At 33.7% G+C, this 72,089-nt stretch overlaps 4 protein-coding genes across 4 annotated transcripts; 2 read left to right on the forward strand and 2 right to left on the reverse strand.

Annotated features, from left to right (window-relative positions):
• Positions 1-7,337: 7,337 nt before the first annotated feature.
• Positions 7,338-8,446, forward strand: LOC108321461 (transcription factor MYB1R1). Its single transcript, XM_017553217.2, has 3 exons — positions 7,338-7,603; positions 7,704-7,912; positions 7,989-8,446. The coding sequence occupies exons 1-3, from the start codon at positions 7,384-7,386 to the stop codon at positions 8,154-8,156; spliced, it is 597 nt and encodes a 198-aa protein (XP_017408706.1). The 5' UTR covers positions 7,338-7,383; the 3' UTR covers positions 8,157-8,446.
• An 881-nt stretch (positions 8,447-9,327) lies between these two features.
• On the forward strand, positions 9,328-26,043 carry LOC108321460 (uncharacterized). Its single transcript, XM_017553215.2, has 14 exons — positions 9,328-9,741; positions 9,826-9,888; positions 10,459-10,902; positions 11,447-11,518; positions 13,833-13,958; positions 14,068-14,280; positions 18,346-18,393; positions 21,854-22,015; positions 23,404-23,565; positions 24,361-24,454; positions 24,540-24,658; positions 24,745-24,789; positions 25,340-25,683; positions 25,793-26,043. The coding sequence occupies exons 1-13, from the start codon at positions 9,394-9,396 to the stop codon at positions 25,571-25,573; spliced, it is 2,130 nt and encodes a 709-aa protein (XP_017408704.1). The 5' UTR covers positions 9,328-9,393; the 3' UTR covers positions 25,574-25,683; positions 25,793-26,043.
• A 694-nt stretch (positions 26,044-26,737) lies between these two features.
• On the reverse strand, positions 26,738-27,267 carry LOC128194954 (uncharacterized). Its single transcript, XM_052871554.1, has one exon. The coding sequence runs from the start codon at positions 27,202-27,204 to the stop codon at positions 26,866-26,868; it is 339 nt and encodes a 112-aa protein (XP_052727514.1). The 5' UTR covers positions 27,205-27,267; the 3' UTR covers positions 26,738-26,865.
• Positions 27,268-32,812: 5,545 nt separating this feature from the next.
• On the reverse strand, positions 32,813-39,412 carry LOC108321452 (serine/threonine-protein phosphatase PP2A-2 catalytic subunit). The gene is made up of 6 exons (XM_017553204.2): positions 38,694-39,412; positions 37,577-37,691; positions 35,638-35,746; positions 35,484-35,561; positions 33,467-33,658; positions 32,813-33,368 (listed from the first exon to the last, which is right to left on the reverse strand). Exons 1-6 carry the CDS (start codon positions 38,944-38,946, stop codon positions 33,195-33,197), a joined length of 921 nt encoding a protein of 306 aa, XP_017408693.1. The 5' UTR covers positions 38,947-39,412; the 3' UTR covers positions 32,813-33,194.
• Between the last annotated feature and the right edge of the window lie 32,677 nt (positions 39,413-72,089).

A 72,089-nucleotide genomic window follows, 5' to 3' on the forward strand; every position in this document is an offset into this window, starting at 1 on the left:
TTCCAAACCAAGGTTAATCAGATGGATGCTACTGCTCCAAGAGTTTGACATTGAAATTCGGGACAGAAGTGGAGCCCATAATCTAGTAGCAGACCATCTTAGTAGGATTGAAAAAGAAGAAGATGAAATTCCTATTCAAGATGACTTTCCTGATGAAATCCTGCTAGCATTGACTTCTGTAAAAGGTATGTATCCTGAACCTTGGTTTGCTGACATTGTTAACTATTTGGTTGTTTTAGCTATTCCTCCATCTTTCTCCAAATCTGAGAAAGCCAAACTGAAAAGTGAGGCGAAGTACTATGTTTGGGATGAACCATTCTTATGGCGCATTGGTAGTGACCAAGTTGTAAGGAGGTGTGTTCCTGATATAGAGATACCTTATGTGCTTGAATTTTGTCATTCATCACCTTTTGGAGGACACTATGGCACGCAAAGGACAGGTAGGAAGGTGTTGGATTGTGGATTATATTGGCCTACCATCTTTAAAGATGCACGGAGGATATATGAAAATTGTGAGCAATGTCAAAGGGCAGGAAGATCCATCACTAGGAGGGAAGAGATGCCTCAACAACCCATGCTATATTGTGAGGTATTTGATATTTGGGGTATTGACTTCATGGGTCCTTTTCCTTCTTCTTCTGGGTTTTCTTATATTTTGCTTGTTGTAGACTATGTTTCCAAATGGGTGGAAGCCATAGCTACAAGGACTAATGATGCTCGAGTTGTTATGAGTTTTGTCAGATCTAACATTTTCTGTAGGTTTAGAATACCACGAGCCATCGTTAGTGATCAGGGGACCAACTTTTGCAATAAGCTGTTAGAGAATATGTTGAAAAAGTATGGGGTGACGCATCGCATTGCTACACCATATCACCCCCAAACTAATGGACAAGCTGAGGTCTCTAACAGGGAGATCAAAAAGATATTGCAAAAGCTAGTGAAGCCAAATAGGAAGGATTGGGCCGCAAGATTGGATGATGCACTTTGGGCACATCGGACAGCCTACAAAGCACCAATAGGTATGTCACCTTTCAGAGTTGTATTTGGAAAAGCTTGCCATCTACCTGTGGAGATTCAACATCGAGCCTATTGGGCTGTGAAGGCTTGTAACTTGGACATGGAAGGAGCAGGGAAAGAGAGAAAGCTCCAACTGCAAGAACTAGAGGAGATTAGGCTCACAGCCTATGAAAACTCCAAGTTTTACAAAGAAAAAACCAAGAAATTCCATGATCAAAAGCTTGTGACCAAAAAGGATTTCAACATAGGTCAAAAGGTGTTATTGTACAAGTCCAGGGTAGGGCCTATGAGTGGTAAATTACGCTCCAAATGGGAAGGTCCATTCATTGTAACACAAGTATTTCCCTATGGAGCAGTGGAGATCAAGGAAGAATCTTCTGATAAAATCTTCAAGGTAAATGGCCATCGTTTGCGGATATTTAATGAAAATCAAGACATGTTGAACAAGACGATGGATGGAGTGAATTTGACCACTCCAACATTCCTTCCACCTTAAAGGAGGTAAGTTCCCTCATACTTTTTCATTGCATTTTATATATAAGGCATACATTGAGGACAATGCATAGTTTAAGTGTGGGGGTGTGGGGAAACAATTAATTTTGTTTCCTATTTTGTTTGTCTATTATGTTTGTTTTTAATAAATATTTGCATTGGATTTGAGAGTTTGAATCAGTAACTGGAATGATCATGAATTTAAGAAAACAAAATGTGTCATGAGTGGATTGCTTTTATGATTTGTTGATTGAGTTGACTTGAGAATTTCTTGATTAAATCTTTTGTGAAAGAAATTTGAACATGTGAGTTTTGGACTTAATGTTAAGGATGGACCACCATGTGCCATACCTATTTTTCTTGTATGAATTGCCCATGTTTTGTTGATACTCTAATAGTTAGCTTGATTCTATGTTGTGCAACTGAGGTAAATATGCATGATTTGATATGATTGAGGCATTTCTTGTTTTAGCTACTTGGCCAAATAAACTTGTCCTAACATTAATCCATTGAAACCCTCTTTGAGCCTTAAGCCTATTTTTCTTGTTCCTAGTCATTGTCAAATGAGAAAAGAAGAAAAATCATATGTTCCTTACCTTAGGAAAGAAGGAGTAATGGATTCTGTTAGAAGTAAAGTGATGAATAAGTGTGTAGGTGAGTACCTTACCCACAAAACAATAACAAGGGTAAAAAGGAAGATGAAAAATTGAAGTTTAAAAAAAAAAAGGAAAAGAAGAAGAAAGAAAAGAAAATCTTCCTTAAAAGAGCAAAAAATAGATTTGTTTTTGAAATCAAATATCATTACTCTTTCTATGTCAATTTCAAAAGCTCAGAAATCCCAAGAAAATTTCCTACCTTTGCCTTGGCCTCAATACAACCTTTAAAAAGTCCGCATGATCAGTAATTGCATGTTTTCTAAAGTGTGTGAATGTTAGAATCTTGCTAAATATCAATGGTGTCTACTTACATTGGTATTTTTGAGTGTAAACACAAGCCAAAAACACTTGAGAGAGTTGAGGAGAAATAGATACATGTTGACTTGAGTGTTGTCTTTCATATTTGATTTTCTTGGGAATTCAAAAAGGTTAACTCATGTGTGAAGAATAAAGTGATTCCATTTGCATGTTCCTGACAAAGTAATGCCTAAATGATTGATCTATGTCTGGTGATGCTCATTCTTTTGATCCAAGTGCAAATATGAAATAAAATGACTTAGAACAAAGTCTTGGAATTAATCAATTTTGCCCAGGAGTGCAAAAGGATAAGTGTGGGGGTGTGATGAGTGCATATTTATGCCCACATTTATGTTTGAAAATTAAAATTTTGATGGGATAATTGTGTTTAAATGATTGATTTTAAGTGAATTTGTGATGATTGGAACTATTAGGTTTGGGAAATAAAGAGACGTAAAAAGTAAGTTTTAGCGCATAAATTATTCTTGGATGTTCTAATGTTTATTTGTGCAGCTGAGAATATAAGTTTTATTGGTCCAAATGGCAATTCAAGGCCCAAAATCAGATTTTATTTGGAAAATAATGTACAGATGGGCCAAACAGACAACTTTTACCCTTGCACCTCCTAAAATCCCTACATACACTCCTATTTCTGAAACAGGCCAAAGACCAAGCCCAAACACTAAGCTATTTCTACTACACCTCCATAAGTTTCCTATACACACCCCTCCTAAGCTAGACTCTACCAGATCATGCCACGTGTCTAAATCCTCCCCACACAGATCTAGCCAACCAGAACATGCCACCTCATGCCTCTTGCCACGTCACCCTGTCTTCTCTAACAGAGAAACCCTAATCCAGCAGAACCCTAGCTGCCACCATGTGCCGCCACCGTGAAACCGTCCGCCGCTGTCGCAACCTCCATGACCACCATTCCCGCTAGTCGCCGTAGATACAGGTCAGGCCGCCACCATCAACCGCGTCGCCGCTCCGCCTCCATCACGCATCATCATCCGCAACCTCCATCATCTTCTTCGCATCTCCATGGCGCGCCGCAACACCACTCTTCTCACACGCAAATCATCGAACACGCACCAGCCACCGCGACCTTCATCGCGCCTCTCCTCCATTGACGAAAGCTTGGCACAACCATCTTCATCTTCTCCATTTTCGAAACCAAATCGCGAAGCCTTCTCCTCCATCCTTGCCGCCGCGACTACAACAAACCATCACCACCAAATCGCGTCCGTCACTGCCGCACACCTATCATCGCGCATCCTCCCTGTCATCTCCAACCCCAAACTTGCAAACAGAAAACCAATCAAGAACCAGAAACGCAGAAACGCGAGCAGCGGCGGAGGGAAGCGAAAACGCAGTGCGGAGCAATTTCCCCAATTCTGAACCCTAATTTTGGGTAGGGAGGAGCTTGACACGTGTCGAGCTCCCATTGGGCGCGTCCTTCTCTGGTCAAAGCTGGTCAACACTGCTTAAGTCTGGTCAAATCTGGTCAACTTAGGGGTTTTCTTGCAATTTCAGAAACTCATAAGGGGCTAAAATGCAGATAGAGGAAATTTCAGGGTATTTGTGCAATTTTGGAAAGTCAGAAAAGATAAAAAAAAAAAATTCAGTTGTTGAATTAATTTAATTTGGGAATATCAACAGAAAATATCTTCCAAATAATGTTATAATTATTTAAATCTTTTAGTTATTTGGAAGATATAAGATAAAAGATTTTATCAACTGAATATTCAGAGTCCAAGCCCAATCAAGCCTATATAAAGAGACCCAGGGGACTTCACTTAAGGCATTCTCTCATACTCCTCTCACTTTTCTTTCATCTTGTATTCAACTCCATTCATGGAGAACTAAGCATCTAGGCTATTTTGCTGTAATTCCATTATGGATTCTGAGGTTAGAGTGATTTAATGCAATTGTTTACTTTGGTTATTAATTTAAGTATTCTCTCTCTATGTCTTTCATCTCTCTATCTTGTTAAAAGCAAAGATTTTTGCATCATAATGTGTTTGAATCTACATGCATATTGATTATATGAGTTTAGGGTTTCTAGGTTTAAATTGAGAATCTACTTTGATTTAATTTAGGAACTTTCATATGATTAAATGGTTTTTACTATCAATTGAGAATGTACTTTGATTGATTAGTAATAATTTCAACTATAATCAATTGAGAATTTACTTTGATTGATTAGCTTTTAATTTGGTTAGGAGATTTAAGAATAGACATGATTAAACACAATAGAATTTGATTGAGAATGTACTTTGGTTGAATTTATTGTGAATAATCTAGAAAGGTTTTGCATTTGATTGAGAATTTACTTTAGTTAAATGCATGATCGCCCTCAAATTAATTAAGAATGTACTTTAATTAATTTGAAACTTAAACAATAATCAATTGAACAATTATTCGTGAATAACCGATGATGAATCTATCTTGGAAAAGCAGTGGAATAAGCCTAATTCATCGTAACTGTTTTTATTTATTCTTTAAACACTCTTCAACCATTACTTTTATTCATAAGCATTGCATAGCATTCGTAAGAATCACAGATATTCAAAAGCAATTCCGTGTTCGTTGGGAGACGACTCAGGGTTACTTCAACCTTGTCTACTTTCTTGAATACTACTTGGCAATACTGAAGTTGCCTTGAAAAGTAGTATTAATTTGATAGCTTCAACGACGGCTTATCAGTTACCATCATGGAAGAACGACAAAGGAGGCTCTTGATAGATCATGTCTATGTAGTAGGTGATCTGTGTGTGGGATTTTATGCATCGTGATAAGCAAGAAGCAACAAAAGTAAACTTACAGAAGCGACAAAAATAAACTTGAAGAGCAGAAGAGAGAGAAAGAACTTTCTACACACTGTTATTATATGATTGTAAATTGTATTGTACATTAGGAAAGTAAAATAATACCTATATATGTATAATGTAACAGAGAAGCAAATAAAAACAGAATAGGAATTACATAGAAGGATTTTGACCGTTATAGCATTTGACCATTAATTCTCTTTCCATACAACACTCCCATGAATATGTATGATGAATGTCCATATAGATTCCTTATAGTAGAGTTGAAAAAGTTATGGAAAAAAAAATATAATGAAAATATTATGCTTAAACAAATGAAGTATTCATTATACAATCATATTTATAGATTATTGGTGATTTCTCTTTATCTTGAAATGCTTTCAGAATAAAATACTTATGGTAGTCTAACTTATTGTTATATTTTGATACAATTTTATTTTGTCTTCTATCTAATAACAAATGGTGTTTTATGAGTTATCAACAAATTTTGTCTAGAGGACAGACATTTTGTTTTTAAATTTAACAATTTTTCTAAATTAAAACAATTATATACACTAAAATGGTAAAAGTTATCTACATTTGTTTTTATAATTATAATAATAATATTTTTATTATCGTAAAAACGGTGTGGATACATACTTTGGATAATGATTTTAAAGATTGATCTTAATCACAAAAGTCCTTTTAAAAATGTGTGTAAAAGATGTAATGTATTATTTACATAATTACTATAATGTGAATAATTATCCGAAAAAGTTCTGCGCCACGCACAATATTGGACGTGTATAAAGACTAATAAAATAAAGGTTTAATTGCTTCCTTTGTCCCCAGTTTGGTTGAATTGTGTCAAATTCATCCTCATTTTTAAAAAAGTTTCATTGTCGTCCTCACGTGGTATAAAAGTGTCAATTGAATCCAAACATAGAAAAAATTTGTGTCAAAGTAGTCATTTTTCCTATATCTCTGTGTCTTCCTTTCATATGTCACTTCTCTGGAGCTATGAAAAGCCTTAAATTGGATAAGGTAAAATGAATATCTATACTTGATTGTATGAAAGGAAGACACAGAGATATAGGAAAAATGACTACTTTGACACAAATTTTTTCTATGTTTGGATTCAATTGACACTTTTACACCACGTGAGGACGACAATGAAACTTTTACACCACGTGAGGACGACAATGAAACTTTTTTAAAAATGAGGATGAATTTGACACAATTCAACCAAACTGGGGACAAAGAAAGCAATTAAACCTAAAATAAAATAGATATGTGAAAACAATATAAAAGAGATAGAAAGAAAAGTAACACGGAATATAGAAAAAAGAAGAAGAAGAAATAATTGCAAAAATTAGAGTGTTTGTAACCGAATCAAATCTAATAATTTTTATTGGATTAGATTTAAAAATCTAAATCTTCTCGAATGAAGAGAGATTAGAGAAGACTAATTTAAATATTTTTAATAAGAATGTTTTAACCTAATCAAATCTAATAAGTGGTATTGAAAGGAAAATTATTGGATTACATATTAAAAATTTAATCTGATTCAAACCTACATAAAGTCAAACTCTGATAAATAAAATAAAATAAATAAATGCTAGAAAAAAAGACATAAAATAAAATAAACAATATGAGAAAAAAAAACTAAAAATAAAGTTTTTCATTTAAAGATAAATAATGTAAAATGAAATAAAATATTTCCAAAATAATAAATAAAGAAATTACAGTAAACTAATTGCAGAACTATTCATATTGCGAAGGAATATTAAAAAAGACTAAATTTATAAAATACCACTTTCTTTTATATTATATTTGAATTGAAAATAAAATATATGTATATATACGATATCCAATAGGAATACGACAGTTTTCTATTTTTGATTATCGTAACGAATATTTATACAGCACACAAAATAAAGAATATATGTTAATCTTTGGAAAATAAGATTGGCCAATGACAGTGAGTGTAGTAGTATCTGACAAATAAGCACGTGAAGAAGGAGGAGAAACAAATCCACCCGCTTAGTTTTCTGTTTCATCTCACTCCTTTTATTACAAAACAAAACACAAACTCTCCATCATCCTCTTGCATGAACCAAACCAAATCCAAAATGTGTACGGCGGAGAAAGACGGGATCATGCTCTTCGGCGTGCGCCTCACCCTACCCGATAACAACCCCACCGTTTTCAGAAAGAGTGCCAGCATGAACAATCTCTCCCCAAACTCTGAATCGCCTCCGCCGCACCATCCCAATGCAGGCTACGCCTCAGAAGACGTCGTTCACCTCTGCCGTCGCACACGCAAGCGAGGTGATCTATTAATTAATCCGTTATAATTAATATTTTTCGTTGATGTGTTTGTTTGGTTATCGAGAATGAATGATTGTGTTGAGATTAACGGATTAATTAGGGATTCCGTGGACGGAGGAGGAGCACAGGCAGTTCCTGTTGGGATTACAGAACGTTGGGAAAGGAGATTGGAGAGGAATTTCTAGAAACTTCGTCAAGACTCGAACGCCCACTCAGGTCGCTAGTCACGCTCAAAAGTATTTTCTCCGCCGTCACACTCACAATCGCCGCCGCCGGAGATCTAGTCTCTTCGATATCACCACCGACTCGGTATCCTTTTTATCGCACGCTTCTAATCTTAATTTAACTTTTACTAATTCCTTCTTTGAAAATTGAAACAATGAAGGTGAAGGAAGAGGAACGAGCGGTGCCGTCAGCTAGGTCGAAACCGGTTTTGCCGGCACTTCCGTCTTTGAAAATGGCTGAGCTGGACTTGAATGGGAGGTCGCTCTCGCTGAAGCTGAGGTTGCCGGAGTCGGAGGAACCGTCGCCGGTGACTTTTGAGCTTGTCTAGTGGGAATTTGAGCGGTGACGTGGACATGATTAGTGTTGCTTGAATGCAGTGATCGGTGAGATGAGATGCGGTTTTGATGGATTTACCTTCTTCTGTGTGTGAAAGATTTAGCCTAGAAAATACAGCGATGGAATTTAGAAGAGCGATAGTGAAGAAGTCTCTCAGTATATATTCTCTCCTAAATTTTTGTAACAACGTGGCAATTGGTTTAAATGTGATATCCACCTTCTTGTCACGCGTGATGTAAATAAACATTTATTTAATTTTTCTGTTTTTTGGTCTCTTCAAAATTTCTTAGATTTATGTTAGAGATTTCCAACTTTTTTATTTCTTGAGTTTAGATTTCTCGTTTCTTTTTTCTTTTTTAAATATAAACTCTTGATGAAGAGTTATTTTTTGATAATTAATGAAAAATGCGAACGAAGGAACTATATATTATAAATATATTTAAAGAATGATACATGAAAGAATTGGTTTATATGCGTATTAAGGGTAAAGTTTATGTTTTCGTCATTGTTTGGGTTATCTGTGTAGCTTTGTATTGTTCTTGTAATATAAGTGCGGAAGAGTATTCAAATAACGACAAGAATAATTTTTAAGTGAGAACCATCTTAACAGGGTATTAAAGAAGATATAAGACCATCTTAATATAAGTAATACATATAATGAAAACTAAAACAAAATCGTACGTAAAACAACACTAAATAATTTGTTATAGATTTAGTTGATTTAATTAAATGTTATGTTCATTATAAGTTTGGTTATTTTTAATTAGATTCTTTTTAATATTTAAATATTTAATTTTTTATTTAATTTTTTGAATAAATGGGTGATGTAATTGTTATATTGTCTTCTTATCTTGTTTATTTGTTTTAAAAAGTATAAATTTATATAATTAATATAAGATAATATCATGATTAATATAAAATTTTATTATTTTAATTAACAATGTATTAAATAAAAAGATCCCATTAGTAATAATAATTAAAATATTAATTGCAGAATCACATCTCTCAAAACATAATAACTTAATTAAAAATACTCAAACTTATGAAAAATTTGAAAAGAAAGTGTTACGTGATGCCAGTTACAACTTATATATTATTTAAGATTATTTACATTTTTTTCATTCTTTTATTCCTTTTACATAATAAGAGAAGGAAATGAAAAATGTCTTATCCAAATGAAGCAATCTAATTCCATAGTCACTTGACTTCACCAACACCAACACCAGAAGATGTTCGTAGTTCCCTCCCCTTCCTCGTCCTGCACCTGCGTAATGAAACACCACCACAATGCTGTCTGGTTTCACGGTCGCACTCATGGACGAGTTCCTTACACCGGCAGTGAAACATGGCGCATCTCGTGTGCAAAGAGAACCGGTAAACAGAGGTACCCCTCCGAGAAGAAGAGGCTGAGAACAAAGCACAAAGAGCTCTTATCCGAGTCCAAGGAGAAGGACAAGTTTGAGGGCACGTGGAGGCTCTTCAAGCTCGCCGTTCCACTTGATCAAGATCCCGGCAAAGACTCTGTCCATGTTTCCGATGCCCTTCTCCAGCAAATCGCCAAAGTTCTTAAGTTCCCGGTACTCAACAAAACCCACCCTTCCACCTAAGAGAAACCGATAAAGAAATATTCTTTAATTTTCATTCCCTTCTCTCTTTCTCAGGTTGCTTCTCTGTTGCCAGCAGAAGCTTTCACCGTCGTTAGGAAGTCTTTTGATGCTAGAAAGGTATGTACTGATATCAGTTGTTCGATGACAAACTAAAATTCACCCTTCATTATGCATTTCATTCCTTGTTCTCTACGTTTAAAACAAATTTGAGAGAGGGAAAGAGACAATATAGGTTAAATGGAAAATGGGGGCGTGCATTGCCTGGAATAGTGGGGTGGCTGATATGGCCCTAATTGTGGTCGCATTGCAGTTGTAGTGGCCTCCAAAATCCAAAGTATTAATCTTTTATAGCAATTTCAGTTGTACATGGAATTTGAACTTTCTAGTCATAATAATTAGCTCGAGGTTTGAAATATTTGACTGTAGTAAGTAATGTTTGGAATGGTCTTGTGTAATTGTGAATTATTTTTGTTACGGATTAGTGTATGAATTAGATGTTTTGTATTTCAATTCTTTGGTTATGACTTGTGTGTGTCAAACAATAAACAAAATGCAGAACATAAACCGGAGGAGATAAATCTATACACCTGTGGAATCTTTGAAGCAGTTAGTTTCAATTTGAATTGTCATAACTTACATAATTCCATTTGCGTCCTCTTATTTTGTTTTTCTGATTTTTTTTTTTAGAAATTAAAAGAGCCCAAATTTGTACATACTGTGGATATGGATGTCCAAAAGCTCATCAGTCTGGAGCCTCGTTGTTGGGACTTTATTTCACGGCTGGAGCCTAAAGTTGGCCTTGTGGAACGTGTGCATGATGAAAAAGATTTTGCTGATCTGGAAAGTATCATTCGTGACTGTAAAGAAAATAAAGAAGCTGCTTTGGCAGGGGGAAATGGACATCGCATTTTCTCAACGGAGTTGTGCAAGAACCAGGCTTCTAGGAAGCCAAAAATTGCAGTAGTGGGTAGTGGGCCTTCTGGCTTATTTGCAGCTCTTGTTCTTGCTCAGCTAGGTGCAGATGTTACACTGATAGAAAGAGGTCAACCGGTAGAGAGAAGAGGGCGTGATATTGGCGCTCTTATAGTTCGTCGAATTTTAGAATTGGAAAGTAACTTCTGCTTTGGGGAGGTTGTACTATGCATCTTGATTTATTTCTGTTAATGATGGTTTGTTGTCTCACTATGATAAATTGTGCATTCATGATTACATCATTCATCACTTTTGTCTTAAAATGAGTTTGTTTTTGGATTTCTTACTAGGTCCATTAATCTCTTATTTTAAATTTTGCATTAACTAGTCAGGTTTTGTCAAATGTTATTTTTCTCTAAAAAAAACACATGGAAATATTCTTTTGTTCCATTTTTGCAACTTTGTTGCTTGTTACTTCAATTTGAATTTTCTTCAGAACCTCTACAAAACCCAAAAGTCAAGTAGATTATGACATGTTTGATTTAATGGAAATAATGTGTACTTTTTTAATGGTCATCTAGGCTGCAATAATTATACATTGTTTACGAATTTTGAAATCGTATGAAAATTATAATTGGGTTTTTAAAGGTATTTTGCTCAGCTCATCTGTGATTCTCATGTTTCTTTATTTGTCTAGTCTGTCTCTCATATGAGTCTGCTTGTTTATTTACTTTGTCATTTATTAAGGACTTATGTGTGGCAGGGTGGTGCAGGTACCTGGAGCGATGGAAAGTTGGTAACCAGAATTGGACGCAACAGTGGCAGTGTTCTTACAGTTAGTCCTTCTATTTAGTATTTATAAAGTTTATATGTGCATCCTGTGTATCTGTTAAATTAACGGATTTTGCTTGTAGACTTACTAATAAACATTTCTGACTGATAAATGGTTTACTTCTACCCTATGAAGTTAATATCAGATACTCTCATAATTTGTGATGATAATGAATGCATTCTGTTGTTGCCTCTGTCTGTAGTCCTTCCTTAGACAAAGCACCAAGAGAGCTTTTCATTGCAAGGTTTCGGGAACTGCTGATAAACCAGAGAAAGAAAACTAAAAGATATTATCTGTACTATTGAAACTGAATTTATCCTACACGAATACATGAGAGACAACTCTGTATATTGATCTGATATAAAAAGAGAACTGACAACAGACAGTTATAACATACTAACTGCCCTTGAGTTAGCTTTACAAAACTAACTCTCTTACAATATTCATTCACCCCTAGAAAATCAAGGTGCTGAAATGAAGATGGAAGCTTAATCACCCTAAGAAAAAAAATTAAATAGTGTAGTGCGGTTTGGTGAGAACATCAACCCATTGATCTTGAACAAGAATGTGCTGAGTAAGAACTTGCTTGGCAAAAACCTCTTCTCAGACAAAGAACAAATTGATATAAATAGTTTTTACGAGCATGCAAAATAGAATTGCGAGCAAGAGAGACTGTATTTTGGTTGTCACAGTAAATAATTGGAGTTGAAAAAGGTACTTTTAGTTCTGTTAGAATTGTTTCTACCCAAAGAACTTCATGAGTAACTTGAGCAAGACTCCCCTATTTCAGTAGTGGACCATGCTACAACAGGTTGGTTTCAGGACCACCAAGAAAATATGATTTGGTCCAAAAGAGACGGCAGCTCATGAGGTATATCTTCTGTCATCAGGGTCAACGGCCCAGTCAACATCACTAAAGGCTTGAAGAGAATAAGGTTGACCAGCAATTGCAGGTTGAATATGAAGGCGATAAAGGGTACCTTTAAGGTACTTAAGAATTCTCTTGATAGCAGCTCAATGACACTCAAGAGGCTTGGCCATGAATTGACTTCGTTCACAAGAAAGCTTATTTCAGGTCTGGTGATTTTAGCATACTAAAGTGCTCCAACCACTTATCTGGATTAGGGTTGAGTCAGTTGGAAGGTCAGCTCCATTTTTGGAGAGTATACAGGTAGACATCATAGGAGAGGATATGGCTTTTGTTTGTAGCATATTTCTCTTTTGCAATAGGTCTTTAATATACTTGCTTTGCGTAAGTAATACTGATCCAGTATGAAGGTTCATAAATTGAATACCCAAAAAGTAATCAAGTTGTCCTAACTGTTTGAGAGAAAGTATGACTGAGCTGAGCAATAATCTTCTGAGTAAGACAAGGAGAAATGTCAGTAATTATTATGCTATCTACATCAAACAGTAGATAAACAACATCAGATGGTATACAAACAAAGAAGGACCACACTTGTTATCGGTGAAGCCAAATTGTAGAAGTGTGTTTTGTAACTTGTCAAAGCAATTCTTTGGAGCTTGTTCAAGGCCATAGAAAGCATTATTTAACTTGCAGAGCGTTGACAAAAACAGGATTGCAAACTGGATAGAAGGTTTTAGTAAAATCATACAAAAACATTTAGCTACTAATCTGGCTTAATTTTTCTCATAGTACCATCACTTGCATCCTATACTATAACTTATTTTATACCGTACAACTGCACTTAATAGGATTGCAGTTATTAAACCTGTTAATATGAGGACTTAGGGTATATATATATATCATAGAAAATTACTTATATGCTATAGAAACTGTCTGATATGGTAGCAATTATTCATGGAAAAACTGATGGTAGTCATATTAGGATTATATCCTATAGTAGGGTGTTTAATTAGGCAATTGTCTTGTTATCTGTAGTGTGTGGACTGAGAATACTCTCTAGTCTCCATCGGATACTTTCTTTTCTTTGGGACAACAAATGTATTGTTCTATTGTATGTCATTTCTGTGTACAATATAGTTGAAGACATAGTTTTTATGAATTGCTTGAGTGCAAAAGAATTGAACAGGCCATATATTAATATACGTTTCAGAATTAATTTCATTTTTAAAGAGTACATAAAATGCAATTCCCTAAGTACATAATATATTCACTGTTAGGGAATCTTCTAAACATTGATAGGCATTCATAAACTAAGCACTATTCATGAATCTTCTGAACATTCAGAAAAGACTGTTTTCAACAAAATATATTTTATTAGCTTATCAATTGTCCCGTCAATGCTTATCCTATATCTCTTACTGAATGGCTGTCTTCATATCTTCTTTTTAGATTATGAAAACTCTAGTGCAGTTTGGAGCTCCAAAACAGATATTAATTGATGGAAAACCTCACCTAGGGACAGATAGGTTGGTTCCATTGCTTCGCAACTTTAGGCAACATTTGCAAGATTTGGGTGTGAGTTCCAATAACCTCCTTATATTATTAAAAATATATTTATGTCATTATAGTTTTTCTTGTAGTTGTCTTCACATTGTCCAATTAACAATACTGCTTATTTTTCTAGGTCACCATAAAGTTTGGAACAAGAATGGATGATTTAGTTATAAAAGATGGACATGTTCTGGGAGTCATGGTATCTGAATCAGCTGATAAATTGCGTTCAACAAGTAAGAAGATGGAATATGATGCAGTTATTCTGGCTGTTGGTCATTCTGCTCGTGATACATATGAAGTACTTCACGCTAACAATGTGGAATTAATACCAAAAGATTTTGCCGTGAGTTTATATTGACATAGTATTTGAATCTTTATTTCAATTTATTAAAGTTGGTATGCTTATTTGTTCATAATCATCTGTTTGCATATCCGCATGTAAGATTTGTATATTCCTGAAACTGTTCCAACTTCCAAATGGTAGTGCTGTACTGCTGTGCATTGCTTACAAGTTAGGATTGATTCATGTGGGTTTATTTTAAGTTGGTTCAGTTTTTGTTTGATATTCATCATTTGACATTAAGATTATCTTTTATTCTTGTTTTTCCCATATGACTCTTACATTTGAAGGTGCCAGTTTTAACACTTGAAAGGATTGAAAATCTCAGCTGACATTGCAGCATTGGAGCTTATTGTGTAGAAAACATGCAGCGGAATATTTAGAGCGTGACAAAACCAAGAGGGGTTGAATTGGTTCGTGTTTAAAATTTGCTTCCTTTTTAACAAATTTTTATTTTAGAAAATTTCTTCAAATAATTTGAACAAACGATTTGAATAAAAGCAAATAAACAAAGTAAAGAAGGGAAGAGAAAAATTACACAAGTAATTTTTATATTGGTTCGGATCAAAAGATCTTACATCTAGTTGTTAATCTCTCTAAAAGGGGGATTAACCTTTCCACTAAAATGAGAATAGTTTAGAATAGAGAAATAAAGATGAGATTAGAAATCACCTCTCTTAACAGATAAGAGATGACTAGCATCTTCTTTTGACACACAAAAGAATGAGCAGCTTGACTCTGCTTGGTAGATAAGCTCCAACAACTTAGACACACTAAGTAAGAACTCTTCCTTCTACAAGCATCGAAACCACAAGCTTCCTTAAACACTCATAGATTTTCTAGACAATACTTTTGCTCTCTAACATTAAGAGGAATATAGTTGTTTATAGCTGTTACAATATCTAGTTTTTGACTTAAAGTCACACAGTGGCTCGCGATAATTGATGATCACTAACGAAGTCGTGCTCCTTCTTCTGCACCTCCTCCGCCTGCTCCAAGACTCACAAATCTTGATGGATGGGTCTCAGATGCAGGAAAACATGAAGAATTTATAAATTCCTGGAAGGAGCACAAGCTGGTGGCTCTGAAATTCATCTCCCTTAACTGGTTTGCCAACAGTGGTTTCCAGTTTCCCAACCTCTTGGAAAATCAAGGATTACAACATTTTGTGGAGCTTAGGAGTGTTTATTACCCAGATTTGGTAAGGGTCTTCTTCAACTTTTTAAAGTTCGCAATGATGTTGCCAACACTAAGGTGAAAGGAGCAAATATCATCCTTGATGATGATATTTGGATGAATGGCTCACTTCCCCAATTGGGAGAATGTTGTGAAAGTTCATCTTGGAGTTGAATAGAATCCTTGCTTACCAATCCTTTCTTTGAAACCCTCAACAACAACATGGGCGCAAACAACTACTAGTGGATGGTCTAAAGATGGATGAACGCCTCAACCATTGTCTTGTTGTTTGGCTTCTTTCCCCCCGCACCACAAATCATGCCCAATGCTTGGAGCAAGACCTCCTAATAATCTATGGGCTATTAAATAACATCACCATGGACGGGCTTGCTCTGATCATTGACACTATGTGGAAGGCCAAAAGATACTCTATGTACAATATTCCGTATGCCTTACTAATCTCTAGAATTTGTGAATACAAAGGCGTGAACACTGAAGGAGAAAAAATCTCTCACATTTTGCCCTCAAACGAGATTGGTCAAGGCACCTTGAGGCAGATGGGTTTTATCCCACAGGGGAACATCTTCATTCACAAAGGGGATGCTACTGATGATGAAGAAGATGAAGATGCTAAGATGGTTGATCCTATAAATGTTACTAGCCCTTCACTTGCTGGCCATTCACATGCTCCCGCAGGTTCTTCTTCCTCTGTGGAAGAACATATTGCCAGTCTAACAAGAATGGTGCAGATGTGCAATCTTTAGCAATTAAGGCATCAAGAGTTACTTGATCTTCAAGTGACTCAACATGACCATCTATGTGACCTCATTTCTGATTTAGATAATAGGCTAACTAATATTGAGTGTCATTTAGATGAAGAATATGATGATTCCCATAGTGATGAATTCTAAAACTTGTACCCTTACATCATGATCAATAAAATTATGTTTGTTGCCTCTAATTGTCTCTTTAGCAATACTTGCCATATTAAGGAGGAGCTCCTCTTTAGGGGGGTCTCAATTTTTTTGCTTATGATAAAAAATGGGGAGAAGTAGGTTACATAATTACTTGTGTAAGATTACAACTGGACGAAAGATCTTTTTGATCTGAACCAGTATAAAAATTACTTGTGTAATTTTTCTCTTCCCTTCTCTACAACTTGTATAAAAATTACTTGTGTATACAACTTGCTTTTATTCAAATCGATTTTTTAGATTATTTGAAGAAATTTTCTAAAAACAAAAATATGTTAAAAAGGAAGCAATTTTTAAACACGAACCAATTCACTCCCTCTTGGTTTTGTCATGCTCTAAATATTCCGTTGCACGATTACTACAATTGGTATCATATTGATCATTATAATATTTCAGGGCATTATGAACAATATCAAATTAATGCATTATTAGTCCATTAGTGACTAAGAGAATGGCCTATATTAAGTTGTCTTTAAGGAGGACCAATCTGCATAAACTGTACATTTACTGGGTTTTTAAATTTTCTTTCGATGGAGTGGAATATTTCTCACAGTGGTAGAGATGTCACTAAATTGACTAATTGCAATTTTATTTGATGCAAGAGGAAATTAAAAGAACAGTAAAAATCAAGTGAATGAGGCATCCTCGCAACACGAGAAATGTCTTTCAAAATTTACTACAATAATTAGAAAAATTAAGAAATCAAAATAGACTACATTTTCTCAAACCAAAGGCCTGAGAGATAGAATCTTGTAACAAGGCGTTCCAATCTCTATGGCATACATCATGAGCAGAACACCAAAGACAGGGAATATATATTCTCATCTCTGAAGAACCGTTGGATTTCCTCAAGTTTTTCTTTGCTGATCGTCTGGATTTCCTCAAGGGTTAAAAGCTTACCTTCTACTTTTCTACATCTCAATTTTAGAATTAAAATATTATCTTATGATTATTTTTTAATGGGCATATACATGCTGTGATAATGCCACTGCAGAAAATCCTTTTCCCACTAGAAAAGCAAAAACAATAGTCTTGTCCCAAACTGTTGAGAATTCAAGTATAGGTGTAAGTCTCATTTGGTAAAAATAAGAAAATTGAGCATCATATAAGAAAAAAGACCCATAAACCTATTGTCTTAAGATTTTGAGTTTAAAGTGGTATCAATCTCTTATGAAAGTTGGGTTCAGGTCACATTTATGTAATCTCTTCTTAATAAATCCTCTCCTAGATCAATTCACTAATGGTATTAGAGCTATTGGTTTGTCTTGGTGACTAGCTTAGACCATTATGATTAAAACACCACCACAACAACAATGACGACAGTATAGTAAAGGTCACTATACATGCTTTCACTTGAGGGGAATATACCAATATAGAAGACTTACCCTTGAGAGGAGATTGTTGGAAATTCAAGTGGGAATCTAAGTCCCATACTAGATAGAAATGAGAAAGTTGAACACCATATAAGAAAGAAGACCCATAAACCATTTACTTTAAGATTTTAGATTGAAAATGGTGTCAATTCCTTATGTGAGTTAAGCTTAGGTCACATTCAGGCAATCTCTCCCTACTGAATCCTCCCTTCGATAAACCCATCACAAACCTAGAGCTAAAGTTCTCTTGAACTTTTTTGCCTATCTTTTCTTTCATACCATAGGCACCAGAGGAGCCTTCTTTATGGAAAGCTAGCCCTCTAAATTCAGTTAATAGATAGAAACTAATGTAGATCCTTAGGGCTGACCTAAATATCAAAATATCCTTGATTGACCAATTCATTATTACCATTTTAAGTGATAACATCATATTCCCTTTCTTGGTCATGTGTAATTTTGTTTCAGTTGAATAAAAATGATTGCATGAAGTTTTCTTAGACATTCAATTTGTCATAATTCTTGTTTTTTTTTTACATTTGTTACAGGTAGGGTTACGGATTGAGCATCCGCAGGAGCTAATAAACAGCATACAGGTTTTTATCTAGTTGAATGGTTTCAACACCTTTATTTTGTGATTAGTGTAAACTATACTTATAAGAAGTGTTCCTTATTTCTCATGTTATACAAGGATGGAGTCCCATATATCATTCCCACAAAGAGTTATTAGTATTCATCAGTTCTCAAAACCAATGTGTTATCTAGAAAATTGAAATCGTGAGATTATGCATATAATTTATAAATGACTTAAAGAGGAATTAAACTGTGATTTTGAAGGAACAGAAGAACACTCTAAGGGAAATGTGGTACTTAGAGCTAGGGTTGACTTATATTCAATTGTTAATAGTTAACCTCAAAAGTTAATACCTCCAGTAATTCTATGAACAATCCATGCTTGATCTTAAACATGCTAATATTTGAAGAAATTTAATGAAATAAAACAATGAATGTTTTCTTACACTATTACAATTTTACTACTCTATGAATGGAGTACAAAGGACAAAATACAAAGGGTCAAAGCACTTCCTTAAACCTAACCCTAAATTTGGGTTCCCATACATGAATAATATTAAAATAAAATTATTACATTTCAGCACTCTCCCTCAAACTTGAGCATATAGATCATATGCACCAGGCTTGGAACATATAAATTGAATTCTAGACTCCTTTGGAGATTTAGGCAGAATGTCTGCCAGTTGTTCATTAGAGCTCACAAACTTAGTGATAAGATCCTTGGACTGTAGCTTCTTTCTAACAAAATGATAATTAATTTCTATATGCTTTGTTCTCTCATGAAACACTGGATTGAAGGTAATGTGAAGGGCTGCCTGGTTGTCACAATGCAACTTCAACCAATCATTTTCACAAAATTTCAACTCTTGAAAGGAGTTGTTTAATCCACACAAGTTCACATGTAGCTAGAGTCATAAATTGATATTCTACTTCTGTGTTAGATCGAGCAACAACACTTTGTTTCTTACTTTTCCAAGGTACAAGGTTCCCTCCAAGGAATACACAATATCTTGTGATGGTTCTTCTATCAATTGGATAACCAACTAAATCTGCATCACAATACCCTTTGACTTGAGTACTTCCCTTGTTCTCATTGAACAATTCCTGTCGTGGATTCTCTTCTCCTTATCTGAGAATGCGAATCACAACATTCCAATGATTAATGTGGAGTTTTTGCATAAATTAACTCAACTCCCACTAGATAAGAAAGATCAGGTCTTGTTATAGTAAGGTAGATGAAATTTCCAACCAACCTTCTATATCTCTCTGTCTGAGAAAAGTTCACCTTGGTTTCTCATTAACTTTCGATTTGAGCCCACAGGACTATCAATGGGCTTGCAATTTGTCAGGCTTGTTTCCTCCAAAATATCAAGAGCATATTTTCTTGTGAAATTATGACACCTTCTTTTGATTGTGCCACTTCAATACCAAGGAAATATTTTAGACAACCCAAATCTTTGGTATGAAAGTGGCTAAACAAATGGTTCTTTAATTAAGCAATTCTATGACATCATTTCCTGTAATAACAATATCATCAACATAAACCATAAGATAAACACATTTTTTAGGAGCAGTATACCATAAAACACTGAATGATCTGCCTCACATTGTTTTAAACCAAAATTCTACTCAAAACGACTAAATTTACCAAACCAAGCTCGAGATGATAGCTTCAAGCCATAGAGTGGACAATGTAACTTACAAACTAACTCAGACTCCCCCTGAGCAACAAACCCAAGAGGTTGCTCCATGTATATCTCCTCTTCTAGATCTTCATGAAGAAAGACATTTTTAATGTCCAACTGGTACAAAGGCCATTGGCGAATGGCAGCCATAGCATGGAAAAGAGGAATACTAATAGTTTTAGCCACAGGTGAAAAAGTATCAGAATAGTCGAGGCCATAAACTTGAGTATTGTTGAAGTATAATGTCATTATTTTATTATTAATACTTATGTTAAGGTTTTGTTAGGGGCTTCCCGCCTTTTTATCTTTCAAAACTACTGTCTTCTATAAATACAGTAGTAAAGTGTATCACTTTTCTTAATCAAAATATAAGACTCTTCATTTTCTCTCAACTTCAAGTAGTATATCCCTTTGCTACTAGATGAGCTTTGAGACGATCTATTGCACCAATAGGACCAACCTTAATAGCATAGACCCATCTATAACCCATAGGCTTCTTACCAGGAGGAAGAGGGACAAGTTCCCAAGTACCACTGTGTTCAAGTGCCTACATTTCATTAATCATGGATTGTAGCCATCTAGGATGACCAAGTGCCTCATGAACATTATTAAGAACCTTAATGGTATATAACGAGGAAACAAAAGAGAAATATGGAGGAGACAAACGATGATAACTCAAAAAATTATAAACAAGATATGGATTACGAGTAGATCGAATACCTTTTAGAATGGCAATAGGCCAAGCATGATCCAAGTCGAGAGAAAACAAGGAGGATGAAGGAGCCATGGTTTAGGGATCTGGTAGAGGAGGACCTGAATCTCGGTGGTCTTCAGGCAACGAAGGAGTTATTTGTGTCTGAAGCTAATATGTGAGAAAAGGTGGTTGAACATATGAATGATCCCTATGGAGGGCAAGAAGAAAGGTGTATCCTCAAAGAATGTAACATCAACAGACATATAATACCTTTTGGTTGAGGGAGAATAATATTTATACCTTTTTTGAAGACAAGAATATCCCAAAAAGACATACTTAATAGCCTTTGCATAAAGTTTATCATGACCTGGAGAGACATTATGAACAAAATAAGTACACCCAAGCACACATGGAGAGACATGGTATGGAGGATCATTTTCAATAGAAGAAATCATCCTATTGATTAGAAAATAGGCAGTAAGGATTGCATCTCCCCAATGATGAATAGGAACATTACTATTCAACTGTAGGAGTGTGCAGTTTCTATAAGATGTCTGTTCATTCTTTCTGCTATGTCATCCTATTGTGGAGTGTGAGGACATGTTGACTGATGTAAAATTTCTTGGAAAGATAAGAATGAAGAAAACGGAGCAGAAAAATATTCCTTAGCATTATCATTTATGAGGATTTTAGTTGTCTTCTCAAATTGGTTCTTAGTTTCATTAAAAAAAGAATAAATGTGGATAAAAGTTCAGATCTCTTTCTATTGAATATAGAGAAAAAACTAGGTATTGTTACAAGTATATTTATAGAAGAATGATACCAGTATATATGGTAACCAAACATATAATGAAGAATGATACAAGTATATATGGTAACCAAACATAAATATGGTAAATAGAAGATATTGTTACAAACAATATCAACAATATCTACCACTATCAAACAACGAGATAGAAGAGGAAATAATGATAACTTCATACAGATATGTGATGCTGTAATTAACTTGTTGTGTACTGATAGAAGCTTGTTGACTGTAATAAAAGCTGTTTATCTATTTCTCATGATTCTGATGCATTAAATTTTATTCATTCAAACGTGCAGTATGCTGAATTGGCTTCCGAGGTATGCCATGGACGTGGTAAAATTCCTGTGGCAGATTACAAAGTTGCCAATTATATTGACGAGGAGGATTTCCACGAAGAATCTAATTCAGGGGTGGGAAATCGTAGTTGTTACTCTTTCTGCATGTGTCCAGGTGGGCAGGTAGGTGTTCTCATTTTATGTTTGGTTTTGTATCATATGATGGAACACTTGACAGGAATAGCAAAAATAGTCAATCTTTATTGAATAATAGGGAATATCTCCCTAAGAGAATTGTACACAGTTCACAAACTTTTGGAGTCCGGTCGACTCAACTTTCTAATTATTAAAAGTTCCACAAAAATATCACAATATTCCCCCTGTTATTATAAAAAAATGGTTTACTGTTATAACAGAAAACTACACATAAATGGTCATCCAGCTCTACGTCCAACTACTTTTTATGGAGTATTTCTGTCTACACCCTCTAAAGTTCTTGAGCTACCTCCTTTCATTCCTTAATGTGATAAATATCATCTAGAATGAAAGGAAGTGGCCCGAGAATTTTAGAGTGAAGGAAGTTAGCCCCCTTTTAAAATAACTTGTTTAATCACAGGCCTTCACTCTCCCAGTTCCTAACCCCACCACAAAAAACAAAAATGCTGTCAAATTGTTTCCCCAAATTCCCAAAAGGAGGAAGATCCCTCCTTTTGGTGAGAACTTCTGTTGGTCCGTGATCCACAAACCTAAGCACATCTTCAGGTTAGGGTTGTAACTCGAGCATTCCTTGTCTTAGAACTAGTGGTAGAGGTTGTAACTGATGTTGTTGCTAGTGCAGTCTTTAGTAGGCATTCATGTAATACAAGATGGATGTGAGATGCTCTGGTAACTCTTGCTTGCATGCAACCAAGTTCTAGAGGACCTTATAGGGAACACTAGTAACAGATAATAACATCTTATTTCTCTTTGCTTAAGATCTCAAGTATTAAGGTTGAACTTTAAGATACAACCAGTCAGCCACACTGAAATTTACTTCAGTTTTGTTGTCTGTCCAATGTAGAATTTGAATTCGAGACGCTTTTTCTGAACAATGGTATATGGTATTAAACAAATAATGTGCCCAGGATAGAAAGTTAAGTCGTTACTTTGGATTCTCCTTGAAAAAAGGGATCGTGAATGTTTCTGAAACTATTGACCCCTTTAGGTTGACCATCAGTTTGGAGTGGTATGCAGTGTTGTACTTGAGCTCTGTGCCTTCCTGGTTTTTAGGGGGTAGATCCAATTTTTTAAATACTCCGATGAGCTTCTTATGTTGCTTGGTATGAGACTTAGACACTCACAATTACCAAAGTTTCTATCATCATATTAATTGGAATATGAGCTCTTTGTCGTGCTGAGTCCATCCACATAAATGTTATAGTATAAATATTTACTGATTGATTTGCACGGAGAAGGGAGAGGTATGTCTAGCATAATTGTATCATTAAACTGTCATGTCAGTGTTTTAATTTTCCTCAGCCATCCTTGGATGTTATCAACTCGACTGAATTACAGAAAGTTGGAACTTTTAGGTTGTTCTCACCAGTACAAGTCCATCAGAAATTTGCATCAATGGCATGTCGTTTTCTCGAAGAGCATCAAAGTGGGCAAATGCTGCGCTTGTGGTGACAGTCACAACAAAGGATTTTGAAGCTTTGAATTATGTTGGTCCTCTTTCTGGAATCAAATTTCAGGTTGGTCTGAATTTTTGTTATCATAGTTGTGTTATCGTTAGGGTGTACAAGGTATAAAATGAGATCGAAGAACCACAGTTAGTCCGTTAGTCAGTTAGTCCGTTAGTTATTTAGCTTAGTTTTGTTAGGAGGATTAATTATACACGGGAAAATCAAATTAGACAGGATCACTCTGAATTTTGCAGTTTTTTGTGATAGGAGAAATCTTTTTGTGAAGGAGAAACCCTTGAAGGAGTTACTCTAATCTCAAATCAATATTTCAATAAAGCTGGTGAATTTCATTGTTTGCTTCTGTCAATTTATGTTCTCTTTCCTAGGTTTCTTGCAGTTCTTATGATGTTTAGTATTGAAAGTACATGTCCTACTCTCCATTGTTGAATTATGGGGATTTTTTAAGTACGGAAGAAATATCTAAATATTATTGGCATCGGTTATGAATTAAAAGACAGTCAATTACGCTGAACATTTAACAGCATTAATTATAATAACATCATTCATTTCTTTTCATCTTTATTATTATCAAAAGCAATGTGTGAAGTTAAACTTGATATCTTCATTGTTCAGTTTTTCTACTAATAAATCTTCTTTCATTCCCTAGAAACTTATTCCAATCTTTAATTATTAAATAATAGAATACATCAATCTGTTTCCAGTTTCTCTGTCCTTTTAAGTGTAAGTGAATGACTAATGGACCAATATATTGCAGCAGATGCTAAGTTTTCAACTAGTTGGTCAGTGTTCTTTTTGCTATAAATTGACTGTATGTGGGTTTTATCTAATACTTGTATTGTATAGAGAGAGTTCGAACAAAGAGCTGCTACGATGGGAGGAGGAAATTTTGTAGTGCCTGTCCAAACAGTTACAGACTTTCTTGAGAACAAGTTGTCAGGTAAAAAATTATTCACTACAATCCTTTATTTATTACACCCAGGTTCTCAGCTCATAAATGAACTCAGCTTGATAATCTGTGCCAGTAACATCTGTACCCTCATCAAGTTATCGGTTGGGCGTGAATGCAGCAAATCTCCATCAGCTATTTCCCATGCATATAACTGAAGCTTTGAAACATTCACTTGTAACATTTGACAAGGAGGTTTGCAGTTTCTCATGTCCTTTCTATATTCATTAATTTAAACAAAATTAATAAAATAATTTATTAATTCAAACTTAACTTTTCAGTTACCAGGATTTATCTGCAATGAGGCTCTCCTTCATGGTGTAGAGGTATAAAAACATGCTATCCTTTTTGGTTCGGTATGATCTATGATGCATCAATACTTCAATTTCGTCGTAAACGTATCCGTGCCGGATACTTTAGGATACTTTTCCGATACCTATCAAAGAAATATCTAATCTATAAAGTAATATTACTTTATAGATCATAATTTATAATTTTTTATTTTGATAATGTTTAATACTTATGATTTTAATTTGGATTGAGATAATAACAATCATATATTTATCATACTTTTAAGAATTTTTATATGTTTTTCAATATAAATATATCATGTATCATATCCTATTATTTTCAGAATAAACGTATCGTATCAGATATGTATGGATACACATATTGTATCCGTGCATCATAGGGTTTGATATATCAATACATCTCAATGTATGTATGATTTACCAAAATTCTGCAAATTATTCCCCTGATCCTGCCTACTGGTTCAGTATGAAGATGTTGATTAAAACTTCCTCACAAAGCAAGTGATTCTTTTGATTTTTCTTCACCAGTGCTATTTATTTGTGCTAAACAATGTTTTGGTCCCAGACTAGGACTAGTTCACCCATCCAAATTCCACGCGATATTGACTCTTATGAGAGCACTTCAGTAAAAGGACTGTATCCAGTTGGGGAAGGAGCAGGCTATGCTGGTGGGATCATTAGTGCAGCAGTAGATGGAATGCATGCTGGTTTTGCTGTGGCAAAAAGATTCAGCTTATTTCATGGAGATGTTGAGTCTGTTCTGGGCAAGGCTCCAAGTCTCGGAGTTGCCAAGTACTAAGAAGATCTAATATCGACTCTTAAACAAGTTAATTCTACATTTTTGGTATATAGATCAGCTATAGATAGTGGTAAAGGTTCCATACTAGGCTACAATGCATAATATTCAAGGTAATTTTTTACATTTTCTTACTCTTGTCTGCAAACAGTGCTGTCATCAGCATTTCGTGGAAGAACACTGATGATACTTGCTATCTTCTTTGTCATATTTTCTCACAAGGTTATCTTCCGGAATGATGGACTGAGATAGGCATGGCATGGCCATTTTCAACATATTGCTGTTCTTGACATAAATTAAATAGCATACCGGATACTCACTTTCTGCTAAGAAGTTGCAAGGACCTGTGCATTTCACCCGGTGGCTGCAATTTTGGGAGAATACAAATTTGACATAACATTATTTATGTAGCTGCCCATGATATCCAGAAACATAGAATGTGTATGGTTAAGTTCTTATCATGTTTTGACATAGTACGGTTTGCATCAACGTTTTAACAACGTTGACTTTTTAAAAAATAGCCCCTCAAAAATGCGTGTTCGTGATGGTGAAACGAATTCGATAAGCAAATTGAGATATTTCACTACAATGATAACATTTTACACAATAAACAATATTTTTATGTAAGGAGCAAATGAAGTTATTTATAAAATAATTATATATGTTTAGTGAATGAAAAATAACATTTGTTAATTAACTTCAATACATATTATTTTATAGATTAATATATTCACTCTTTCGTATTTGGATAACAATAATAATCAATATCAGGGACTGCAACAAAGTATGTAACGACCTTAACAATGTTTAAATATGATATCCCAAAACTTTCGCATGGTCTGCAACATGTTCATGCAAATAAAGGCAATTCAAGAACTAATGCATAATATGGGATGGCATTGTGGTTCTGTATGTTATTTTATATATATATATATATATATATATATATATATATATATATATATATATATATATATATATATATATATATACGATTTACTTTCATGCTTAATTACATTTGATCAATGCTATATTGATTTCGTTCAAAAATTACTATTTCATTTCTAAATCGAATTTCAAATACTAAAATACACTTTTTCCGCTTTATATTTGCATGGAAAAATAAAATTTAAATAAATGTTCCTAACTCTTCATTGATAAGTGAAATTAAACCTAACTCTTCATTGATCTTTTGTGCAAGAAAAGCTTGTGAAGCTAGGTAGTTGATATAGCTTTATTTACACAATAAATCAGTAAAATAGTAAAACTTTCTTGACTATACTATTAGCACTGTTTCAATGTTGAATATTAGCAGTGTCCCTAATCTTGCAACGAACGTGGTTGATGTAGTTCTGAGCGTTGATGTCAACATCTTCGAATGCTCGATTCACATAGGTTGTTGGATCCTCCTTTGGTGGTTTGATGAGGTAGGAACGTGGTCCTTTTGTTCTGTCCATCTCTTGTGTTCTTTCGCTCTTGTAAATTTTCGAAATTGAAGATTTGTTGCCTTTGGCCACCACATGGGTTCCTTCGCTTTGGCCAGAAAATCTAAGAGACGATAATCTTATGATGTTTGCAACCACCAACATTGATGTCTCACAAATTGATCTCTTATTGTACTCCTTGTTGGTCATTGCCAAGGAAAGAGAACAAGCTTAAATGGTTGTTCTAATAACATAAGAAAAGGTGAAATTAACGAGATCATAGATATAATAGTGACTACCTTAAGACAAAGTTTCGCAACAATGATTTGGGAACTGACATGTCAAGTAACTACATGTACCACGTAACTACATGTTCGTGGTTAACGTTAAGTATTCATAAATGCATGTTTTGACAAAAAGTATATTCTATGAAATAAGGAAATTGTTCTTCAATTGGTTTCTAACGGGTAACTTATCATATCAATATCCTCCACACACGGAAACACCAAAGTATATATATTTTATTGATATTTCTATCTTTTGTTTATCACATTAATTGTTGTTATGGGAATCTAAATCATATGTTACTTTGGATTCGGTCTGGTCTGATTGATGTTGATAATTCTTTGAGGAAAGAGCCGTGAATTATTATATGAATGATCAAGTTATGAGTTCTCTCTATTATTAAAGTGATATCTTTGTGAAGAAGGTATGATGTTTGGGAGAGTGAAAGAAAGAAGTAATTAAAAAGCACTTTTAGCCTTAACTTCTGGAATCGTCTTTGTTTTCGCCGTGCTTCTTGGGCCCGCCAACAAGACAGGTGCAGCTCTCACCAAACACTCCATAAGTTCTCTTACTTTGTTTTTTCCACAACTTCTACTTTCTTTCAACTTCATCATGTCAAGGACCAATGTCTTTCTTAGTATCAATACTCTCCATCTTTCGTGGGCATTTCAAATTGCTCCCGATTTACTTACTTTCTCTTCAATCTCATCTTTATCTCATTTATTTTTTTATATTAAATATATTTATAATTTCTAAATTTTAATGTAAAATTATAATCGTTTCTATCCTAAATTTTGATACAATTTAGTTTACAAAAAAAATATTTTTAATTCAATTATATTAATTTTTTTATTTAATAATGTTTTTGAATTGTTTATTTCATATAGCACATTCTAATTCAAATATTATTTAACATGTATGTAAGGACTGAGAAATTCAGAGAAAGTGGAAAAAGACAAGTGTATGCAGTTGATTGGACCGATCAGTTTTGACAGTGATATATATATGAAATTTTCAAATTCACGTTTCACTCTCTGCATGCACCATCTCACTCTAACTTTCTGAATCCTTTTTTTCTCCTTCTCTCTAGAATTCCTTCATTTCACTTCATCTGTTCAAAAATCAGACAGTACCTAAGCAATCCAGGTGTCAAAGGTTTCTTTTTTCACCGATTAAATTAAAGTTTAGAGTTTGTAGGTTTCATCCTCCTTAATCCTTGTGAAATTCCAAAACTTTTTGGCACATGCAAGCCACGATTCTGGTTGCATGCGTTCATCAGCTTCTTATTCTCATTTCTGATAATGTTCTCAAGGGCGGACGATTACCGGCGGTTTAGGGCTGGACACGTTGGGAAGGGCCGGACGGGCTCTCTCATCTTCGAATCTTGCTTGTAGTATTCGTTCTCTCCTAGTTCTCCAAGCTGAGCGGTCGGGTACCTGTCAAAGGCACTCCGACGTTTAAGTTAGTAACATGACCAAGTGGTCTGTAATGCATGTGTATATTGCATTGTAAGCAATCCGTCCAGAAATCATACCTAGGACCTTTATTTATACTGATTGTAATGGGATTTTACCTTTCGTGGGCCTGAAAACGGTCCAATCATACCTTAATCTTCATTAAGGGCTTTAATGAGTCATTAGTATTTAACCGCGTAGTCGACATAGTGAGGGACGGTTGTGACGGCCGGTCAGCAGGGTGACCGGCCAAGGATGTCAACCTGGGTGGGAAGCTACTCGGTTTTGTCGATCGGTCACGATGGACACTCGGTCTTGTCGGTCGACCTAGATGGACGACCTTGGAGGGCCGCTCGTTCTTGATGGTCGACCTGGATGGACGACCTTGGAGGACCGTTCGGTCTATTTATTGGGAGGACCGGTCGGTACATAAGCCCCCTCGCTTGTCTTGGTGTTGGTCGATCGCTTATCTTTGTAAGTCGACGATCGTTGTTAAGACGATCGCTAGTGAGGGCGATTGAAGTGTTCCCGACGAATGCCTCACGAGTGGCATTGGGTTAACCGCTCGCTCGGTCTATGTGTTGGGAGGACCGGACGGTATAGTGATCTTTAGGTGTTTTTAGATTTTCTTGAAGTTCAAACAATTTCCTGAAGGTGTCAAAGCTTTATGTTCGGTCAAGAGGTAAGGAAAGCTAGTTAATTTAATTATTTGGTTGTTGATATATGAAATTGATGTTTGATGGCTTTGCATGGGTGTGAAACTAAATGATTGTGTGTTCGGTAGTGTTATTGAAGACTCTTAAGTGTTGTATTCATGTTGATTGTGATTATGCTTAATTTTTGTTCAGTGGCCGAGTGATTTTGGGAGGATGTGTGATAGTAAAGATAAAGAATGTGTTAGGTGTGAGTTTGGTATGTATACTATAAGTTGGGAAGAACAAAGGTAATTGGTAAAGATTTGGTGTCGATCATAATTCTCCAGTCATTCTGCAGAATTATGCAGTTTGTTGAGGGTTCTTCGTTGATCGTTCAGTTTTCTTATTGTGTTCGGTCTTAACTAAGTTTTACTTCTATAAAGCTTTTCATTTAATGACCGATCGATCTTGTATTAGTATTTTGTTTTAATCATAGCGATCGTTCTTAGTGAGGTGTGTGGTCTCTTAGTAACGATCGTTCTTAATGGATTATGTGGTCTCTTATTGGCGCTCGTTCTTATACTAGTGTTCGACCTCGTACTTATATTAGGTCTTAAATGTGTTCGGTCTAAGTTATAGGTGTTCGGCTTCTCATGGGCTTTACATGTTCATGAATATTCGATTATGATTGGATAGTAGTTCTTGCACACAGTTCGGTCATATTGTTGTAATGCTCGATCTCTTAGTAGTGATAGGTTTTATGAATAGTATTCAGTATAAATCTTAAGTGTTCGGATTAAGCCGTAGGTGCTCGTCTTAGGTCATAGCGCTCGGTCTTGTACTAGTATTTCGTCTAGTATTAGCGTTCGGTATTGTACTAGCGTTCGGTCTTGTACTGGTACACAGTCTTGTTATGGTGTTCGGTTTTTTTCATAGTTAGTGAATTTCCGTTCGGTCATACTCAGGGGTTGTGTTGTTGTCGTTCGGTCCTCTTCTACGAAAGGTTATTTGGTTTTTAAATGTTGATTTCACTGTTTGGCTCTGATTGCTTGTTATAGTTGCATTGATCTACTATGTATGAGAAATTATATTGATATTCAAATAAGGTATGATGTTCCTATTGGTATGAAAGAGAATTCCAAGGAGGGATATCTCGGTGTTGGTTATCAAGGTGGTAAAGTATGAGTATGGACAGTGAAATCTACGGAGTTCATCCTGAAATTCTGATGATTACCAATTATCAAGTAGAGATGGGTAATGCATTGTGTGAGAATGACAGGAGGTCCTAGCCCATAGGTTCTTGGGTGAGTTATAACGGACTAACCTCGGGTGTCAGCTGATGGTTTTCCAATTACTACACTACCCGGGTGCATGAACGGCCTCAAGCTACATATTCATACAATCCGGATGGTCAAGTCATTGGTTCGGTCATACAATGTATTTTATGGTTATATTGGTATGCTTGAAATGCTTATATGTTGCATGTTTGTATATACTTATTATAATTGAATGATTCATATGATTAATTAAATTACTCTACCTTACCCTTTTGTTTTCTATTTTGTTATGTTTTTTCGTTCGGTAATTCTTCTTTGTGATGATCACCTTTTTGGATGTGAGCAGAGGGGGAGGAGTGTTCGTTGGAGCAGGCGTTGGATGGCGAGAACCCTGCTGCTTAGATTACGACCGTTCAGTCATATTATTGTTTATAGTTTTGTGTGAACCGTTCGGTCACAACTCTAACTTTGTAATAACCGTTCGGTTGTGTACATAGTTTTGTAATAATATAGGAACTTTGTAAAGTTTTAAATTTTATGGTTATTTTGTGATAACTCTAAGGTTAACTTTATTTCCAGTAACTGTCCTATTGTATTATTATACGATAACTTCTTTATATAGTTTTATGCTATATTTGTAGATGTTACATAAAAAAGTTAATTATATTGACTAAAGAAAACTATATCAATTTATTTTTTTCAATTTAATATATCAAAAGTTAGAATGAAAACTAATTTCACGTTAATATAAATATATTTAACCTTTTTTTTTCATATCAGTGTGTCTTTATTTCCTGGTCTATAAAACTGAGTGGAGTTGAACGTGATTGAAGAAAATTATTGGATTTGGGAAAGGTCATTTTAGTTGATAAACATGTATAATTTTTATTATCACATTTTTCATACTTTTTTTTTTAATTACTCCGTTTAACTTCAGTTTGGGATGAGCATCTGTCCACTCAATCATACATTTGATGAACACATTTGGTCCTGTTTGTATTCTATCACTTTTTTAGCAACTCAGGTTTTGTGATGGGCCTTCTTCTAAGAGCAATTTAACCTGGCTTATCTTGCTATCTCATTCTAACACTGTTGATTATTTATGGGATCTTGCAATGGAAATTTAACTAAGGATCATTTTCATACTTTGCTTAACGATTACGTTACAATATAGTGTCGCCAATGTACTCAATTTTTTATTTATTTTTTATTTTAGTATTTCATGGTCTCATACATTTTAAATTCATTTGGTTTATCTTATATTAAAACTTAAACAAACAGGCTATTCAATTTTAAAATGATCTTGTAAGGATACTGTAACCCAGTGAATACTTCTAATGTCTCACGATTACCAATCAATAAAATACTCCAACTTTCAATTCCACGATTTCTAAATTACCAAAGTTAATATACGTGTTTGGTTAAAATATGGACTTTTGGCTAAAGCAATTCAAAAATTTCAACAATAAATTAGAAGTCAAATAAAATATATTTTTTACTATCTATGTACGTAATTCTCTTCTTTTTTATTTGACAGAACATAGTTTTCACATTATGTAAGTTACTTGATTACTAAACTGTTGGATTGCGTAGAAAAAACTAAATCCTAAACCCTAGGTCAGAAACAAAAAAAAATGGCATAGCAAAATACCAAATTTTGTAATGTAGAAATTCAACTTTAGAAATTAGTTTCCCTTATATTATTATTTTTTATATTAGAGAAACCAGAATCCATATGTATAAAAACAAATGCATCACAAAGTTAAATATGGTAATTTTAAAAACTAATTATATTACGGAAGCTAATAACTACATTATAGAAACTAATTTTCATATCTTTTGGTTATTTTTTCTGCACTTCCTCCCACTCTTCATTCAGAAAATTTACATTGGCAAACATGCAACATGACAATGTTCATGGATGGTGGAGGGAAAGACAAAGGGCATGATGAACATAATGTGTTGGGGTCGGAGAGGTGAGAAGGGTAAACAAGGAAACTTAATCAATAACTGCACTTGTACCCTCTGAGGAATTTGGCATGTTAATCCACGATTTGAGTGAAACTTAAGTTCAATATAAAAGGAAGTCAACGACTGAATGAGTAACAACAAAACCTATGGGTATTGGTTGAAATAAAAAAACAAACTCAAGGTTGCCATTACATAATTTAATCACGAAAAATTAACACCTGCACTTTCATTTTAGGCATCATCAAAAGTCTCAAATGGACAACAATGTCAGGATCCAAAAATCTGCTCTCTAACTTGAGATTTAATTTAACGAAAAGAAAAAAAAAAGGATTACAGAACAAGATATACCATGTTATTGCCGCTTCCTCCTCCCAAAAATATACAACCCCAATTGGTAGCTTGTGTCAGTTCTATTGGTTTCTTGTACAAATACGGCAGCAGCGGCAGCAGGTAAACTCCGAAAGAAAGAAATATGTTGATGACCACCCTCCACTTAAACAGTAAAATTCCTCTTTCCTTAAAGACACATCTACAGTAACAGCAGAAAGCAATAACTACAAACAGGTAGATAAATGAAGTTACAAAAAATAATCTGGAGTCTTGCGTGTGGTGTCAGGCTCAATTTGCCTGGGAGCTGGATCAAACTGAAGAAAACTCTGATCCATATTCTCTCCTATTTCTAGTATGGCAGCCATATTCCCACATCGGTAACAGTAATTTGGAGCGCTAAATACGGTAACCACATTCTTGTCCTGAAAGATCGTCAACATACAGACAACATATAGTATCAAGAAGGTATTCCCAATGTGGAAATAGATCGTTATATTCATTGAAAAAACTTGTCAGTCACCTGGCACCAATTGTATCCTTCCATAACAAGCTGATGAGCTCTAGATATCAGGGAGAGACCATTGGTATGATTAAACTGAGTAGCAATATCCTGTCCAAATGTGTATCCTGCCCCACGGGGAGATATTCCCCATCCACAGCGATCGTCAGGGTCAGACCACAATAGATCACACATTGGTCCTTCATGTGGAACCTGTAACATACAAGTAAAATTGTTAGGCAAACTAGGTGAGACAATCGAGAAGTAACTGGCAAAAAAAAAGTTGAGAAATGGTATCGTGGAGTTTAAGATGAGATACCCTAAAAGCTTTATGTGCCTGACTATGCCCGAGAAAAAGCTAAAGTTAAGCAACTATAAAACTATGAAAAACTACCATTAAAGAACTAAAGAGAGCTAACTGATATACATTCATATTCTTCATTGATTCATTCATGGGTAAAGAGTAATACACATATATAACCTAAAATATACCATCAACTAAATGATGGCCCTACAAGCGTCATCATCTCACTATAGGGAACAAAAATGTAAACTAAATAATATTCTAATATTCTAACTACATCCCATTAAATCCTTTAACCATTAAATTTTTCTTCTCTTCAGCCTCTTTAGGTACATCATATCATTACCCACTCATTCACATCGGACCTTGTCCTCAAGGTCCTTGAAAACTGCATCAAGTTGTTGAAAATAGTGGCCCGTGGAAAGATTAGTTTAATAGTGGCTTTATCAAGAAAGCCACGTGGATGAGTTGGGGTATAATTGGAAGGTCAATTTTTGTTGTTGTGACATGTGATGAGGTGAATGAAGGTATATGTGAGAATTTTTGGGAAGGTGTATTTGTGTGAAAAAGAAATCCACAAGGTGTGTCATGGGGGCCTAAAGGGGTGATTTGGGGTTTGAAAATTTGATTGCGGTAATTGTGAAACTGGGTGGTATTATGGGAGGGGTTGACAACTTAAACTAACAAATAATTGGAAGGGCCATTAATAGTTTGAATAGAGAATGGAGATTTGAGGAAGTCTAAAGGTTGGGAATCCAATGACTTGGCTGCTTTTGAAATAGATGAAAACCAGCTGGCTTGGGGGGAAAAGCAACTGAAAAAGGTAAATGAGTGTAGGAATCAAGAGGAAGCAGGGTTGGGGGCATCGTAGGTGTAACACATGGCATTATTTGTGTGGTGGTCTGCAGATGCAGAGGAAAAAAATGTCTCCCAATGAGATTAAAGAGCATAACTCATGTTCAAGGACGGCAACATGAGGAGAACTAAACCCAAGCCGGTATGATGAGAAAAGTGATGGGCATGACAGTGGTTGTGTTAATGGTTGTGTGCTGTGCAGCAGCTGTGGCATTGATGGTTGTGGTTATTGTGGAGTATAACACAAGTATTGGTGTTGATGAGCCTGTGAATCCATTGGGGGTGATGGTTGTATTGACCACAAATAATTGTAGAGTAGTAGATATCCATGAGAGTCAGAGCAGACATTATGAAAGCACCATTTCATAAGAAGCAAAAGCTAAGCTACTGTTAAACTAAGAAAAACTACAAATAAAGAACGATTGAGAGCTAAAAGATAAACATTGATATTCTTCATTGATGACAATAGGTAAGAAGGAATACACTTAGATAAGCTAAGGGACACCAAAAACTGAATGATGATCCTACAAGTGGCATCATCTCATTTTAGGGAATTAAAATATAAACTAAATAATAATTTTAACATTGTAAGACCATTCTATGAAATCCTTGAGTCATTTGATTTCCTTCTTTTGGGCCTGTTAAAATATATTAAGATTAAACTAAAGAGGAAGGTCATGATTGTTGGTCCTAGATGAAAAACAATCTCCAGGGAAAAACTAGATTTGGAAGTTGCAACATCAAATAAAATATTTCTCAAACCATATTAAACATCAGACGTATATCAAGCTCAAGATATCATTTTCAGAATATATGTTCTTCATATTAAATGGACCATAAGGAAATTCAGTGCACTCATGCTAGCCGTTACATACAAACCTCTTGTATACGATCCAATGCCCTGATGTTATCCAGTGTATCCAAAGAAGGTGAGAGACCTCCATGCAAGCAGAAAACCTGTAATATAAGTTGAAGTTAGAGCCTGGCATCAAAATTAGTCAGATGAGTTTTCAGCAACATATTTAACTCAAACCTGACTCTCAATGAGGGCAGTCAGAGGTAAATAATCAAACAAGTCTGTAAAGTATTTCCAGACATTGGCATTTCCGTATTTTCTCAAGCATTCATCATAGAACCCATACCTGAAAGCAGAAGGTAAAGGATAAATGCAATAGCAAAACAATACATTTTATAGTTAAGAAAACTATTGTTTAGTGTTCAAAGAGATTTTCTATTTTTTTTCCCATTTCATTTCTGCCTAATATTGATAAATTAGTTTTAACAAGAGTCATTCATACACAACTTACAAGCTTGGTATACAATGTTCAGCTGTTAAAGGGAATCTTAATCTTTTTAAAGTTAGATACCCTAGGAATTCATGCACCAGGTTCGTCTCACTAATTGGTTCTAAGATTGATCATTGGCTTAAAAGTCTGGTGAGATCATTTGATCATTTGGTTTTTAAAAGTGTCATTCAGCTGCAACTTACAAGCTTGCTATATAATCATAATGTTTGAGAATAAAAGATAGGGTATCTTTTTAAAAGTTAGTTCGATAGAAATTCATGTACCAGGTTCATCTCAACAAAGTATTCTTTTCGTTGAGTTTGGTAAAATTAATAATTAAGAGATGTATAGAAACTCATCTCAACCACAAAATTCACATTGAAACCCGTAATTAGTAGAGTTAACCACATAGGCACAAAGCAATTTTGCTACTGATTCAGTGAAAGACCACATAAAGGTCTATATAAGCACTAGGTGTCTGATAGATAGCTTAAAGCAAAGCATATATTTTTTATTATTCTAACTTTTATGTCTCAAAACTAAAAATTTTTGTCAGCATAATAATGATGAGAAAGACAAATATAAAAAGAGAAAATATATATGGCCTAAAGACATTACAAAACCAAATAGTTCTTTTAAGCCCTTTGAAATCACCCACTGGATAGAGGTGCACAAATAAGTGAGCTCCACTGGGTAAAGAAGTCAATGATTATTGAGATTGTATGCAACTCCCACAACTTATTCTTAAAATTTCCAGCTGAATACATAGTTACTGGACTGGTTGACACCAAAACTGTGATAGCAGAGAATGGAATAACCACTATTGTGAAATTTTAGATAAATGCTAAATGATATATACATATATGCTCAAATATTAAAAAAATGTCATCTAAAATTAAGACATTCAATGCTAGAAATGAAAAGTAAAAAGGTCAGAAAACAGACCAAAAATTTTAAAGGAAAGAGAAAAAGAGAATAATTAGAGAGTGCAAAAAAAGATAACAGGAAAAATGGCACCAGATGTCAGGGACGGACATAAACTAGGGGCAAGCCACCACTAGGTGGACAATGTCGCCAATAGTGAGAACGCATTGCATGTAAGATAAATTTGGGATTAACACTTGAAACCACTGATTCAACGATAGAGAGGGGCAATCAAATTTTTCAATGACGAATAGAAAAAGACCAAAATTCCACCATATAAAAATGACATTGCAGCGTATGGTGCTTGTGGGCTTCCCTTCACAAATTGTCTATGGCAGAGGGGTCAATCAATGCTAGAATATGGCGGCACTATAAACGTTTATTTAACAACAACTGGGGAAAAATTGAAATATTATCCCAAATACATTCCTAAAAGACAGTAGGCCTACTACAGGGATAAATTAGGGTTTCTGCATCGATTATTGCCATCACGGTCACACTCACTCCAGCTGCAAAAGACAACAATTTCAATGCTATAGTATTTACAATGGCAGCTATGAAAAATTGCAACACTATTTGAGTTCCAGAGCACTGAGCTGTCTTGCAATGTGATCCAACTACAGCGTGCTATTGATACTTGTGGCTGAATATACATCACATCAAATCTTCAGTTTAAAATGATAGAGCTTAACATATATAAAATGACAATGGATCCAGAGATTTTGTTGTGTGAGAAACATTATGAGAAGAAATAGTCCATACACTTGAGTAATTTGACGGCTTTCATGATTTCCCCTGAGAATTGTAATTCTATCCCGATAACGAACTTTCAAAGCCACCAAAAGAGAAACAGTCTCCACTGAATAGTACCCACGATCTGCAAATTAAGCCATGATAATGAGGAAAAGGTAGAAGTATCCATAGAGACGAAGAGTATAACTTGAAAGTCATAAAAAGCAATGACAAAAAAAATAAATTATAATGACCAATGCTACCATCTATGTTGCACGAATACAATACAGGTACAAGGCAACATGTCTATTCTGGCGAAACGTAGTATGCAAGATAAATAGGATATGCGGATACATATGCAAGAAAAAAAATCATTAACATAAGAAATACATACATATATAAATACACTTTCACACACAAAATTGAAGTTCCAAAAATCCAAAGCAAGAACATACCTCTAAAATGTTACTAAAATAAGATATAACTAAAAACCATTATTAGCAGAAATCATTGCCTATTCCCTACAATGAGGAATAGCTCCCTCCAGAGTCATCGCCCCATCAACTATCATCCGTAAAGATGTGAAAGATGAGATTTTGTTACACACACTTTGCTAATTCAGTGTGTTGATATAAGCATTAAATCACAAGATCAAAGCAATCATGCAAGAGAAAACCGGAAATTATGTGCTATGTATGGGAAACCATCTAGTTATTATACAACTATTTTAAAAAACTCTCCAGAATACTTCACAAACACGTATTGGACATCATAGAACTTCATCCCTCCAGTACCAATCCAACCACACTTCCACAAAACTAATTAATACCCACCTATTTCAATTTCAAGGCAGCCCAAGGCAAAATCACCTCAGCAGAAGGGAGGGAGAACATTTCACAAACAGCTCTCCGGCAAACGAGTTTCGGAGGCCTCAAAAGTTTAAGGGTTAGGAAAAAAATAATCCATTCGAAAAAAAATTTCAAGACCGTGCTATCAACCTGATAATAATTTCATTCAATATGTATGAAACCAAATTACATCTTGAGACCCACAAAGCCCACTTCTCAGCTAAACAAAAAAAAAATCTCAGAACCATAATACAAAAAAAGGAAAAGGGAATTGAATTTAAAAAAAAAAAGTGACTGACCTACATAATCACCCATGAAGAGATAATTGGTATCGGGTGTGCTCCCTCCAATCCGAAACAACTCGATGAGATCGTAGAACTGACCGTGAATATCGCCGCAGACGGTGACGGGGCACTTCACCGGTTGCACGTTCCACTCCTCCACCAGAATCGCCCTCGCTTGATCGCACAGCGTCTTCACCTCCGACTCCGTCAGAGGCTTGCACTCCATTAGCTGCTCGATCTGACGCTCCAGATCCGCGTGAGACGGCATCGTTTCGTTCCCTCGTCTGAGATCACCCCCTTCTTGTTTTCTTCTTCTCTTAGATCGATTCGCTCTTCCGAGACGATAAAATCGATCGGTTTCTTTGGGTTGGGGCGGTTAGGGTGGACGGCGTCGATGGCGACCGGAAGAATGCCGGGGATAGGGCTAGGGTTTGAAGAGTGGAACGCAGCGTTTCGAAGCTGGCGTGGTTGGATTTGGTCTCTCAGTTTCGCGGTTGCGCCTTTTCTCTTTCTCTTTGTTTCCTCGGCTTTGTGTTTCTCAGTGAGACAGACAAAAACAAAAAACAAAACAAAATATTTTTTCTTAAATCATAGAAAATTATAATTTAATTGTTAATTCATATTTTGTGTGATTGAGAGAGAAGAAGATGATGGCGGAGCTTTGCCAGCCAGATAACTAAATAGAAAAATGAAAATGAAATTCAAATACTGAATAAATAATAATAATTTCTAAGGCTAAAGTATAGGTGAGTTTGTTTGGGTTTTGTTTTTCAAAAAAGTAGTTGTTATATTTTTTTAAGTATGTAAGATGCTGTTTATTTTTAGTAGAGGTGATTTTAGAAGAAATAAAGATTAAATTTTAAAAATAATGTATAAGAATTTTAATTATTCAATTAGGTATTCACAAATAGTTGTTTGTTCTTTTTAAATTTTCTCAAACATTTTAGAACTAATTTTTACCTCCGTTTTCTATGAGATAGAATAGGTGAGACCATTGAAGAGTAATAAATAATTATGATTTATCATAATATGCTCTATAAACTCTTTTTTAGTATTTTATAGGTTATACAGATGTTTTGGTTTCTCAAATATAGTTAAAAAAGTCTAAGTTTCATTGAGATAACTTTTTTTTCAATGCTTTTTTAGTTATGATGGTAATTTCAAAACCTCTCCTATCTTAAGACATTTTTTTTTTCTGGCCAAACAAATTACTTTCAAGTAAGTTGATTAATTAAGTAAAATTGGATTAACTATTTGAGTTGAATGACTAGGAAAAATATGCTTTATTGAAGTGATATAAAAATTAACTTTGAATTGGAGAATTTAGAGCAATTAAAAAGAGTTACTATAAATTTATTGATGACAATTTTTTTAGGAATTTCTGAAAGAAGTATCAACTTAGACTAAGACTAAGAAAGGAAAGTGAACAAAGACTTTCAACAAAAACTCTTTCTTTATCTAAGTCTTAGATTGATTCTCTTTGCTAAATAATCATTTGCATTGTTTTGTAGGTTTTAAATAAAGGTTGAAAACCATGGACAATCACCTAAAGAAGCTTGGTGAACTAAAGGAAGCAAAGAAGGGAAGAAAGGAGGTGATTTCGAATTGAATCCAGTGGCTTCCAGATTGGGATTCAAAGGCAAAATGCCTTCTGGATCAAACCAGGCGCCCAACCAAAACCCTGCACCGCTCAGCCATCTCGCATCAGGATTTTTGAAATCACGTGTTTAATGTTTTAAATATGGCTGGAGGAAACCTTGCGCTCCAAGCTTAAGAAGCGTCTCTAATACACTTCGTTTGTAGTTTTTAGAAGCTTTGAAAGGCAGAAATAAAGCCCTCTCTTCACCTATAAAAGAGAGGCTCTTCTCCATGTAATTGCCAACTTGAAAGATATATTGAAGTGTTGTTGAGATTACTTCAGACCTCTATACTTCGCGTTCACCTTATTGTGCTAATTCAGCACCTTTTCCTCCGGCTTCCTTCCCTCTTAGAAGGCCTTTTGAGCTGGTGAGGCTTCAAACACACACTGAACCTTCCATCGAACACCTGGTGTGCACCTGCATCTTCATTCATCAACCCATTCTGCTGCGTCACTTTGAGTTGTGGAGCTACTTGAGCTTGGAACTGCTTCCATCAGTTATACTTTTAGATGTTTTAAAATTGTTAAAGTTAAAGTTAGATAATTGATAGTTTAACTTATTAGTATTAGAAATGGGTGGATTTATTTTGAAAGTATTTGTTTAAGTGTAGATTTAGTGTTTTGATGAATGGATGTGTTAACATGCTACATTTTGATTGCATGACTATGATTTTGATTCCAATTATACACCTAATGAGGTTGTAAAATTTGATAGAATAAGTATAATTCAAAAATGGGATTGCTAGATGTTTATCTTAAAAGTCTGCAAAAAATTTATTTTATGCATTTCTCACTTAATAAATGTTAATTTCCCTTAATGAATATTATCTCAAAAGTAAATAAAAAAATTAATTTTATATATTATAATTTATTTTGCAATCATCCTTTTCCATATTAATTTTACATATAATTCTTAAAACTAAAATTTATTCACAAAAATTTTGACAATATAACGATTGCTTTTCTAATCTCTTAACTTCTTTTAAAACAGTCAAAGTTATAAGACAACTGTTGAATATAGTGAAAAACTATACTTGGGATTAATCTCCCTTGTGTTAAACATACACACAGGGTTCTCTATTTATAATAGAAGAAATATGGACTAAGCCCAAAATACAAATAAGAAATAATAGCAAACTAACTAAAAGATAAAAGATAAAGATAAAAGATAAATATAAAATAAAGATAATATATCTAACACTCCCCCTCAAGCTAGTGCATACAAATCGTATGTACCAAGCTTGTTACAAATATAATCAATTCTCGGTCCCCATAAAGACTTATTGAAAATATCTGCTAATTGATCACTTGAATTGACGAATTCAGTCTTGATATCTCCAGATACAATCTTTTCTAAAATGAAATGACAATCAATTTCAATGTGTTTGGTCCTCTCATGAAAGACATGATTAGAACTAATATGAAGAGCAACCTGATTGTCACATATATGCGTCATTTGCGTGACATCTCCAAATTGTAACTCTTTAAGCAATTGCTTAAGCCAAACAAGTTCACAAGTGGCTGAAGTCATAGCTCTATATTTTGCTTCTGCACTAGATCTTGTCACAATACTCTGTTTCTTGCTTTTCTAAGAGATCAAGTTACCACCAATGGAGACACAATATCCGGATGTAGATCTTCTATCAAAAGGAGATCCTGCCCAATCAGCATCAGAATAACAAACCACTCTTGTATGGTTACTATAACCATATAACAACCCTTTTCTAGGAAATCCTTTAATGTACTTTAATATAAAAATAACTGCATTCCAATGATCTTCACATGGGGAATTAAGGAATTGGCTTACCACACTAAATGCAAAGGAAATATCAGGACGACTAATTGTAAGATAATTCAATTTTCCAACTAGTCTTCTATATTTCTCGGGATCTGACATAGGCTCCCACTATTTTGGTACAAGTTTAGTATTAGGATCCATGGGTGTGTCCAAAGGTTTTGAATTCATCAACCCAGTTTCCTCCAAAATATCTAGCGCATATTTCCTTTGAGATATAACAATACCATCGTTGGATTATGCCACCTTAACACCCAAGAAATATCTAAGTTTGCTAAGATCTTTGGTCTGAAAATGGTTGCAAAGATGTTGTTTCATCTGAGAGATGCCATGACTATCACTACCTGTAAGAACAATGTCATCAACATATACTATCAAGTAGACCGATCCAACACTTGAGTGACGGTAAAAGACTGAATGATCTGTCTCACACCGAGTCATACCAAATTGTTGAAAAACATTACTAAATTTTCCAACCAGGCCCTAGGAGATTGTTTTAGGCCATATAAGGATTTGCGAAGATGACATACCAACCCAGAAGACTTCCCCTGAGCAACAAATCCTGGAGGTTGCTCCATATACATCTCTTCTTGCAAATCTCCGTTAAGGAATGCATTTTTTACATCCAGTTGATAAAGAGGCCATTTTTGAAGAGCCTTCATGGCTATAAATAGACGAATATATGCCATCTTTGCCACTGGAGAAAAAGTATCACCATAATCCAAACCAAAAATTTGAGTGTAACCTTTGGTAACAAGACGAGCTTTGAGGCGATCAATAGTTCTATCAAGACCAACTTTGATAGCAAAAACCCACCTACAACGAACAACAGATTTCCTAGACGGTAATGGGACAAGCTCCCAAGTTCCACTATGTTGAAGAGTACTTAGTTCATCTAGCATGGCCTGACGCCAACCAGGATGGGCTAAGGCATCAGTAATAGATTTTGGGATTGTCACAGAAGAAATAGAAGAAAGGCAGGTATAAAAAAGTGAAGACAATCTATGATAACTTAAACCAAGATAAATTGGAGAGGGATTACAGGTAGAACGTATACCTTTTCGAAGGGCAATTGGAAGGGTAGAATCAGTTGTCGGAGTCGAAGGAGACAAGGTCGTTGGCACTTTAATTGAGTCACTTGGTGGATTTTGAGAAACACCTGGTGAACTAGGCACAATTGGAGGATCACAAACAACATGAATATTGATAGTATTAGAATGAGACATATCAGAAGAAGAATGATCATTAAAATAAAAGGAAGACTCATTAAAGGTGACATCTGCAAATATAAAATAACGATCAAGAGAAGGAGAAAAACACTTGTATCCTTTCTTTGATTTAGTAAAGCCTAAAAAAACACATTTGTGTGATCGAGGAGCTAACTTATCAAGACTAGGACCAAAATTATGAACAAAACATGTAGACCCAAAAACTTTAGAGGTAAGGGGTGAAGAGGTTCATGAGGAAAAAAGATAGAATGAGGTATTTTATTTTCTAAAACAGAAGAGGGCATGTGATTAATTAGATAACATGCAGTAAGAACAGCATCACCCCAAAAATATTGAGGAATGTTACCATAAATTAAAAGAGTACGAGTTGTTTCAATAATGTTGAGATTGTTGATAAGTGGAGCACTAGTTTAGCTAAACCTTACAATCTCACAGTGTTTCTGGTTTTTTATGATGACAACAAATTATTAATAACACATGTATTGATTTGTGTTACATGTTCATTACTTTCATGTTTATGATTACTTGAAAACATGTTTGTGTTGACTATGTCATTGTATGCAAATTCACTGTGTTTTACATGAGATATTATCTGTGATTGCTTAACATTTGATTTGGAAATGAAAAACCACATGCACTTTTGTGAACTTATATTGTGTGGCAAAATAACAGTTTTAAGTCGACTTCAATATGAAGCAAGTCGATTAAAACTCGTGACTTTGCACAAACTTTTTCAAAGTGTGCTGTGAATAGTTCTGCAAAGAAAGTTTTTCAAAACTGCATTGAAGTGTGACTTAGTTTGTTTTGTTTTGAAAATCTGTTAATGCTTGTGAAGTACAACGACTATATTTTATATCTTTGACTAAGCATTAATTGTGAGTCAACTGCATTAAATGTGTAATCAATTAAGTTGGTCTGATTGCTGCTAACTGTGATATCTGTTATAAATGTCTGTGTACAGTCAACTCTATTAGTAGCATAATCGACTAGAGGAGCGTCACTTTAGTGATAAACTATATATAGATGCAAGTTTGATTTCCGAAAGAGACTTTTGTGATTTTAACGCTTTCATTAATTCTTTTTAGATTTGCAGAACGTGCTAAGCTCCAAGAACTCATCAAGAAAGACCGTGGAGATCATTCTTTGGTGGTTGCTTGTAGAGCAAGAAGTTTGTGCTTAAAGACAGATTGATCATCCTGCACATAGAGGTGTTTGGAACTTGATCGACTACTTCTCTCAATCTTGTGAAGATTGTGGCTGCCCTGTTGTGATTACAAGAAGAGGACGTGATGCGTTCTAGGACTTTGAGGATTGTTCAAAGTGGTTAAAGACTGCAGGAGAGGGGATATCTTGTTGCTCTTCTTTGTGTGTATATGCCTATATTTTGGTTAGAGGGTTAGAGAGGTGTTTTATATTTTGACGTGGAGGTCTCTATAGAAACCTTGTTGTAAAAACCGACAATTATAGTGCATTTGCTTCCTGGGATTGGAAGAGCACTAGATATAGGCAGTTTGGCCGAACCAGTATAAAAACCTCCGTTTGATTTCTCAATCCCTGCACTTTTAATTTTCAAGTCGACTTTACATTTTACATAGCCAACTATTTTCCGCTGCACTTGAATTATCTTTTTCCTTGCGATTCAAGAAACTCTTGAAAGTTCTCTCTTTTACGAAAAAGATTTTGAGAAGACTCTGATTTTTGAATTTCACCAATTCACGTCCCTCTTGGTGTTGAAACTAAGTCATTCTATTCTCAACAATTGGCACCAGAGTTGGTTTTCATAAGATATTTGAAAAACTAGTCGACTACATTTTTATTTGAATCGACTATATTCCTGGAAAATGGCTTCTATTTCTCAAACAAGAAATACAAGTGAATCTGCTTTTGAATTAGTATTCGTTATTTGCAATGACAAGCAAAATTCAATTACTAACGACTTCTATGAGTCTTTTGAAACAGGGATCTTGTGAAACAAGGCAACTTTTGGTGATAAGTCAGGTTCCAAATCAAAAAGAATCAATCTGCATGCTGATAGATTTACAAGATTTCTAAATGAAAAGAAAAGTCAAAAGAATCAAAGTGATAACAAGAAGATTACATTTGAAAATGATCTTATCATGATGGCAAAATCTGAGACTACGGAAGTTCATCTGAAACAAGGAACAAAAAGCTCCATGTGATACTTGGACAGTGGATGCTCAAGACACATGACAGGGGATCCTACCAAATTTTCAAACATCTCTTACAAGACTTCTAATCATGTGACATACGGTGACAACAATAAAGTGAAGATCATCGATATAGGTAAAATCAAAACTCCCTCTTCTTATCAAATTAAAAATGTACTTCTTGTTGAAGGGTTAAAGCACAATCTACTTAGTATCAGTCAATTATGTGATAGAGGATTAAAGATTACATTTGAACCCAAGTATTGTCTAATCAACAATGGTTCAACCGATGAGCTGTTACTTGTAGGAAAAAGGCATAATAACATCTACATAATCGATTTTAAAGAAATGTCATTCAAGTCTATTGTTTGTCTAATGAATAAAGAAGATGATGCATGGCTTTGGCACAAGAGACTTGCTCATATCAACATGGGTCAACTGAACAAGCTTGTATCCAAGGATCTTGTCATTGGCCTTCCCAACATTCACTATGCTTCCAAGAGACTATGTGATGCATGCCAAAAGGGAAAACAAACAAGACAGACCTTCAAGAACAAAAGGGAAATGTCAACTTCTAGACCTCTACAGCTTCTACACATGGACTTATTTAGTCCTTCAAGGGTAAAAATTCTGGGTGGAAATTCTTATGGTCTTGTAATCGTTGATGACTATTCTCGCTTCACTTGGACATTCTTCATTCCTGCCAAGAGTGACACACTTAAAGTATTCAAGAAGTTCGCTGTAGTCATTCAAAATGAGATGGACCTTAGAATCAAATCGATTAGAAGTGACCACGGCAAAGAACTTCAGAATGAGGCTTTTGATGAGTATTGTGCTAAAATGGGAATATCACATAACTTCTCAGCACTTAGAACACCTCAGCAAGATGGTGTGGTTGAAAGAAAGAATAGAGCTTTAGAAGAGCTAGCTAGAATCGTGCTAAATGAGAGAAACATGCCTAAGTATTTTTGGGCAGATGAGGTGAGTACAACTTGCTATGTGCTGAACAGAATAATAATAAGATCAATGCTGAAGTTAACTCCATATGAGCTACTGATAACTCTCTAAATTTACATATTTTGTTGTGTTTAAGAGTTTTTCTTAGCTTATTTTAGCTTTTAATTCTTTAGTTTTGTAGAATTTTAGTTAAAAATAGGTTTTTAGGTGTAGTTTTTAGTTTTTGTTAATAATTAGAAAATTTTAATTTTTTTTAGAAATCTTTGATAAAAATCATTCTTTTTAATTGTTAGATTTTATTTTCTTTTCTTTAATTTGGTGTTGATTTTTTTTTTATGCAGATATGAAATAGAATGTTGGGCTGCTGCCACGTTTGGAATTGGGCCGCTGAAATTGGGTGCTGAAAGTAAAAATTTGGGTTGCTGCCTTAAGCTATTTGGAAGCAAATTGGAATGCATTGATAAAGCTGCTGTCATACTTCAAATTAGGCCACTGGAACACTTCTGCTGCTGCAAGCACTGGTTAGACCTTGGGCAAGTGAATTTGGGTCGTTGCTGCTAATTGAAAGAAGAGTGAGGGGTGTTGCTCCCTCCACCACTCCAACTGCTCCTGCACCTCTCTACTATTTTCTTTTATTCCAAAAATATTTTACACTTCTCCATTATTTTTTTTATTTCAAAAATATCCTACACCTTCCCACTATATTCAACAATATTTTTCTTTCTCTCTCCACATTAATAGAGCATTCACATGGCTCAGATTTAAATTTGTGATATATTGCAAAATTTTATTTACACTTTCCTTTAAATAAGTTTGATTCAATCTTATTTTCACTGTTCAATATATATATTTTTTCTTCAAATTACTTAATAAATGGTAAAATTTTGTTCTAAATTTCTAGAAAAATATTTATATATGTGTGTGTTTTTTTTACATTTAATATCTATAATTTTTAACATTATATTATGTTTTAACTTACAGACATGTTTGACTCAAATAACTTGAATAAAGTATTTAATTTATTAGATAAATAATATAAAAATATTATTAAATACTTAAAATATAAAAGAAAAGTTATTTGTTAAAGATTTGGAATTTATTTAGTTCTTTTGTTATTATAAAGTTAGTATATAATAATAATATATTATTTACTATTAATATTATTATGTTTATTATTTTGTATTTGCATTTAACTTTTAAGTTTATAAAATGAAAGTGGTAGAAACACTAATATTGAAATTTTTTTTAAATTTTATATTTTACAATATATCACAAGTTTAAATCTAAGTCATATAAATGCTCATTAATACAGAGAGAGAAAGAGAAAAATTGTTGAGGATAGTGGGAAGCTATAGAGTATTTTTGGAATAAAAAAAATAGTGGAGAGGTGTAAAATATTTTTGAAATAAAAAAGAATAAAAAAAAGTATAAAATATTTTTGGAATAAAAGAAAATAGTGAAGAATTGCAAGAGAATTTGGGACGGTAGAGGAAGCAACACCCAAGAGTGAGCCGCTGGCATGGACATTGGGTCTGCAGTTAATTGAAGCTGTGCGTTTTTGGTGGCTGCCCTGCTTTGGGGTCATGTGCATTAGTGATTCATTTGGCAGAGAGCATCCATGTGCTAGGGCTTGCTCGAGAAAAGAAGCTAAAGAGAAAGAACAGAAGAGATGAAGATGGAGACGAAGCTCGTGCACGTGACTCTGACCGGTGAAGAAGCTCAAGATGATCAGAGGGCTTGGAAAGAAAGACGAAGGAAGACCGTCCGATTGGATTAAACTCAAAGAGTACTGAAGAAGGTTCCTCTTTTCTCCTTTCCCTCTATTTCTGACCCTATATAAAAGGGGTTTTCTGTTATGTAAATAGACACTTTTATACGCACTTTACTTTAACCGTTCTTAGTTTCTGAATAGAGTAGAGAGTGGCGGGTGACAGACGCTGCGTTCTAGGTATCGCTTTCATAGGCTATGGTTTATCGCGCTGTTCTTCGATTCTGGATTTCACTGAGTTGCGAGGGTGACAGGCTGTGATTTTCAGTGATTTCTGGTATCATGTACTTTTATCTTCAAAGTTTAATGAAATTCTGATCCTTTTATTGTTCTTCCTTCAATTTCTTACATTTCTTACTGCTTTTTAATTTCGTGCAATTGATTTTACTTTTCCCAGCACTTGTATACTTTGATTTTGCCATTTATTGTTGAATACTGATGTTGCCTTTGTATTTGGGATTTTTCTTTTATGTTTCTTGCATTAGTTGTATCAATTTGGTTTCTGTTTTGAGTATGATGAATTGTAGTTTAGGATTGATTTTTTTTTTGTCTTTGATGATTGAATTTAGTGTAGGTAATTGTTTTTATTTGTTCTTAGAATAGGTTTTCATGATTAGATATGGTTGAACGTAAAATTCTGAGTTAAGTATGTAGTGGTTGGATAATTGAGTGAGAATTGCCATTGTAAGTTTTGAGATTTGAACAAGAAGACCCCAAAGTGGGCTTCATCTTTTACAGGATGTCTTTCTGAGAGTAATTGAGACTTTTTCTTCTAATCCATTGCATATTTGCTTCTGATTTTTACGTTTGCCTAATCTACGTCGTTTGCTTCTTTTATTTGTGATTCTGCATTTCTGCCCGTTTGGTTCTGTACATGATAACCTAGTTTGTGCATTTACATTTACCTTTCCAGAATATGTATATAGCTAAGAGATTCTTTGGTCTATTAGTTCCATGTGTTAAGCATCTAGGTTTCTTTAGTTTTCATATCTAGTTTCATTTTAGTTTTCATATCTAGAGTCAGTAGTTTAGGTCATCTTAACTTCATTATTGCATTTTTAGTTTAGGAGTTATTCTTTCTTTTCATTTTCTTTCTTTCTTTTAAACAATTTACAGATTTTAGTTTTAATTCTTTTCTTTTTTTCATTTCATTCATTTTTAATTTCCCCACCCTGCATTAGTAGGTAGTAAATAGAATGAAAAGCAAGAGCAAGAATTAACTAAACACTTTGAGTTTAATTGTATGAGGATTGATACCTAGTTGTCTCTATACTTCATTAGTGGGGAAATCTAGTTTGCTCTGATTTTGTACGACCAATCTCAATTTAACAAATGGTGCCATTGTCGGCGGACTCGGTGAGTTAAGTTTTATAGTGTTAGGTTAGTCTTATTTAGGTTTGTTTCGTTTTGCATATTTTTTTTAGTGTGATTAGGGTCTGTTTCTGAAGTTTTAGCATTTGTGAATAGTGGTTCTTAGTTCTGTGTGTTTAGTTTCTTTGTTTTTAGCTTGTGTTCTGAAATTTTTGAAATTCTCTCATCTGTACATATTGGTCCCTCTCCATGTTATGCCTCTGTGTTTGGAATAATTATGTCTCTGTGTTTGGAATAATTATGCCTCTGTGTTTGGAATAATTAGTTTGGGACTGAAATCATATTTAACTCTTATTATTATTATTAATATTATTATTATTATTATTATTATTAGTTATAATCTTTTATTATTATTTGTATTATTAATATTGTAAGACCCTAGAACCTCATGAACTTACCTAGTTGTAGAGAGTTTAAGTTATAATGTAAAAATAAAGTGCTGTCAGACTTGACATGGTTCACTATTTTAATTATAATTTTTTGTGGAAAATATCAATTTAGCTGATTCTTCTTTTATTAGATAATAGACTCAAAGAGCTTCGATTTGAGTACTCATATGCGTATTTTTGACTTCGGTAAGAGGGTCAACCGGACTGTCAAAGTTGCGATAAATTTTGCTGCTGGGGATTTGCGTGAGCAGTAAAAATATTTGGATTGTAGACAATGTGAGCTGGCTTGGCTGCGGTTCCTTTTGTGGGAATAATTTTAGGGACCCTTTCAGACATTCCCTCCATGTTTTGGGGCTGGAAAGGAGTATGGGGCATTGTTTTATTGAATTATCTTTACTAAATAACAATTCCATGGGTCCTTGTGTGTCTAGGAATCATTTCCTTTAATTCCAAAGTTGAATGGGTGTTTTGGACATAAGAGTAAGGCTCTTAGTTGAGTATTTCGAAAATTCTAAGTGTGCTAAGTGTGAAGGTTGTCTTGGCTTGTGCAAGAAGAGAGGAATTCCAAGAAACTAGAGTTCTACCAAGGTTGTGGAAGAGATCAAGTTAAAGTGTTCAAGGCTAAAGGTAGGGGAGCTAATCCTTTCTTGTTATGATCATGAATATGAGTATGAATGTGTTAAAATTTGGTAATGGTAATTATCTATTGACTTGTGTAAAATTTGGTTTTCATGATTATAATTTCTTATTTTCGAGTTACTGTGGTGAAATTTTTCTATTAATTGTTTTCACCGTTGGATTTAGTTAAAATTTTATTATGTGAATCCTAAGACCTATTACTAAACTTTGACCGTTCGGATTTGAAAATAGAAGTCTGTACTGGGAGAAACAAATCCTGCAAGTTTGAGTAAATTAGTTACCCCTGTAGTTCTGTTACTAAGTTGTCTCGGTAAAAATATAGATTTTGACCTATTTGAGCGTTGGATCAACCTCAAAATTTGATATATTTGTTAGGATATTTATCCTATTTTATCATCATTATAGTGTGTCAAGGGTTACCCTATTTATCATGATTATATTATGTCTAGGATTACCCTATTTATCATGATTATATTGTGTCTAGGGTTACCCTATTTATCATGTACTTGTGTATCAATTTATTCTAATAAATAGAAGATTGTGAGAGGGATCAATCAAGCCCTTTAGAATTATTTTACAGTTTCAATCTTAAGTTGGTATCAGAGCGGGTCGATCCCTCTGGTTTCTGTCTCGTAATATATATCTGTCCGGCGCCACAGTTCTTTGTCGCCCGCCGCTGCCCGCTGCTGCCCGCCGCCGGCCACCGTCAACCGTCGGCCACCGTCGTCCGTCGCTGGCCACCGTCGCCGGCCACCGTCACCGTCGGCCACCGCCCGCCGTTGCCGGCCACCGTCGTCCATCACTGTCACAGTTTCCTTCGTCTAAACCCTTAGGGTTTTCTTGTTCTTCGTTAGTACTATTCGTCTTCTTCAGAAATGGCGTCTGGCAGTACTCTTTCCTTCTCTGGAAGTTCATCAATTACCTCCGAGAAGCTAAATGGAAAAAATTATCTATCATGGTCTGCTGCCGTTGAAATGTGGTTCCTTGGCCAAGGGCATTATGACCACCTTGAGCGAGATGGAAGCCATGTGCCTACTGAAAAAGCTGATCAATGGAAACAAGCAGATTTCCAGTTGTGTGCCCTGTTATGGCAATCAGTGGAACCCAAACTTTTTGTATCTTTGAGGGCTTTCAAAACTTGTCACTCCTTTTGGAAGAAAGCCCAAAGCATTTATGCCAACGATATTCAACGTCTCTATGACACTACGAATAAACTTGCATCTCTTAAAATGGCAGACCATGATATGGTGTCCTTCATGGCTGAAGCCCAATCTGCTGTCGAAGAACTTAGGATGTTTTTGGAAGTAGATCCATTAGAGGATATAAAAAAGAAACTAGACAAATTCTACATGGTGTTGATCCTTCGTGCCCTACATCCCGATTTTGATCATCTTAGAGATCAACTTCTAACTAGTCATGAGGTCCCCTCTATGGAAACATTGACCACTCGCCTTCTGCGTGTCCCGGTATCTCAAACTAAAGAAGCGCATGAACTAGTGGAACCATCTGTCATGGTTGCCACACGAGGAAGAGGAGGACGTGGCACTATAGGAGGAGGACGAGGAGGTCGGGGACGTACTCAATGCACATATTGTAAAAGGATGGGTCATACTCAAGACAATTGCTACTCCTTACATGGTTTCCCTTCCAAAACCGCCAATATTTCGAAGACTGAAACTTCCACTTCGAAAACTGAAACCTCCACTTCTATGTTTTCTGAGGATGAATATCAAGAGTATTTAAGGTTAAATTGGCACAACCATCTCAATCTCCCAATACATCAACAGCCTGCGTTTCTCAATCTATGGAATGTCAAAATTCATGGGTAATTGACTCAGGTGCTTCTGATCACATTTTTGGTAATACCTCTTTGTTCTCATCTATTTCCTTTCGAGAAAAACCTCATTTCATAACCCTTGCAAATGGATCTAAAACTTCTTCCAAAGGAGTCAGTCATGTTTCTTTGTCTCCCTCCCTCAATCTCAACTCAGTCCTTTTTGTCCCTAATTGTCCTTTTAATTTAATTTCCTTAAGCCAGTTGACTAAAATGTTAAATTGTTCAATAACCTTTGATCATAAATATTTTGTTATACAGGAGCGTGGTTCGGGGAGACAGATTGGAGAAGGATATGAAGCTGGCGGATTATACCATTTTGGATCTCGTCCAAGGGTGTCTTGTGTTGCTGCTCCTAATCCTAAAGTGCTACATGATCGACTTGGCCATCCTCATTTGTCCAAATTAAAAAAGATGTGTCCTGAACTTAGTGGTCTCCAAACCTTAGAATGTGAGTCATGTCAATTAGGAAAACATGTTAGATCTTCCTTTCCTAAAAGGTCTCAATCAATATGTAATTCTAGTTTTTCCATCATCCATTCTGATATATGGGGACCTAGTCGTATCTCCTCCTTTGGTTTTAGATATTTTGTTACCTTTATTGATGAATATTCAAGATGTACTTGGGTTTATCTTATGAAAAATCGTTCTGAATTGTTAGCTATCTTTACATCCTTTTTGAATGAAATCAAGAATCAATTTGGTCAAGTAATCAAAATATTAAGAAGTGATAATGCAAAAGAGTATTTCTCATCCTCCCTTTCTGCCATCTTGAGTTCCCATGGTATCTTACATCAGTCTACTTGTCCTCATACACCACAACAAAATGGTATAGCAGAACAAAAAAATAGACACTTGGTTGAAACTGCTCGTACCCTTTTGCTTGGTGCCCATATTCCTGTCCATCACTAGGGGATGCCATCTTAACTGCATGTTATATTATTAATAGGATGCCCTCCTCCTCTCTTGATAATAAAGTCCCTTTCTCCATTTTGTTTCCTAATGATCCTCTCTTTCATACATCTCCCCGAGTGTTTGGCTGTGTATGTTTTGTTCATGACATGTCTCCAGGTCTAGACAAACTCTCCGCTCGCGCTCTCAAATGTGTCTTCTTAGGCTATTCTCGACTTCAAAAAGGATATCGGTGTTACTCTCCTGAAACTAAGAAGTATTACATGTCTGCCAATGTCACATTCTTTGAACAGACTCCTTACTTCTCTCCATCTGTTCAGGATGTTTCTATCCTCCAGCAGGTCCTTCCTATTCCAATGGCTGAGTCAAATAGGTCCACTGTCTCTGTCATTCCCAGTCATGATCACAATCCTTCTACACCTGTTTCTCCACATACTGAGATCATCCCACACAGGGCCCCAATGGATAGTCCACCTCCCCAAGACAATGGTGAATCTCCTACTTCAGATTCTTCTCCCTCGTCACCTCTTCCCACGCCTCCTGGTGCAAATGATTCAGCATGGCCTATTGCCCTCAGAAAAGGTACTCGTTCCACTCGGAACCCTCATCCCATTTATAATTTTCTAAGCTATCATCGATTGTCGCCCTCCTATTTTTCTCTTTTATCCTCAGTGTCCTATGTTGTTATACCCAAGAATGTGAAAGAAGCACTTGATCATCCTGGATGGCGACAAGCTATGATTGCAGAAATGCAGGCTCTTGACCACAGTAATACTTGGGAGCTGGTGCCCCTTCCCCCAGGAAAAAAGGCGGTTGGTTGTCGATGGGTGTATGCAGTTAAAGTGTGCCCTGATGGTGAAATTGATCGGCTCAAAGCTCGGCTTGTTGCAAAAGGTTACACTCAGGTTTATGGTATTGATTATTGTGACACTTTCTCTCCTGTAGCCAAGATGACTACTATTTGTCTCTTCTTTGCCATGGCAGCCATTCGTCACTGGCCACTTCATCAATTGGATATCAAGAATGCCTTCCTACATGGTGATCTTGAGGAAGAAGTTTATATGGAGCAACCTCCAGGGTTTGTTGCTCAGGGGGAGTCTGGTATGGTATGCAAATTGCATCGATCTCTATATGGCCTCAAGCAATCCCCACGTGCTTGGTTTGGAAAGTTTAGCTCCATTGTTCAAAAATTTAGGCTAAAACGCAGTGAAGCAGACCATTCAGTTTTTTATTGTCATTCTTCTCTCGGGAAATGTGTTTACTTAATAGTATATGTTGATGATATTGTCATTACAGGAAATGATGCTATTGGAATATCTCAACTAAAAGAGTACTTGTGTAGACATTTTCAAACCAAGGATCTTGGAAGTCTCAAATATTTCTTAGGCATTGAAGTAGCGCAATCAAAAGATGGAGTTGTAATCTCCCAAAGGAAGTATGCTCTTGATATATTACAAGAAACAGGCATGATTGATTGTAGACCGGTAGACAGTCTCATGGACCCAAACCAGAAATTAAGGACAGAAGAAGGTGAATTATTCTCCGATCCAGAGAGGTATAGGAGGCTGGTTGGCAAACTGATTTATCTCACTATTACAAGGCCAGATCTATCCTTTGTAGTTGGAGTGGTTAGTCAGTTCATGCAGGCTCCATGTATTGACCATTGGAATGCTCTCATTCGCATTCTAAGGTATGTAAAGAAGGCTCCCGGGCAAGGATTGTTATATGAAGATAAAGGAAGCATTCATGTCTCTGGGTATTGTGATGCAGATTGGGCAGGTTCACCTATTAATAGACGGTCTACAACAGGATATTGTGTTTTTCTGGGAGGAAACATTATTTCATGGAAAAGTAAGAAACAGAATGTAGTAGCTCGATCAACCGCGGAAGCCGAGTATAGGGCAATGGCATCACTAACATGTGAACTTATATGGGTGAAACAATTCCTTCAAGAGGTTAAATTTTGTGACATCCATACTATGAAGATGTATTGCGACAATCAAGCTGCTCTCCACATTGCATCAAATCCAGTGTTTCACGAGAGGACTAAACATATAGAAATTTATTGTCATTTTGTTTGTGAAAAGTTGTTGACCAAAGAAATATGTACTGAGTTTATTGGGTCAAACGATCAACTCGCAGATGTATTGACCAAGTCATTAAGGGGTCCTCGGATTGAGTTTATTTGTTCCAAGCTTGGTACATACAATTTGTATGCTCCAGCTTGAGGGGGAGTGTTAGGATATTTATCCTATTTTATCATCATTATAGTGTGTCAAGGGTTACCCTATTTATCATGATTATATTATGTCTAGGATTACCCTATTTATCATGATTATATTGTGTCTAGGGTTACCCTATTTATCATGTACTTGTGTATCAATTTATTCTTATAAATAGAAGATTGTGAGAGGGATCAATCAAGCCCTCTAGAATTATTTTACAGTTTCAATCTTAAGTGATCTCTAAGACATATTAATACAATTTGACCGATCGGATTTGTAATTGAAGGTCTATGTTTAGAGAAAGAAATTTCGAAAGTTTGAAATATTTGATGAACACTGCAATTCTGTTCTTAAGTTATAATGGTAAAAATTTCATATATATTCCCTTTATCGTTAGATTGAGCCCAAACTTTAGTATGAAGTTCATAAGAGATATTAGGTTATCTTGACCGTTCCGATTTGGAATTAGATGTCTGTGCTTAGAGGAATTCATTCTGCATTTTGAGTTTAACCGAGAACCACTTAAATTTCTGTCTCTAAGTTACCTTGGTAAAACCTCCATATCTACTTAGTTAGCCGTTGGATTACCCTGAAATCTTAGTATGTTGTTTCTAAAAGATAGTGTCATACTTTGACCGTTCAGATTTTAAATCGGAGATACAGATTTATAGATATTAGTTTCGTATCTTCTCAGGAATCTCAATACTGCTTAATTTATGTTTTTGGATCATTTATACATAAATTATGATTTCCGCCTCATTAACCGTTAGATTGGACTGAAAATTTTACTATATGATTTAAACATATTGTTTGTTAGTCTGATTGGTTCAGATTTTAATTATTGTTATGAGTGAAGAGTAATCTTTCCACGAAATAGTAAATTTATTTGTATTGGATAAATTCTTGAATAATTATATTCTTAAATTGGATGTATAGTTGTATTTTGAAAATTTGAAGATAAGTGATATAATATATTCTATATTAGAATATATAATTATATTGAATATTACTGAGTTGGTCATAATTATTTGAGTTAAATCATGAATTGTAAATAAGTTTATGGTAAAATTTGATGGGTAGTATAAGAATTATGGTCATAATTGTAAATTCTAAATTTATTTATTTTCCTACGACTTTGGTAAGTCGGGAGGGAAGATGTTTGAAGTCGGACGCTACTTTGGTAAGTAGGTGTGATAATGAGAGATTAATTTGGCATAAACCGTACTACTTTGGTAAGTAGGCGGAATGTTACCTCGTTGTGCTACTTTGGTAAGTAGACAATATCACCTTATTGTGCTACTTTGGTAAGTAGACAATATCACCTTATTGTGCTACTTTGGTAAGTAGACAATATCATCTTATTGTACTACTTTGGTAAGTAGACAATATCACCTTATTGTGCTACTTTGGTAAGTAGACAATATCACCTTGTTGTACTACTTTGGTAAGTAGATCACCTCGTTGGATTACTTTGGTAAGTAGTCAGTATCACATGGTTATACTACTTTGGTAAGTAGACAGAAGGATTGTTGACTGCTTTGCTTTGGTAAGTATGTAGGTTAATAATATGTTGCATTGACTCTAGTAAATGTATTGCTGGTTCTGACTTGAGAAATATTATATAGTATTAATGTAATAGTCTGTTCTTGAGTATGTTCGAGATGCATGTATTGGACTGATTGCCACACTTGTGATCTTAGTAAGATTGTGGATAATGTATATTTCTTAATTTGGTTAGCTCACCCTACTGTTTGTGTTTGTGTATGTGAATGCAATGATCGTATAATGTGTGGTATTATACGGGAGCAGAAACTATTTCAGATGAATTAGCATATGGTTCTGGACTTGCTTAGAAGATGAGAGATCTGTGGGAAAAAGGAGACATGGGGAATTTCTAAAATAAATCTATGTTTGAATTTCCGAATTGTGTGAAATTTTAAATTTCAGAAGTTTATGAACTGTGTGGAATTTTATTTTCAGAAGACTTGTGTTGTAATAAATAACGTAATATTTTGTTGGTGTTGAAATTAAAAGAAAATAAAATTATATATGTATTTTATGGAACATAAATTGTAATGCCTAATTCGGGGTGTTACAAATATCAATGTTATTAGTATTAATATTGTTATGAATATTAGTATTTTTTTTAGTGTTATTATTTGAGTTAATATTATTATTAGTCTTAGTAATTCTAGTATTTGTAATATCACTATTAGTATTGGTTTTAGTATTATTATTATTTATTATAATAATAATAATAATTACTATTAATTATATAATTACAATTATTAAATATACATATCTTAAATTATAATTAATTATTATAATAATTAAATATACATGTCTAGTTATTATAATATTTATTACTATAATTATTAAATATATAATTATAATAATTAAATATATATTAAATTTATTTATAAAAAAAAGTCATATTATTTAAAAGAATAGGTTAAAAATAAAGTTTTATTATCTTTTAAAAACAAAATTTCGTCTTTCCAATGGTAGAGTGCTTCTCCGGACATGAGAATGAATGAGCCAGGGATGAGGAGAACGGGGACGGAGAGGGAGGCGTTGGTGAAGTGCATGACGCAGTCTGACTCGAGGGAGAGGATGGCGATGCCGTCGTCGAAGCGGAGGAGGTCGACGTGGGCGCAGATGCCTTGGCCGGGCCGGTAGACGTTGGCGATTATCTGGTCAAAGAGGGGTTCTCTGTGAAGGATGTGGGGCGGGAAGGGAGGTGGGTTATGGGCCTGGAGGCGGATGGAGCGGCAAATGGAGTGGGCCAGAGGAGGGCCCCAAGAAGGGAGGTGTTGGAGGCCGAAGCGCATGACCTGGCTGATGGAGGGAGAGGGGAACCAGTTTTGGGATTGGAGGGATGCGACTATGCGGGATTGGTGGCGTGAAGAGAAGAAATTGGGACACAGCCATAGACCTGAAGATTTCTTCCAACACTGCCTTCTCCTCCTCCTCTTCCCTCATCTTTCTTGCTTCCACTTCTCTTCTCTTCCCAGTTTCTTACTTGCTGCTTTATATCAAATGACGGAATAGATTTGATCCCCCATTCTCCTCACTCACCTTTTTTTTTCTTCGCCGCACACCTTGAAAGGACAACTTATTGCTTTGGTGGCCTGGCCCAACACATTATTTTTGGTCTGACTGAACCAAAATAATAGATGAAAATTTCTGCACCCCCATAATTACTAACTATATTTTCTTAGTTTTCAAAATAACCATTCTACCTGACTTCCGGATTATTTTTTTTTCTAGAATTTTTGCAACATGATTTTCAGAACAAAATTTTCAGAATAAATAATTTTTCCAGAAGATACTCTTTGGAACAGGATTTTTATAACAAGTTTTTTGAAACATGTAAAATATTTTTTAATATAAAATATATTTGAAGATAAAATCACTTATTTTTAAATTATAACTGTATTTTCTTAGTATAGAATATATTTTTTTTGTCTTATCAACAACAGTTATCAATTATCTCTTACATAACTAAAATAAGGTTAATTTCACTTTGAATTGAATATAAGTGTAAAATATAAATACAATTCTTTTTAGAAATAATGGAAAATTTATATCTTTTTGTATTTATCTTTTTGTTAAGCTTATCATTTTTGTTTTGATCAACTTTTGGCTTCTAATTTTATTATCTTATTTACTTGTTTAAAAAACAGTTTTGATTTATATTTTTGATTAAGTTTATCTTTCATAACTTTTTTGCATAACTTAATTAAATCAAATGTATCAAAAAAAAATTTATGGTTTATATCTTTTCTTTTTGATTTATATCTTTTTATCTTAATCTTTATGGTCTATCTTGATTTTCTATTTAAAATCCCTAGCACTTTTATACTTTATTACTTTTTAATTATTTTTTTTTCTCTTTCAACTCTCAAGTTCTCACCATCATTTGATTGTCATAATGAGAAACTTGAAAACTTTAAAAGAATTGCTTGCAAGTATCACTGATAGAGAGTCACTTAATAGATTGTGTTCCAAGTCATTTCAACCTTCTATGTTGAATTGGTTAATTTCTCAAGATGCTCCACACTTTTATAGCGAAGGAGAATTGCTTCAACTGGAGGATTACTACCAACAACTTTCAAATTGTTATGAATCACATTTAGAAAGGAATAATACACAAAGAGGTGTTCCAATAAGGTATGTTGAAATTCACTTTATTTGTTATTTTAACTTTTAGTATAATGTATAATAATATTTTTTTTTTAATTTTATCCTACTGTTTTTATGTAATGATCATTATTTTAAACAAGTAAATATAGATCTTTATTTCAAACTGATGTAATATCATTAAAATAAAGGTTAAATATGTTTTTAATCCTTTAATTTTGATATAAAATTGAAATTTATCTAAAGTTTTTTTAATTCAATTACATCAACTTTTTTTTTATGCTAAACGTATTTCATTCTAGTAATTGGGTTAGTTGAAAAACACATTTGATATTTTACTAAAATTTGAGGTAATTAGATTCAAATTACTGTATCTATTCCATTTCTAATGACCAAAATATATTCAAATCTCATGTAGAAAAGGAAAAAAAATAATTTTATATGAAAGTTAGCGACAGACACACATGTTTAATCACATTAGATATAAGAAACAAGCAATCCTTCATTAGTCAAAATAATAATACATGATATAAGCAATGTATGTATAATTATAAATATGATAGTTATTATGAATTTGATTGAAAAACTTACATTCACAAGTGTTTTAACGAAAAAATTAATTTGACATAATAGTAGAATGGAATAGAAAAAATATATAATAATAATAATATCTAAAAGGCTATTTAATATAGTTTTCTATTTGTAAATGTATTCCAAGTTGTAATCATTTAATAATATTTACAATATATTATTTATATAATTCCTTAATTAAATATGAATTAAATAGATAGGATAAGATGATTATAGATTTGTTGATTTGGTATCAGGAAAATCGTTAGATTTTTACACCATGCTTAATTTGTAAATTAATTTGAACAATCATAATAGGAAGATATTATATTTGACTACATTATAGTTATTTTTTTTAAATTTCATAAATTAGTTTTAATGTAGTAATATCTTGCTAGATTTCTATTAGTTTATAAATTTAAATGCATCACATCATATTTAGATCATGAAAACGAAATTTAATTTGTAAACTCTCATTAATTTTGTTAGATTTCTTAAAATTTATTCTAATTCTTCTAAAATCTAAATTTCATTTCTTATTTTATTTTATTTTATATATTGAGTTAGAATTTTGTTAAGGGGTGCTTTATTTTTATAAATAACTTTTATTAATGTGAAAACTAGTTATGTATCAAACTATAACTAGAATGAGTATAATTATTAATTAAAATGTTTTTTATACATAGACAAAGAGAAGATATGTCAAAAGGAGAAATCGAGGAGCCAAATATCAAAAAGCGAAGGAAAATTATGAAAAGTTCATCATGTTCATGTTCATCTTCATCTCCACCGTCATCATCATCTTTACCTTTATTTCTACTACTACCACCACCATCTTTACCTCCACCACCATCACCATCTTTACCTCCACCACCATCACCATCTTTAGCTTTACTTGTACCACCACCACCATCTTCACCTCTAACTATACCACCACAACCATTTTCACCTCCACCTCTAGCATCACCACCATCCTTACCTCTACCACCACCATTACCACCACCGTCAAGGATTAAAGTGGTAGGGCCAAAACCTCCACCACCACGAAGGGTAGTTGTGACATGTCCAACACCTTCATTATCAGATTTGTCAGTAGAATTCAGGAATCGAGTCACCGAGTTGAATGGCTATGATCTTAAATTTGTGATGCACAAGATACTTTTCTCATCGGATGTAAAGCCAAACAATAACCGATTATCAATTCCAAAAAATAAAATCAAATGTGATTTTCTCACTGAAAATGAGATTATGAAGTTGGAAGAAAAAAAAAATAATGATAAAATTATTGGTTTGGAAGTGACTGTGTTAGATCCCTGTTTGAGAGAATATACTCTGCCAATGAAGAAGTGGACTATGAAATCAGACACCTACAACCTTGTAAAGGAGTGGAACAAGATTGTGGCAGCTAACAAGTTTAAAGAAGACCCAGAATTACAAATATGGTCTTTTAGGGTTAATACCAAATTGTATTTATTCTTAAACAAACTTTTAGTTTGAATCTTGGGTTCTAATGTAAAGTAAAGATTCTCGGACTCAAGTTAGAGATCTGGTTAAAATTTGAATTAATGGAAAAAGTATTGCAAATCATGATTAAAATAATATTTATAGGATATTTTGTTGATCATGAGCTCCTATCTGATTGACCTTAATTATGGGTCCATTGGCCCAGATGTCCAATGACCAACTTTCTTGTGAGAAGCTACACTTGTTCTATTTTGGCTAAGTTATCTTCTACAAAAATGTCTCCAATAGACATATGAAGACACTTGTAAGTGGTGTTCGACTTAATGAGCAACATGGTTATAAAAAAGATGCATACTTTGATGCAGGAGATATAATATTCAGTATTTAGCACCTGGTAACCGAGGCTTGGTATTTGGAGAAAGGATCCATTTTTCATAGTCATCGATATTCAATACCTGACACTTGGTATCTAGTACTTGGCTAGGTTCCTGGTAAGCGGTAATATCTCATTTGTTTTAAATAATTGTATTAAAAACTATAAGTAACATGACCAAGAGATCCTCTATCACATACGGTACATAAATATTTTTACATATTATAAAAATATTATTTTTTAGAATATTGAGAATCTTATATCATATTACTTAAGAAAATTATTAAATAACAACAAAATAAAAAATAAAGTGACTAATTTATAAACAAAAATTTATTGATATCTAAATTAGTCTTTATTATAACTATAAAATTATAATTGATTTATGAATTAGAGTCTAAATTCATCTATAATATTAGCCACCAAAACTTTAGCTACCAAAAGTTATTGTACAAATTATTACTAATTTTAAAAAAATTAGTCTATATTAATAAATCTAATTTTATTTACTGGCATTGATCAATTATTACTATTTTACCCTCACGTCTTAATAAAACTAGTTATAGTAAAATATAAAAGCTTCTTATTATTGAAATAACTAATTTATCTACTATATAAAAATACGAATCAACGTGATAAAACTCTGTTGGTTGCAAACTGTCATAGACTTTAATGACATATCTTATCTTATTGAAATCATATTCAATAAGAAATTATATAAATGACATTACATCTTTTAATGATAAATGTTATCAAATAATTATTATTCAACAATAAGCAATTATATATATAAAATAACAAAAAAAGTTACAATAATACATATTCTTTTCACCCTCTGTACTTTTTGTATTTACACGTTCTTGAAAACCATTCTAAAGTTTTTTATAATATAAAATTATGAAACATGTTCTCAATCTAGTAAAGAAGGTTTGAATATCTTGAAAAATAGCTTGTGAACAGACTTTCAATTAGTAATCCTTGCAACCAAATATGTTTTAAAGTTTCCAAGATACTCGTGATCATAAAACAAATTACAAACAAACTTTGGATTTGAAACAAAATTTTAATGCAAGTATAAACATGTCAAGGGTTTTAAACAATAAAAAAAAGATACACTAAAAATATTAATAATGAGTAAAGATTATGACAATTTTAAAATAATTTGATTTAGATATTGGAGATTACTATTTTATTAAAAAGTAAAGATAAAACCATTCAAAATTATAAATCTTTTAAATTTTATAGATATTTGATACCAAATCAAATAAATATTCATCCTTTTCACATAATTTTAAAGATAGATAGAATACATGAATGAATTGCAAAAGCTAAAACTGCAGGATAGCACAATATTTTGAAGTGTATGCACCGTTTGTTTAAATTGTAAATTTTATATTTGTATTCAAAATGTTCACATGCGCAACATATAATTGGGTAAATAAAATTATTCATTTTTCGAATATTTTAAAAATTAAATATAATTAAAAACTAAAGAAAAAGTACTAAGTATGATGAGTGAAATATATACTGGACTCCAATTCTTTACTAAAACTTAATCTTGTATAAAAAGAAAGTGAACGATAAGAAAGAAAAGAAAAAGACTCTTTCAAAGTAGTGAGTCAATGGATTGACTTAACTTTATCTAAGTTTGGTTGCAAACGAATTGAAGTTATGTGTTGTACGTTCATCTATGTGTGAGTGATGTAATTGTATTTTTAGTTAACTAAATTTATGTGTAAGAATGTTAACATTGTATTAAAATTTGTGTGAGGTTGGCTATGTTCAATGTATATATATATATATATATATATATATATATATATATATATATATATATATATATATATATATATATATATATATATATATATATATATATATATATATATATATATATATATATATATATGAGAGTGTATGAATCTTTGAATTCTTGGTTGATTTGATCTAAAAGTGGGATGCATATATGAATTTTGGTTGTTGTTCCATAATGTATCGTTGTAGTTAATTTGGTTTATATAGGGTACCTTGAATTGGTGACAATGCTATTCTCAAACTAAAAAAACATGTAAGAGTGCCTAAATTAATCAAGTGATTATATGGTACACTTAGGGAGTTTTGGGTTTTATGCAGACTTGCTGGTTAAGCCAAATCTCCGGTAAGCGAGCATTAAAAGTAGGATTAAATAGAGCATTAGAACCTTTCACTCGTTGGGCGAGTTAGAGCTTCCTAGGTGAGCTTGATTTTACAAGCTCTTAGAGCCTAAGTCATTAGATGAGTGAATGAGTCGTTGAGCGAGAGGAAAATTCAAATATGTATGAGAAGTAGGGGAGGTTTTGTCGTTCAGTGAGTCTATCCTCACTAGACAAATTTAAATGTGTGTTTCCAATGCTCGATTCACTGGTTGAGTTTTCTAGTCATTGAGCGAGTACATCTTAAAGATAACTCGTTGAGAGAGTAAGTGAACTCATTAAGAGGGAAAGTGAATTCGTTGAACGAGTTTGTGAATAGTTTTATATGATGAATTGTAGATTTGTAGGAATTATAATGAGAATTCACAGTACTGTTGAATTATTATGGTTTTAAGAGGTGGAAATAAGGTTATGAAATGTTTTGGATGGAGAGGTTGTGTGCATTGTATGAATATGGTCTTTCTAAGAAGGAATGATATATTGGTTAACGTAGTGTTATTGAAATTTACATTATTATTATTATTATTATTATTATATTAATATTTCTATTATAGTTATTATTATATTATTATTATTATTAGTTTTTATTATTATTACTATTATTATTATTTTTTTATTATTATTATTAACATTAGTATCATTATTATTATATTGTTATAATTATATTTAATATTATTACTTTTGTTATTATTATTAATCTTAACATTACTATATTATTGTTAATATTTAACCTTATTAATATTATTGTTATTATTATTAAGATTAGGGTTGATATTATTATTATTATTATTATTATTATTATTATTATTATTATTATTGGTATTGGTATTAAAAGATTTTTATTATTATTATTATCATCAATATTATTATTATTATTATATTGTTATTATTAGTTATAATCTGTTATTATTATTTGTATTATTAATATTAGTGTTATTAGTATTAGTATTATTATGAATATTAGTATTATTTTTAGTGTTATTATTTGAATTAATATTATTATTAGTCTTAGTAGTTTTAGTATTTGTAATATCAGTAATGGTTTTAGCATTATTATTACTTTTTAAATATCAATTATATAATTATAATAATAATTATTAAATATACATATTTTCAATTATAATTAATTATTATAATAATTAAATATACATATATAGTTATTATAATATTTATTATTATAATTATTATATATGTAATTATAATAATTAAATATTTATTAAATTTATTTATACAAAAATAAAAGTAATCATATTATTTAAAAAATAAGTTAAAAATAAAGTCTTGCGTCTTATACATGTTATTATTTTAAATCTCTCTATTTTGGTGGTGGCACGTGGCTTCTAATTTCAAAATTGACCGTTTGTTAATAAAATCACCTTTTATCAAAAGTGGTTTCTTTAAAAGTTTGTTTAGCTAATAGAAAAATTTGATTCCATATATTTTATTCATTTTTAAAAAAATATATATTTGAAGATAAAACCAAAATTATAATTGTATTTTCTTAGTATTGGAGTGCTGATTTTATAGAATATACTTTATCAGTAACATTTAACAATTATCTCTTACACGATTAAAATAAGGTTAATTTTACTTTGAATTGATAAGTGTAAAATATGAATACAATTTTTTAAAAAAGTATTTGAAAATTTAAATCATTTTGTATTTATCTTATTGTTAAGCTTATCATTTTCGTTTTAATGAACTTTTGACTTCTAAGTTTTATTATCTTATTTACTTGTTTAAGAAAAATGTTTTATTTATACTTTTGATTAAGTTTATCTTTCGTAACTTTTGTGCATAACTTAATTAAATCAAATGTATCAAAATTTTTTTTATGGTTTATCTTTTCTTTTGGAATTATATCTTTTTATTATTAATCTTTATAATCTATATTTGTTTTACTGTTTAAAATCCCTACCACTTCTACATCTTATTATTTTTCATTACTTTTTTTCTCTTTCAACTCTCAAGATTTCACCATTCATTTGATTGTCATAATGAGAAACTTGAAAACGTTAAAAGAATTGCTTGCAAGTATTATTGACAAAGTCTCTTGATAGATTGTGTTCCAAGTCATTTCAACCTTCTATGTTGAGTTGGCTAACTCAAACCCAAATTGACCTATGAAAACTCAAATTCACTCATATAAGCTACCCAAACTCAAATTTATACTTTCTAATCCCTATATCAGTTTCCAAAACTGCATAACGAGGTCCAAATACACTTGTTAGTACACCCTAACACCTGAGTTTCATCTCAATCCTCCCTAACACTTAAAACCTCCAAAATGAACTAGAAACTCATCCTATGAAGCAATTAACATTTCCATGACAGATTTTTCTGACATGAACCTCTAAACAAGTCCTAATTGGTGTCAAAATATGCTTCAAACTCTCCAAAACAGTTTACACCACTTATTTCAAAATCTCACTACTCAAAACCCCTTTTTTACACCAAAAACACTTAGAAAGTTTCAACTATGAATCCCCCTCTTTGCTACATATCAATTTTCAATCATCTAACACTTCTAACAAGTCTCAATTAACCAAAAAACAGTGTTAAATCAGTTAGCTTCTCACTCTCATACCTATTTCTCAAATTCACACATCAAAACCCCACTTTTTAGACTTAAAACTCAAGAATTTAACCCTTTCACCTCACCACTACTCTAAATTTAGTTTCCAACACTAAAACATCATAATCACACTCAACCATAATTATCAAGCATCACAATCATACCATACCAAATATACATAACATCATACTATTAAAAATCAACCATGAGACATACATAGCATACACAATCATAACAATTTCTCAAAATCATCTATAACTTATAAAGAAACCAAAATTTATAACACAAACACAAATTCAGACAAGGTCTATAGCTTCCCTTACCTCAAAATAACCTCTCAACTCAAAGAAACGTTCCGCCGATCGCTTGAAACGTAAGAAATCTCTAAACGAAACTACAAGATACCAAATTGTAAACGAACAGAGTCCTTAGAACTCTAAATCCACAAGGAGAAGAAAAGAGAGCTAAAAGATACATGCAAAACAGGTTTCATGCATGATCATAGACCGAAGTGAAAAAGGTAAAAATGAGTAAAAACTTACGTGCTCTAAAACAAAAATGTTGGAAAAAGAATGGCTTAGTTTCAACACCAAACGGGTGGGTGAATTGGTGAGGTTAAAAAATCAGAGTCTTTTTCAAATGTTTTTCGCAAAGTATAAACCTTTCAAAGTTTTCTTGAAACCCAAGGAAAAAGATAAATCAGTGCAGCAGAAAAATAAAGTTGACTGTGCAGAAAGTAAAGTCGATTGAAAGGAAAGAGTCCAGTGATAGAGAAAATCAAACACAATTTTATACTAGTTCAGCCAAATGCCTACATCCAGTGTCCTTCCACAATCTGGAAGCCAATGCACTATATTAGTCAAGGTTTTTGCACAAGATTTCTATAGAGACCTCCATGTGAAAAGTATAAACAATCTCTCTAACCCTCTAACTAAAAGTATAGGCAGCAACACAGATTTGCAGCAAGATATCCCCTCTTTTGCAATCTTCAACCTACTTTGAACAATCCTCAAAGTGTCCAGAACATCCACAAGTTCTCTTCCTGTAACCTCAACAGGGCATTCCAATCTTCAATAGATTGACAACAGTCTTGATCAATATGATGAACACTAGCAGTGCAGATTTTGATCAAACAGTAAGCGCAAATTACTTCGTCCTTAAGAAACTCTTCAAAGAAAGATCTCCTCCGTCTTCTTGATGAGTTCTTGGAGTGTTTTCACAAAGATCACAATCTGAAATAGCAAAATGAAATTGTTAGAACAATCAAAGTCCAAAGTTCTTTGTGAATTACAAAATCACGTCTATTTATAGTTTTCTATAAAACAGACGCTCCTGTAGTCGACTATGCCACTAATATAGTCGACTGTCTCTAGACAGTTATAACAGTTAAAACAATTAGCAACAGTCAAACCAACCAAATTGATTACACATTTAATTCAGTTGACTTGCATTTAATGCTTGAACAAAGAATAAAAAATATAGTTGTTATAGTTCACCAACATTAACAGAATTTCAAAACGTAACTAACTAAGTCGAATTCCCTGCGTATGCAGTCGACTATAACACTTCAAATCAGTTTTGAAAATCTTTTCATTCCAAAATAACTCACAACATTGTTTTTGAAAATCTGTGCAAAGTCACGAGTTTTAATCGACTCACTTCATAATGAAGTCGATTTAAAACTTGCAGTTTTGTCACACAATATAAGTTCAATGAAGTGCTTGTGGTTTTCCTTTTCTGAAACATATGTTATGCAATCACAAATGATGTAACATGTAGAAAATTAGTGAATATGCATACATATATGAAAATCAACACAAATATGTGCTTCAAGATTTCATACACAATAAAGATTTGAACATGTAACACATAACAATACATGTGTTATTAATAATGTGTTGTCATCATAAAAAGCTAGAACACTGTGAGATTAAGGTTTAGCTAAACCAGTGTTTCCCTTATCAACAATCTCTCCCTTTTTTGATGATGCACAACCATGATTAATAAGCAACCATGTTTGTACATAACAACCCAACAAATCAATCATGTAATCACACTATATCAGAGCTTATATAAGCAAACAATATTAGATCAAGTGATTAAATGATTTTATCAATCTATCAGAGCAAACAAGAGTCTATTTCAAAATATTTCAGATCAGAAACAGTTCAAACAACATTTACTCTGTATCAATAGTATCAAACAATCAAGTATCAAGCAAATAAGCAATCAAAATTTTCTCCCCCTTTGTGCATTAGAAAAAAAGGTATGCTCTAAGATAATGATATGCTGATAAATGATATACCAGAGATGCATGAATGTAAAACAGATTAATCATTCAATGATGCTCCCCCTGTGTGCATTAGAAAAAAAGGTATGCTCTAAGATAATGATATGCTGATAAATGATATACCAGAGATGCATCAATGTAAAACAAATTAATCATTCAATGATGCTCCCCCTGTTACAAATATTCACATGATAAAGATAAAACTCCCCTTAAAGTGTAGGCTTGTGAAAAATCTATAATATCATGTAATGCTCCCCTTGTCATTATGCATGTTTTAAAATTCAAAACCCAGATGCACAATGCAGTTTTCACAAACATCAGAGCATATAAAAGCATGTATCAGAATTGTATCAGAGTCAGAATTGCAAACAATTCAATCAAGCATAGATATAACTATCAACAATCTCACAATATATTCTTACAGATATATCAATAGATTAGAAATAGAGATATATTGAAAGTAAACAATATAAAATATGATCAAACAACAGAATACCAAATTTCAACAAATGGAATTTATAACCCCTGTAAGTGATAGTCGATTGATCCATATTTCCAGTCGATTTCATTGCTTTTCATTGAGTAGTAACTCCAGTAGTAAGTCCAGGAGCAATGTATCCTACAAAACCTTTCATGATATTTTGAAGATCAAGCAATTTAGAATCATAGTAATGCAAGAAATAATACAATTAAGAAGTGAGTATGCAAAAGAATCAATGTAACAGTGAACATGTGCATAATCAACTTCAACAATCATTCAGTCGATTTAAGATCGATTCAAACAGATTCAATTAAGAAATTTAAAGCAGATAGGATTAAACCATAAACAACTGATTTCATTAATGTTTCCAAAAGATATTACATCTTGATTAACACAACAAAAGACAAATAGAATGGGGATGTAAGTCATTTTGAAAAGATACTAAAGACAAAGACAAACGACAACCAAGACTTATGACATAGTGCTGTAGACACAAAATCCCTATTATGTTTCAGAAGACTCTTCAATCTTTTTGTCAACACTGTTCTTTCCACTGTCATAGTCATCTACAAAGGTATTTCCGAAGGCATTTATCCTTAGTGCGTAATCCATTTTTCTATGCAGTTCAGTGAATGACTTTTGCAGCATTATCATCTTTTCATCAAGTCTTTTGAATCTTTCATCCACAAATTCTTCAAATATGGTTTGGGGAAGAAATTTGTATCTGGATGAATCAATGTTTACAGGATTCATTTCTTCAGTATAAGGAATGTCGTCAATTTTGATTCAGTTTTCTTTCAATTTCCTGAATCCCACAGAGTCCAAAAATAATTTTTCCATCACATTCTTCTTGTTGCAGCAAATAGTATTCTCATTTGTGAGATCCTACTTTTGCATTCTTAGCACTTTGCTGATGAAAACCCCGTATGGTAGACAAAGCTTTTTGCTGTTTGTAAACTTCAACATGTGATCACGAATCACAAATGCCCAGTTTGTTGGAGTAGCAATTTGTAGAGCATATAATAGGTATATATCTTCCTCATTTAGCAGAGATTGATCATCATCCCTTAGAAGCAATATCCAGGTAATCACATATGCACACAGACATTCATCCATTCTTAGGTTCCTAATATCAAAGGATTCATATCTTCCAATCAAATCAGGATTCTTCAAGAAGTTGTTGTATAACTCGTTTTTATAAAAACCAGGAATCCCTTCATGAGCCATTAGTCCTTCTTGTTGAAGACCTGTGGCATATTTCCAGATGAAATAGTCTATGCTGATATCTACACCCTTCACTCTAGATTTAAGATTGTTTCCTTCTTTTCTCAGATTGGAATAGAAAACCTTTACCAGGTTTGGATAACAGTCACCTTGAAGTTCAATAAACTTTGTCAAACCAACCTTATCCAACCATTCTTGAAACACGAAGCCTTCGTTATGGAAGAAAAGAATGCTCATACATTTATGTCGGATTACTTCTTTGAATCCCCATTTGCATATAAAGTCAGTTCTCTGATCATCATCACTGAACCATCCAAAAGGGTCTGCCTCCCTTCTTGCAGAAGTAGATCGCTTCCCTAGTTGTGATGAAGAGGCGGCCATTTTCAATATTTGTGAATAGTATAGAGAGTTCTTCACCAGAATGAGGGTTTTGCTTACAGCGTGCATGAATTAGAGACATACTATGCACCCATATATAAAGGCGTGAACAGAGATTTAACTCAAAAAGGCCCATTTTAAATTTTCAAATTTGGAAAGCCTAAAAATAGAGACACTAAGTCGATTTTAATAAAACTCAAGTTGACTACTGTGTGACAAAGAGTTTTCAAAGACTGAAACACACATACAAAGACATACATTCGACTGTGCTCATAATCAAGTCGACTAAAAGTCGTAAGAAGTGATTTTAACAATAAACATTTAAAACAATCAATCATGCAATCATTCATACAATCAAACATCATCAATCAAACAATTTTTATGCATGATGCAGTAAGATGATACTTGTTACTAGTTGTAGACACTCAAGAAGGTTGATATAATCATGTTAGTTCATCCTTGAGCTCTCACTGCACAATACTGCATCTGTTGCTAACCCGCAAAACAAGTCAGATTTTTCGATGTAGGTACCCATTTGAATTTGGGTCCTTGATTGTTAGTGGCAACTAGATGTTCCTTAGGAATCCACACATATAAGCCTTTATGAACTCCAACTTTTCTGTAATAACAATTTCTAACTGTATGACCAATACTATTGCAATAAAAGCAAGCATGCTTAACAAGTTTGCTTAAATCAATAAATTTCTTTGTATTGGTTCTATTTGATTGAGCTTTATACCCAATTCCTTGCCTATAAATTGCTCTTCATAAAGACTTTAAAACAACATTCAAATT

Source organism: Vigna angularis, chromosome 1 (assembly GCF_016808095.1).
Source record: "Vigna angularis cultivar LongXiaoDou No.4 chromosome 1, ASM1680809v1, whole genome shotgun sequence".
Taxonomy (NCBI): Eukaryota; Viridiplantae; Streptophyta; class Magnoliopsida; order Fabales; family Fabaceae; genus Vigna; species Vigna angularis.

Coding starts and splice junctions, on each gene's coding strand:
- LOC108321452 (XM_017553204.2), bottom strand. CDS start 38,946: ATGCCGTCTCACGCGGATCTGGAGCGTCAGATCGAGCAGCTAATGGAG. Junction 37,692..38,693: donor CTTCATGGGTGATTATGTAG/GTCAGTCACTTT, acceptor CTTAATTTGCAG/ATCGTGGGTACTATTCAGTG. Junction 33,659..35,483: donor CATTGGATCGTATACAAGAG/GTTTGTATGTAA, acceptor TGTATGTTACAG/GTTCCACATGAAGGACCAAT.
- LOC108321461 (XM_017553217.2), top strand. CDS start 7,384: ATGAACCAAACCAAATCCAAAATGTGTACGGCGGAGAAAGACGGGATC. Junction 7,604..7,703: donor CCGTCGCACACGCAAGCGAG/GTGATCTATTAA, acceptor CGGATTAATTAG/GGATTCCGTGGACGGAGGAG. Junction 7,913..7,988: donor TCGATATCACCACCGACTCG/GTATCCTTTTTA, acceptor GAAACAATGAAG/GTGAAGGAAGAGGAACGAGC.
- LOC108321460 (XM_017553215.2), top strand. CDS start 9,394: ATGTTCGTAGTTCCCTCCCCTTCCTCGTCCTGCACCTGCGTAATGAAA. Junction 23,566..24,360: donor TTTCTGGAATCAAATTTCAG/GTTGGTCTGAAT, acceptor TGTATTGTATAG/AGAGAGTTCGAACAAAGAGC. Junction 24,659..24,744: donor TTGTAACATTTGACAAGGAG/GTTTGCAGTTTC, acceptor TTAACTTTTCAG/TTACCAGGATTTATCTGCAA.
- LOC128194954 (XM_052871554.1), bottom strand. CDS start 27,204: ATGACCAACAAGGAGTACAATAAGAGATCAATTTGTGAGACATCAATG.